The sequence below is a fragment of the Hermetia illucens genome, chromosome 1 (genome assembly GCF_905115235.1).
Source record: "Hermetia illucens chromosome 1, iHerIll2.2.curated.20191125, whole genome shotgun sequence".
Lineage (NCBI taxonomy): Eukaryota > Metazoa > Arthropoda > Insecta > Diptera > Stratiomyidae > Hermetia > Hermetia illucens.
Window position 1 is genome coordinate 69,957,498 of NC_051849.1, and position 72,089 is coordinate 70,029,586.

Genomic DNA, 72,089 nt, shown 5'->3' on the forward strand with positions numbered 1-72,089 from the left:
TGTACCGTAACGGTCTTGAATGAAGTGCTCTAACACACTTCAAGGCCCTGATCCAACATGGATTGTAGCGCCAACGATTATTATTATTATTATTATAATGCTCGTTCGCAAAAATCATGATTCCCTGTTCTTTGCATTTGAAAAAATTGTACTATTTTTTCTTTTATCTGGGATGATTGGTTTTTTTCTCTTGCAACAAAGTCATTCCTTCTTCAATGATAGTTATTTGGCGTTGTCGTAGACTTAACGTTTTGAATGTAATAAATGCATGCCAAATTATTCTAATAATAAATAATATTTGGAACTGTTAATATTTATATTTCGTTAATATTTATTGTTGATGATATAACAAAAAATATACAGTTAAGGTAGTGATTGGTGATTTTTGTGATATTACTTTGTAAAACCTTTTTCGAAAGAAGATATGATAGCATCATCATTTTTCAAAAAGTGATATGATATAACATTACTACTAAGGTAATGGATTTCGCGCCTCTAGTTTCAACTAATCTGACGACCCTACTCGGAAAAGCCACGACTGGAAACCTATGCGGCAAACCAACACACGAAGTAGCAGACACAGAAGGAGTAAACCCCCTTTGAGTAATTTTTGTCTCCAAGAATCCCTTTAAAATATCAAGGACCATTTACATATACTATGCATATTGGCATATATTCATTTCATAAATAATTTAATCAAAAAGAACTTCGCGACGTTTAATTCAAAAACAGCTTTAGAACCAAAATATCTGCATTTCAAACCAAACAAAGCTGCTCTTAACCACTTTTCCATTTTTATTCTGAAACGCTCTTGTATGTCTATTTTCGTGGCTTCAATTTTGCCCTTTTCTTTTCCCGAAAGCAGAACAATGCTTCGCCTCCAACTTGCAGAAAATATTTCTGAAGAGAACTCGTCTGCTATCCACCACTCGTTGTAAGAGTGCTTTCAGCTTTGCCACAAACGAATATTCAGTTGAATTTAGTGGATGGTAAATCCGGTTACCGTCCTATCTACTTTCGCACACAGGAACCACTCTACCTCGCTGGAGGACAAATGATGAAATCGATTTTTTTCTCGAGAGCTGGCGGTCAGAAAAGCAAGGTCCTAAATGTCAAAGGCTGGGACTGGAGGGAACCAAGTATTTGCGTCTACATTTGTAATTTCTGATGCAGAACTCGCGAAAGATATGATGAAGCGTTTCTAAGAATATTTTCTTATAATTAACAACTTTGATCAGATATCATCGGAAACTTTATTAAATTTTACATGGAAGGAGATAAAATTACTTTGCAGGGTTGTTATGTTTTTTACGATTTTGTTTATCGACTTTTCGACTACTGAATTGGGATTAAAAGTTTTATAATGGATGCGATTTAATTTTGGAAAGTAGTGAGTGGGAAATTATTTTAATAACTGAAGTTGTTTCATGGACGTATCTAGCGTCAGGGACCTTGAAAAAACTTCTAGCAACACGATGAAATAAAGAAGCCTCATGACCTAAAGGTTGTAATAAACAGATTATTTTTCCTGACTGGCTGAGTTCGTGACTCAAAGCAATGTATATTTTATAGCAAATTATTGGTAATCATTCTGATGCATATTAAGATATTGTATACATTTGAGTAGAATTGATTAAATAGGTTTTGAGATATCATGGAAGGAATTTGAGAAAAAAACGTGCTTTGAGAAAAACGCGGTTGAATTTCGAAAAACCCTTTTATTTACGTCTCCTATGTTTTAGATTTATGGGAAAACAAAAGACTCGATTTTTTCTTCTGACACACTAGACTACCCCCTTAAATTGTTTTGTTTTTAAAATTTTATCACCTGGATAGCCAGACCTTAAGCTTCCGAAGCCTTTTTTACGTGTAACTCTAAGACTTCCGTAATCGGAGCCCTTACAGGTATTAAAATTACACCCTCTTACCTTTGCTTGGTATTAACTAATTCTAAAGGGCACTAACAAAAACTTAATCTTGAAGTTTGATGCCTCTTTAATATTTCGTTTTATATTACGGAAAAGTCAGTGGATATTTTCCTAGAAACTACTCTGATGTTGGAACACTTTGCCGAAATTTCAACCATCTGTAATCCAATATTCTAACCAAATATGTGCCGTCCTATTAAACCATTTGGATATTCTCATTAACTCTTATTATTTCGAATGTCGACCACGGTCACGGTTACATGTAGTTTCTATCATAATACTATACAGAGCATACTAGAGACCGTGATAAGGAATAAACTGTACCCTTTCGCGAATAAAGCTAGTCAGCTGCCGGAATAGCAATGCAGAGTTTATCGAACATTTTTGACGCTAAATTTGGTAGCAATGCTGTGCCCTTCGGAGGGGGTCGCACTGGCGAAGGGACTATAGAGTAAATCTTACCTGCTAGTAACTTCCGCTCTGCTAACGGTGAGATTGCTGTGTGCTGAAGTGGGCGTTGATCGCTGAACAACAACGGAAGCGACGAAGGGCTGCCCACAAGGAGCTATACTATCGTCACTTTTGTGGAGTACGTTGATCTGCTCACTCCCTTAAATTTGCACAAAAGTACCAATACTATAACTTTGTTAGTAGTAGTGCGATTTCCACCAAACTTGCTAACGTCCTGTCCTATAGTACAGCGTTTATTACTGCATAACTTGATGATTCTAGCATAAGCTGAAAGGGGTTTCCCGTCAATTTCTAAAAAAAATACATGCAATGAATATGGTAATATCCTATTATTAACTTTGTTTGAACAGGCATCGACTTGGAGAGTATTTTGAGGTCTAGATACCTAGATATTCATGGACCACCATATTATTTTTCAAAAATTTGGGCTGGGCAGTTTCTGAGATCAGGTGCCTAAAGTCACTGCACCATTTCGGACCGCTGCACTCCTCCCTTTTGCAACGAATGCCAAAAATAATGTCGGGATTGGAAAGTACTAATCGAGACCGTTTATTTGGTACCCTACATGACTAAATTCTATGACAAAAAACTTTACACCCCCCTTTTGCATGTATTGGGACCAGGTCCCACCTTTCTACCAAATTTCATATTAATAGGAGCAACCCATGTAAAGTGTGACAGACAGATAGGCAGACAGATGGACGGGCAAGCAGACATAAAACCCATTTTAATAAGATTTTGTTTTACACAAAACCTTCAAAGCAAGAATTTGGATGTTATGGGAGTTATTCTAAACAAGAAGCTTCTTTGGTACGAGCAGGTAGCAATAAAGATGAAACGAGCTCCCACAGCCTATGAGCAGGCGGACCTCTGCCATACGGGGACTTAGTCCTCAGGTAGTAATGTGGATATATGTTGCTATCATGGTGGGGTTAAAGTGAAACAAAAGAAGTTTCGCTGTAAACTAGATTTTTGATGCTGATGTGCTACAGCCGCAGCGGGTAATATTACATCCACTAACGGAAATCGTGCGATACATAATCGAATCTGGGATATTCCGTACAATGGACCACTAGAGTCTGAGTGCTCAGAGGCCTTGCCTTTCCGCTACTTCAAGCATGAACACAGCCACACACAACTTCTCCTACGCCATTTAAGTAACAAGCACACGAAAAAGAAACCAGAGAACGGAACTGTGTGTGATTGGATCTACGCAAATCGGAATTGTGTGTGACAAGATGAAATCCTTTATTGGTGAGGACATGAATACTGCTGTATCTCCAAATGCCGCTATTCTCAAACAAATCAAACATGAGGGGATCGAGCCTGCGATTGTACGATGTGAGTGAAATCTGGTCAGACACTGGCCGTGGCATACGCTTTTAACTATTTTTTATTGCACATTAAACTAAACTTATGTCGAAAAACATAAAGGTTGGTCAAATTAACCTGTATCATGCCAAAGACTCCTCCCATCTGCTGACAAAGTTGCAGGAGCATTGGATTAGATCAGTTAAGTGGACTAGAATATTTTACGATGGAAGGCCCATAAGATCGAGAGTTTCTGTAGTCATGTCAAAACGCTTAGAGGCAACTATGCTGAGACAGTTCTCTTCCTAGGACCTAGTTGCAGTAATCTTACAATGCCAAATCAATAGCAAGTAGAAAAACATTATAATGCCTCTGCATATTTACCCTATGATTCTTTACGTCCACCATCCGCGTAAGAACTAAGAGATCTGGTAGCGCATGCGGTATCAAGTGGTTTCGAACTCTTAATAAGTTGCGATGCTATTTTCGTTCGTATTTTTTGAGGCATTAGCAAATGCAATCCCAGAGGAAGGTAACTATTTGCGTTGAACAATTTTTTCAGTTATATGACCGCAAGTTTACATTCGTAGAATCGAAAAGAAGTCAAGTTATTAACCTAACAATTTGCACTTCACAGGTGTTAGAGTTGGTGGGAGATAGACAAAGTCTCATTGTCAGATCAACGGTACCTACAATTCCGTCTGATTATTGCAGGCGAATTGACAGTAATGCAAAAATCGAATCCTAGGAAAAGGAGCCAAAGTTCAATAAGTTACTTGACAAAGAAGGACAGCTCCCTAGGCGACTAAAATGGTAAGCAACGTAATAAATAAATAATGGATGTAAAGACTACTGAATATTGGAAGAGTTACTGGGCGAACTAAATCCAATTTTCGCAATGCCTTTCATTCTCGGATAGGTATACATCTGAAACGTAGAGAAATCTGGCGTGAACTATAAGAATATGGGGCAAGATATACTGGTGTCTTCTACTCCGTCAGCTCAAAGACAGAAGACGGTTCAGGAGGAGGAGTGACCTCTCGAATCAAAACGAGAAATGGGGTTTTCCCTTGGGACAACATGGTCTTTCAGGTTGAAGTGTATGCGATCCTAAGGCCCGTAAGCCAGATAATTAACGAGTGGTTGAAGGGTAGACGCATCGCGATGTGTTGCGATAGTCAAGCTATGTTCAGGGCGTTGGGTAATCCTTTGAACATTTCACAAGTCGTTCAGGAATGTAGAATCCATTGAAATCTATTTTTAGATTCAAGACGGTGGAACCACTCTGGGTATCTGGTCATTGTGGTAAAGTGAGAAGTGAGATCTCGGATGTCTTATCAAAAGAGGTTTCAATTTCCCCCATACCTGGACCTCAACCAGTGATTAGAATGTCAATAGCATTGGCTAATGCTTCTATCAAAAACTGGGAAAAAGCAAGATAGCAAACCTTCATGCTGCCCAAAACACCAAGATTTACCTGTCAGAACCGAACAAAGATACTGCAAAGTTTATCCTGTTGAAAAGCAGGGAGATTACAGGAGTATAGTTGACATTCTGACTGGCCATAATTCATTAACTGACCAAATGTTCAGAATAAAGATTCTGCAAGATGATAAGTGTCCATCCTTTAATGAGGAAGCAGGATCCACGAAACATTTTTTATGTGAGTGCCCCACCTATGGACGCATCAGACACCAGATTTCTGGTGCTGATGTGCTCCAGCTGCAGCGGGTAGTATCAAATCTGCTAACGGACATCCGTTTGGGAGGAAATCTAGTACAAAGTACTACTAGGGCCTAACTGCTCGAAGTTTTTCCCTCTCCCCCACCTCGTACGCACGCATGCACACATAACCCTGTGATGATTGCCAACAACAGATGGAACTGATGTAGTCATTGCAACAAAGTCAATGCGTTGTCTGAATCTGAGTAAGAAGCAGTATCCTCTCAAATATTTATTACCATCATCATCATCATCAACGGCGCAACAACCGGTATCTGGTCTAGGCCTGCCTTAATAAGGAACTCTAGACATCTCGGTTTTGCGCCGAGGTCCACCAATTCGATATCCCTAAAAGCCGTTTGATGTTTTTCTACCATAAATATCGCCCTTATAGTCTTTCCGGCCTGAATCATTCTCATTCATACAGATTGAGTGACCCGCCCACCGTAACCTATTGGGCCGGATTTTATCCACAACCTGACGGTCATGGTATCGCTCATAGATTTCGTCGTTATGTAGGCTACGGAATCGTCAATCCTCATGTAGGGGGCCAAAAATTCTTCGGAGGATTCTTCTTCAGAACGCGGCCAAGAGTTCGCAATTTTTCTTCCTAAAAACCCAAGTCTCCGAGGAATACATGAGGACTGGCAAGATCATTGTCTTGTACAGTAAGAGCCTGGACCCTATGATGAAACGTTTCGAACGGAACAGTTTTTGTAAGCTGAAATAGGGTATGTTGGCTGCCATCAACCGTGCGCGGATTTCATCATCGTAGCTGTTATCGGTTGTGATTTTCGACCCTAGATAGGAGAAATTATCAACGGTTTATTACCATCGCCAGGTAAAAAGGTTGACGACTATTGATATAGGGTTTGCTTTTCACAGTGAAATAAAAAAGTGAAGCAGTGATCCATTAACAAGCTACGCTTATCTCAAGTGAGATTGATATTGCTGCACGAAGACCGTAATGTACTAAAGAAAATTAAATCATCAATGATCATCCGAAAATAATAGTTGCACAATAAAATCTCCCGGCGAACACACATTTTGCATAATGTCGCAGTCAATTTCTACGTGAAAACCATGCTGAAAAATTAATTCACAAATCGTGTTTTTCGAACATACACTTCTCCTTTACTTTTACTACTTTACTTCCACAATGTTTTTCCTCTTTTCCGGTCGCCTGCTAGAGTCAAAAGAACTAACATCAACAGTACTTTCTTAGAATAGTAACCCGAGCTTTTCATTGCACGTGCGACAACAATTATTCTTGATGCCGCATGCGTTCAGCTGTTTTACAACAATACCTAAATACATAAATGTTTCGCAATTGCCTGGCATGATCCGCTTAACATTTGCATGAATATTTATAGAACGAGCAACGAAGTTTATAAGGAAAAACAAAACTGTTATGATAATTTTTCTTATTTCCAAATTTATGTATTAACAATAACACAATAATGTTTAAATAAGTTTTCGATTTTCCGGAAATTTAAAGGGTTTTTCGATGAAAATTTCAAAAAAGAAATAAAGGGATCATTTATAAATGAGTGTAAAACGCGTAATTTGAAATCAGGATGGGAATTAAGAGTTTTAAAGGAGGATGATGGAGATGCTAACGGACACTAAATAGCAAGGGAAGGAGAAATGCAAGTAAATGAAACTTTCATCAGCTCAGTGCGGGACAAATGAAAAACCGATTCTCCATCTAACCTCTTAGTTAGTTACTTCCTTCTTCAACACAATAACAATTTCCACTTTCTACCATTGGATATCGCCTACCGCTAGAAATTGATTAACTTTATTCCGTGATTCATGATATTAGCACATGCATGTTTTCCATTATTAATGTTTCCTAGAAAATTAATAAAATCTGTTGCACTTTGTGGGAAATTTACTGTACCCATTACTACACAATTTTAATTTGCTCAAGCACCCACTCATTGCGGTTGTCCCCAACTCTGTTGCGGTTGTGATGACCACATGATCTCGCACATCTTGGTCAGCATGTGTCGAAAGTCATATGTGCTATACAACACTATTTACCATAAAATTCCAAAATCAAGTAAGCACATTAGTAGATAGATCTCAAGCACGATTTTGTAGTTTGCAATTTTAAACAAGTTTTGCATGAATGTTAGCTTTTCATCCCACATGGTAAAAATGCAATTGTTTGTGAAACTTTTTCTATAAAGATGAAATTGAAGTATAATAAAACATTGTTTTTAATAATAAAGTTAACGCAGGCTCCCCTATCCACTTCCAATTCAAGCAGATTGAGAAACCGCCCGTCGACTCCGATGGACTCCAATGGACCAATGGACCTCAACACAGCGATGTTTCTACAAATTTCCTACAAAAGCGAAAGACTTTTGCGCGGAATGCAAGAAACGCAGTTTTGGCAGCTGGCATACGTGAAACTTCACCACATCAAGCAATTACAGTGTCAGATACTACATATGTATATTTGGAGGACTTGCTTCAAAATTTACTGAAAAGATGTCATCTATCATCGTGCATTGGCAAGGAAACTGTTCGAATAACAGGGAGGATTATGTACTTCCGCGGGTGATAACCCTTCCAATCTCTTAAATTTTTTCGTAAGGTCGTAGAGTTCCCAATTTCAACAGAACAACTGTTAAATGTTAGTACATACAAAGCGATACAAATGCAAAATCGATCCCATCTGACCAACTCTTTTTATATATCTTTGCATTCTTAAACCGTCGAATTTTCATCGTCTGATACCGGTCTCAAAGGTATAATGCTGTCACTGAAATAACGATGTAGACTATCTGGATTTTCCGCGGTCCCCGAGTCCTATCATCATATCACATCCCATATCCATAAAACTCACAACACGTGTATTACACGGTATAAAGGATGATAATAACAAAATGGTAGATGGCAGCAACATCTCGAACACCTGCCCCTGTTATCTGAATTCAGTAACCATTGGGGCAGGTTTCATGTGCCGTCGAACCCAAATCCAAATCAATATCTTCAATTAGAATGTGACGCACTTGGATACAGAAATCTACTACAAACCCAATTTCATTCCGGTGTCATATTGTGTGGCATAACAGCTTCGACCGGGACGCGAAACTAGTTCTTATATTTCGCATACAATGTGATGCCAGAACCCAATATGCAATAAATGACACAATGCAAATATTATAATAGCAAAACGTCGTGTTTAATTTGAGATTCAAATGTACTGTCATGGAAAAACAGAACAGTGGATTCAGCGCAAATTAGAACCGTACTAACGAAATTGTTGCCTCGATAAACTCGGGCTTGATTGGTACTTTCGCTGATGTTTGTGAGGATATCAACGTTTTTTTCCCCAATCCTCTGGAAGGAAAAATTAATTCATATGTGCTGGATTAATTTTGTTAATATATATAGATAAGGTGAGGTGTAGCATATGTATAGATTTCTGTATGCTGCATCTATCCAAGATATGTGTCTACATCTAAACTAAGTTGTATAATGTCCGTGGTTTCCCGACAAATGCAACATTTCGTTGACTTTGTCCATTGACAACTTGACAAGAAAATGAATTTACCCTTAGCTTTTTCATACCACTCTTTGCAATTTCCCAATTCTGAACCCGATATTCAGTTTTTTCTGATTTTTCTTGCTAGGAACCCAAGTCTACGAGGAATACATGAGGACTGGCAAGATCATTGTCTTATACAGTAGAGCTTTGACCCTATGGTGAGACGTTTCGAGCGGAACAGTTTTTGTAAGCTGAAATAGGCTCTGATGGCTGACAACAACCGTCTTGCCATTATTGATGTGCTGCCCAAGATATCGCGCCAATCAACGCCTGCTCGATCTGGATGGAGGCAGTTGGTACGTCTCAGGTCGTTCTTCTCATGATGTGAATATCATCAGCATAGCCCAGTAGTTGGGTGGACTTCTAGAGGATCGTACCTCTTGCATTTTCCTCAGCATCACGGATCAGTTTCTCGCAGGCCAGGTTAAAGAGGAAGCACGATAGGGCATCACTCTGTCGTAGACCGTTCTTAATATCGAATGGTCTTCAGAGTGTTCCTGCTGCTTTTATCTGACCTCGGACATTGGTCAGGGTCAGCCTAGTCAGTCCTATCAATTTCATAGGGAAACCGAATTCTCTCATGGCCGTGTACAGTTCTACCTTGGCTATGCTATCATAGCCGGCTTTAAAGTCGATGAATACAGTTTTACCATCGCTTGCCGCAGAGAGAAAATCTGATCTGTTGCCGATTTGCCTGGAGTGAAACCTCTTTGGAATGGGTCAATGATATTCTCGGCGTATGGGGCTATCAGGCCTAGCAAGATAGCGGAGAATATCTTATAGATGGTACTCAACAATGTGATACCTCTATAATTGCTGCACTGTGTGATATCTCCCTTTTTATGTATGAGACAGATAATGCCTCGTAATCATCAGGCATTGATTCGCTGTCCCATACCTTGAGCAGAAGTTGATAAACCGCTTGATGTAACTGGTCGCCTCCATATTTAACCAATTTGGCTGTAATTCCGTCTGTTCCCGCCGACTTATGATTTTTTACCCGATGAATTGCACGGACTGTTTCTCCTATACTTGGTGGTAGCAGTATTTGTCCATCGTCTTCAGTTGGCGGGACCTCCAACTCGCCGATGTTCTGGTTGTTCAGTAGCTCATCAAAGTACTCAACCCATCGCTCCAATTTGCCCATTCTGTCGGAAATCAGATTTCCATCTTTATCTCGGCAGGATGAGCATCCTGCTGACTTGTTGGTAAAACTTGCACGCCTGATGCCATTGCTCCCTATAGTTCTCGAGTTCACAGACTTGTTGGTTTTCCCAGGATTCGTTTTTCCGTCTGTGAAGTCGCTTCTCCGCTCGACGGAGTTCGTGATAAGTCTCTGCGCATGCCCGCGATCTTTGAGAATACAACATTACTCGGTATGCGGCATTCTTCCGTTTCGTTGCTAGCTTACATTCATCGTCAAACCAGCCGTTCCAACTTTATTTGCAGTTGCGGCCAAGTATGTTTGTGGCCGTATCAATGATAACGTTCTTCAGGTGGTTGTGAAGATTATTTGTTGATGCTTCATCTCCAGATCCTCTGTTGACTGCGGTTATTGCGGCATCCATTTCCTTCTTATAGGTGTCGCGGAGGGCAGTATTGTGGATGGCTTCAGTGCAAACTCTCACCTGATTGTCAGAGGGGATTCTGGGTGGTGTTGTTATTCGAGCTCGGAGCACCATGCCAACGAGACAGTGATCCGAGTCTATATTAGCCCCCCTATATGTTCTGACATTCATCAAGGCTGAGAAGTGGCAGCGTTCGATCAATACGTGGGCAATTTGGTTGAAAGTGGTCCCATCTGGGGAGGCCCATGTGTGTTTGTGGACCACTTTCCGCGCAAACCAGGTACTTCCAACAACCATTTCGTGTGACCCTGCTAATTGAATAATCCGCAGTCCGTTATCATTTGTATTTTGTGGTAAGCTATGGGAGCCAACGTATCGCCTGAAGGCTCCTTCCTTACTTGGCTGTTAAAACCGCCAAGTATGATTTTGATATCATATCTGGAATAGGCTACGAGGGTTCGTTCTACTGCTTCGTAGAAGGTATCCTTCTCCGACTCTGCAGTCTCCTCTGTAGGATCGTAAACGTTAATGAGGCTTATATTTCTAAACTTGCCTCGCAAGCGCAGAGTGCATAGCCGTTCGCTTATGCTTTCAAAGCCGATAGTAACTACGAGCACATGGTTTACTGGATGGCCACTATAATATATGGTGTAGCGGCTCTACTCCAGGAAACCGCTCTCTATCCAACGTATCCCCTGTAACGCTGTTACATCAGCCCTATATTTGGGACAGGGTATCGGCTAGCTGCTCAGCAGCTTCATCTCTGAACAAGGAGCGCACGTTCCATGAGAAGATGCGCAAATCGTTATTCCTTTGTCGTTGCCGGGCTCATCGTTGTGTAATCCGTCCAGTTCGAGACTCCTGTTGTGGCTTCGTAACAAGTTGTTCTCCGTGTAGGGTTGTTAGCCCTACCCGACCCCCAACCTGGAGGACCAGTTGGTACATTTTATCAGGTTTTAGGCGCGGGAGGCTCGGCTTCATCCTCCTCCATCAGCGGCTTTTCATAAAGAAAGAACTCCCAGCGATCATCACATGGAGGTGGACATAGGGTTTGGTAGTAGAGCTGTTGGTGTTGGTTCAGTAGGCATTTCCCTGGGTTTATGCTCCATCGTGGGTACCAATCCACATTTCGCCCTGGGACCTATACTACCCTTTGACCACCGAGCGAGATGAATGGGAATTTAAATTGATTCTGTGTGTATTGTGTTGGTGTAATGAGGTAAGTTCGAGGCATATATACAAATTATGCAAAAATTCCAGGTAGCTTTTGTTTTGTTCCAATTCTGGGCCTAAAAACTAACGGGGTATTGGGCAGCTGAAACGAATCGACCGCCGATTTATGAGGAGTAAATTTGGAAGAATTAATTGCCGTCCTGGAATTGCCCTCCACGAAAGTGGGGATATTCGTGGGGTAGGTGTACGGTTTGTTGGTTCAAATCACGTACACCGTTTGCTTGTATTCCTGCGTCGCTGACGGTATTGAATAAAGATAGAGTACTCTGTTTTCAAAATACTGTCAAAATATCAAGGAAAGAGAGTGGCACTCAATGGGTTCAAATCTCCACCAACTGAGCTCCCGTCAAATGGTGGGTGTGCTACTACAACGGAAATTGTCCATCATTTTAGACTACATCTTTTGCGAACGCCCGTACTCTAAAAAACTCATATATCTCGACTAGAAAAAAGCAACTAAGCCAAGCCATGCATAAATTCACATGGGCAATAGTTGAGTCGTAAGATATCAAAATTTTCCAGTAATAACCATCAAAAACTTGAGAATTTTAGAAAAACGTAAAGCAAACTACTAATGCCACTCAACTAGGGACTGAGGTGGCGAGTACATTGGGCCAACACGACCTGAGTGCTCAGAAGCTGTAGCTTCACCCCCACTATACACGCACTAAACTAGGCGCCCGTTATATTTCGCCATTTGTTCAAATTTAATGAGAAATTTCATTCTTTTTTTATTAATCACTCATTAGTTATCACATCACATCATTGTCTTATCACAAACAAATTAAAAAAATTAATCAAAATATTTTTATACACCTCGGACATTTAAAACTTCAATATACAAGATAGTTCCTTGCGAACCAACCCTTAACAGCTCTCAATACATTAAAATTGAATTACTGTGAAATGAATGTGATCTGAGGAATCCCTCTTCCCCTCCTCCTCGCAAAGCCGTGACACTCACAATAACTATAAAGGGTCACCATCCAATATAATGGTCTGGAGATGTCACGGCTGGGTGAGAACCCTTAAGGCCCCGCCTCGTCATCATCTCAATCAGGAGAAGCATCCTCGGAGATCGCTCACGATTACGATACTGGGGCCAGGAGTTTTAGGCGTAACCGTGCTAATGTTTTTATAAATGATACATGAGTAAAATATTCAAAGGACCGCCAATCCCCAGCCTGGCTAGCGAAGAGGCAAGCAAGCGGATGTCAACAAAACAATTCGATGGTGCTTTAGTATTTGCCGCGGTCCTTAACGGTAAATTTCGTAAAATTTTTACTTTAACTCAACCCACTTAATCGACTCTGGCCACACAGAATGGTCTTTCGACCAGAGCCAAATAAATTAGTCATTACTGTTGTTCCTTAATATCTCAGCACTGACAGAAAGTTCTAAGGTTAAACAAAAAAGTTTCTACAATAGAATCACAGAATGGATAAATACTTCGTTGGGAACTTGGTTTCGGAGTTTGTTACTCTTTAGGTAAATTAGGTAATTTAATCTAAATCTTTTCAAGTTACTATAGATATACATTGTGGGGCTGTTCTTAATAGTGACCAGTTATTGGACCTACCAGTGTCTTCATTTTGATGTTATTCACTTCCAGAGTTTTGACTGTTTTGATTCGTCGTTCATGCAGCATGAATTCATGAAAAAGATATTAAAATAGGGCCTTGTTGTCAGAGAGTGTAACATGGTTTTCGACACAGAGAATGAACTAGAAGCCACAAGTATTCTGGGGGTAAAAGGGCAGTAGATTCGATGAAAATATATAATATATGCACTTATACAGTAGATTCATATATTTCCCAGGTATCTAAACATTGGCATGAATCTCATGTTTAGAACAAGGGACCATTTCTCTATACATGAAACGGCATCTTTAGAACATCAACCCTATATCGTCCCATTGTGTGTTAGATAGACGCTAAGTTTTATTTAACTACCGAATCCAGAAATCCACAATCTCTTCATTAGGTGACCTCAACCCTAAGTGAAGCGCATTCGCGAATCTAGATATCAGTGGTATTTGATGAAACGAGATGCCTGAGCAGGGTGCATTTTCCGATACTATTCGCTGGTTCGCACTAGGACAACTTTACCGCAATGAGAGATTGCATTATTTATAAGATACAGATAACTTTAACCGCGTCCTAGCCCTTTCCAATTTTGGCTTGAAGACCTGATATCGCTGTGTGCTATAAAATGTACCACGCTCCCACCAAGCGCGACAATTACTGCAGAGAACGCAACTCCCCATTTCATAGCAACTCTTCATTTTGTAACCCACCTGACCGCATCTACGTGCTATCCTTGCTCGCCTCATACACATTACTTAATCAATTCTGATTTTCCCGCTGTTAAGAAGTTTCCTCGGATATTGTTCCACAACGACAATTTTTGGCCCTCAGAATTCGCAAAAGTGATGTCTATCTGAATATTGGTTACCTGCAGTCACTCACGCTCGCTGGTCTTTGGTCATTTAAGGTTTTGTGTAAAACAAAACCTTATCAAAATAAGTTTACTGTCTGTCTGTCCGTCACACGCATTTTTCTCCGAGATGGGTATAGCGATTGACAGCAAATTTGGTACAATGCTACAATTTAAGGGGGGGGGTCCCCATACATGCAAAAAGGGGCTGTACATTTTCTTTTCATCAAATATACTCATGTGGGGTATCATATTATAGTCTCGGTTAGCTCTTTCTGAAGCCGATCTTAGTTTCGACATTTGTTGGGTAGGTGGGGAGTACAGGGGGTTGAGAATGATCATTTCTTTAATGGGGCCATTCTCAGAAACTACTCAACCGAAAAATCTGAAAAAAATCAGGAGGCTGCCATGGTGCCTAGGCTCGAAATACCTTTCATGCTGATATATGTTCAAATAAAGTTAATAATATTATATCACTATAATTTTTGGTAATTGGCTTCAAACCCCTTAGGTTAATCCTAGCACCACAGAATTTTGCAGCGATGTAGGCTATAATATAGAGCATAATCTTATCAAGTTTTGTGGAAATCACACTATTACTAACAAAGTTATAATACGTCAAAGTTGTTGCTTCTTTGCAAATTCAAGACTATGAATGCCAATATCACCCGAAAGTGGATACTCTCACATAATATATGCATATATTACGTGCTACGTACTAAGAAATACAAAAAACCTTTCGTACCTGAAGCGTTCAGCTTTCGGTTTCCCGACTTGTTTTAATGTATGTTGCACTCGTATTCGCGAAGAATACCTAGGCTTAAATTAACAACCAAATCCTACTCTTCCAGTAACCCCTTGACTACCTCACAAAACGTATCCTTGTCCATCTCCTTCGGACCAAATTCAATTCAATTCATTTATAGCAAACCCTCGCCTGGACTCCATTTCGACAAAGACCTTGCCTTCTGACAGTTTAATGAGCAAAGCCGGTGATCTAGCCCTTACTCGTTACTCCGCCTTTTCTTGTGATACTCAATAATTTGTATCCGACTTGACTTTTCAGACGGTTTTCAATCGGCACAGCAGGCTGTTTCATTCAACTTGAACTTTTCTTGCGGCCAGCAATTTCTGCACTGCCACCACTGTCAGTCGCATTGCAACCGTGTGATCCGACTCCGAACTCCTGCAACTTAAATTATTGTTTCAAGGCAGTGCAGATTTCCTCTCAGGATGTCTCCTCATCGAGATCCTTGCACTGTACCTAGACCTCATGTTTTTAAGACCGTGCTGCGTCATTCAATTTGTTCATAAGTTGGTTACTAAAGCCGTGAGCCTCCAAGCGCAAATACAAGATTCCATTTCTGGGTCCCTCAGATTTCCCTAACATTTCTGCCTAAGTATCTTAGATCGGAGTCAGCTTTGACCATTTTTGGTATCTCCGCATGCAATGGATTTTCCTTCTTGGAGATTGCAATTGTCTCTGGGCGAATTCGCTCTTCTTTCTTCTTTTTATTTACGTCCGTTACCACCGTTAATATTTTCTTTGGGCTTCGCTAGCCGACATTCCCACTTTGGGCACATTTTTCCTCTTCTGAACCTTTAGCTTTATTTCCTTTTTAAAGCCTGTTGATTTTCTAATGGTTCCCCCGCTTTGTCTGGCACTCTTTTGCATGGCCGAAGGTGGTAAACTTTGCGCTTTGGTGTCACATGAGTCGCCTGTAACATTATTGAGACAGAAGTTTTCTGATTTTCCTTTTTCTCCTGCAACCCAATAGCTCTCACCATGTCTTTACTTGGTGCCCACTATGCTTGTTCTTGATAAGCTCGGATGACTCACCTGTTTTAGCTCCTAGCTTCATGAAGGAGATTAGGACTCTGTTCTCGGCGATTACTCCTTTTGTGTACTCCTTCACTTTTTACTAACTGTTTCAGTAAGCAGGGGATATTTTAAAATTAATGTACTTCTCCTGAATGGGTCCATTTGCTGGTTTTGGTGTTGAAATCTCTTTCGTCGGCCAGCGATCTTTCTCCACTCCACCGTTTTTAACTTTCGCTATCTGTGTTCTTGGTAGAATTATCTTTGTTTAACTCCATCCTTCTTCAAATCTAGATCACTTGTAGTATTAACCAAGTTGACCACTGCGGTGGAAGAGTCTCGAAAGCCAAGGTCCAGCTTGCACTCCCGAAAGTCCCGGTATTGGTGTTCCGAGTTCCAGCACTGTAACTTTACTCTTTCTCTCATCTTCCATGTTAGTTTTATGCCCCGAACAGAGTCACGTTGGGTATCATGAAATTCCCCGATTAGTACTTACCGAGGCTAGATTCAGTTTTAAAAACACATAAAACCTTTCATACCTGAAGCACCGAGATTCCGATTATTTATTGGGACTTCTTTTCATTAACATAATCGTCGCGCTCCACGTTTTACTGAACAAACTACGTATGGAATTAATTAGTCGAAAATCTGCCTAGACACCGTATGGTGGCAGTTTTATGATTGTTTTGACAATTTTTTGGTTGGGTAGCTTCTGCTTTCTAGACCACACTGCTCCCTATTGTATTAAATGCCAGAATCGAGGCCATTTTTAGAAAAATACTGATCGAAACCTTTCATTTGAACCCCACATGACTATATGATATTCGTGGAAAAGCCATTTACACCCCCATTTTAGTGTGTGGGGACGCCCTCCCCTCTTAAACTGATGGATGTTACTCATTGCATGGTAAGGATTTCACTGTTCCCACCTTCCTTCCAAAATTTAACATCAATAGGAGTTTCTGAGACAAATGGGTGTGACAGACAACTTATTGTAAAATTAGATTTTTGTTTCTTATTGTTTCTCTTCTCTGTCTGTAAAGCACTATCAAAAAATTTTAAGTGCCCACAGTGGCCATTAGATTTTAGCTATTTTTGTTAGTTTGAAAGATTGTTGTTTTGTTCATTTTTCCAATCTATATATTACTATTACCTATTTCTTGAAAATAAAATTATTTTGAGAACCTCAAAAACGGACTGATAGTAGCGCGTTTCAATAAGGTTTTGTTTTACTCAAAAGAAACAAGAAAAAACCGAGTTTCAATCCTATATTCTAGAAAGTAGTGAGCAGAAAACTTATACGGTAATGTCCAAGTTTTCGCAATGGTGTGGGGAACAATGAACCGATGACCATTATATTTCTCTTGGGCGCTCAATTAACGAAACGAAGGCCGTTATTATCGAAGTAGTTTTAGAAGTAAACTGTTTTATATTAAACTGAACATTAGAAAGTGTTTGTTCACTGTCTGGATAATTTAGACTAAAGATACATATTAAACAATACTTTTTCCCTGCTTTATTTCATAATACTAAGTAATCTTTATTAATCTCCTGGCGTTCACTTCACGATCCTTGATAAAAATCATTTAAGTCCTTTACAATCTATGATGATCACTCTGTCACTCAAGCAACCAGGTGTTTCACAATCCACCTCCTATACGCCATAACATTTGTATACACGCCAGGCCAATTTTCTAATCCACAACCTCTTCCGAATGAAATAACTCCATCAAGCACTGGGCAACCGTCAATAAATGAGATAAGAGGTCCCCCGGAATCCCCATCACATGCGTCTTGCTTGAATACACCCCCGCCGCAAATTTGTCCTTTTGTTATTGTGACATTTTTTCTGCCATACTGTCTAACGCACTCATTATGATCGTACAATTTTACGTTTAGTTTATTACTGACAGGACTTTGCTTTTCTGGAAGAGAAAACAAAAGTTAGCACTATGAAAATGGGAGATGGCTCGGCTACTTACGATTGAGTGTACGGCCCCATCCAACAACGGTGTATTCATGATCTGGACGTAGAATTGTAGCACTGGGCTTATGAACCCACCGTAAGCACATAGGCGCGATATTGGATGAGAAATCATACAAAGGATCCGAGAGCTGCACCAAGGCTATGTCATTCTGATAAGTTCGGCTACTATAGTTCTCATGGACAATGACTTTTCCTATTGCTCTGTCCACTTTAGTCTTTATTTCACTGCAAATTCCTCGATTGCACTCAACTTGTGAGAGGTCATGTTCACCTAATCGAATGTAGGCTCTATTAGATGGAGAGTAAAAGGGTTAAAATCAACGAAGCTTATCGATACCGCCTACTCACAAAAATCCTGATTTCCTCTGAATTTCACCAGTCACGCAGTGGGCGGCAGTCAAGACAAATGATCTGCTAATCAACGTCCCCGAGCAAGGGAAGGTGCTATTTCCATTCTTGTCAATATAGTGCAAGAGCACTACCTGCGGGAATTCATCAACCTCCGTTGGCGTCCCGCCATAGATGGGAGGAAGTGGTTTTATTGGACAGCATTCACTTAACTCCGGAAAAATATCCTTAAATGATTGATGGATAAGATCATCCAGTCCTATCCTATGCGAGTAATAGTTCTCTCCTGGTGCAAGGTAATATCAGTAAATTGCAATCTGGGTAACGAAGAAATATTAAGATATTACCCGAAGCGATATTGCATCCAAACAGGAAAGAAAAGATAAAAAACACAATTCGACCACTTGAAGTAAACATTGTTTTTTTGGAAGTTGAAGAAAAACAATCGATATATGTATGGACAATCACTAATTAATTTTCACTGCACAATTGAAGTTTCATTCATACACTACACTAGAAACTGGTTAAACTCTACCCTTTTACCGGTTCAGGTATTCTAACTAGCCAACTAGTTTAAACGAAAGGCGTATTCCCCAAGAGTTAGAAGCTATCTACCGCCTTCTAGAGTTGTTCATACACTGAACCCGTTCTCCGGTTCTATAGTATTACTCTACAACCAGATCATATTCTGTATAAGAAATATTTAGTTCGCAATTTCATTTTTTAAGGTGATTCACAAAAGCTCCCATGGAACGGAAATAGGCAGCAGAGCAGGTTATTTGCATTTAATTGGTCGCAGATTTAAAACCGGTCGAGAGCAGATAATTATACTCATCCAAGATACTTTTTGATGTATCTTCTTACGTTTACTCATAATCACTGCATCGCTTAATAGGATGAGCTTTTCTTCTTGAGACCTACTAGGTTCCGCCTGGTTAGGTCACGGTTGGTTGCAAACAAAATAATCTGATTTCAGCTAAAAACGATGGAGTCATGCAGCCATTGTTCAGTGGGAAAATATCAGTACTCAAGTGCAAAATTAATGTGACGAAGTTGGATTTCCACTACATATGATCATGTACTCGCATTTATTTACAAACATGACGTGAGCTAGCATCATTGCTCGTGCTTTCTCAACTGAATTTCCCAGCTTAACTTTCATTTTCTTGGACAGGATTGTCTATTGCAACTTCCCCGACCGATTGAATCGAATAATGGAAGAAAAAAATCTAAAAACATTATTCAAATGAACAGATAAGAATAGGGAAAACCCCGGCTCAAAAAAATAAGACTCTGACATGTAAAGCAGTTTTATTTTTAGATGGATTTTAGAATTTTACAAATTGCTAACTGGATTCCATGAATGTTGACGTTGAATCACGCGTCAGCGAGACAGGCATTATCACTTCATCTTCGAATTTATCTGTTAAACCTTCAACACGTCTAGTTGAATGGTATCTTTCAACTAGAACCATAGTGTCTATATATCTGAAGCGTTCCAATATAGGCGTAAGCAACATCTCATCTATTTTAGTTAGATTTAGTTGATAATTTCACCATGCAACAGTCGGTATTAGCAAGTTAGTCGTCACCTACCTTCTTGAAATCTTATATGAATTGTCGTCTCATCGAATTTAACTGATGTGTGCATCTTGGAATTCCCAAGTGCAATTAAGAACTGCCCTCATCATATTATTTGGGATCAGGTTATCTTTGGTTAGAGATGCCAACCTGTTTTTTTCATATATATATAAAGTACAACATAAGCATGAAGAGTTCATTAACTTGCTGGCTTGTCTAGGGTAGTAAGGCAATCGAATGGAGTGTGGCCTAGGACATTGAATATTGAATATTAAATTTTCAAATTAGGCCTAGTAGTTGTATATAGTTCATAAGTTTATATTAAAAAGAAAAGGTTTTTTTTTTTAATTTACGCATATGTTTGCACAGAAGAGAAGTGCTTGCGATATACGTTGCTGACGCAATAAACCCCCGACTCCCGGTTATAGTAACTGCAAAAACAAGTTAAAAATTGTCAACATCAGAGACTACGCCGTTAGCAAATATTCAAAAATAGATGCCCTGCAAAAATAATTATTGAAGCAATTGGTGGTAGCCTTACTTTAAACAAATTTCAAGGCATTAGACGCTTGTTAATTACATTGAGAGTTTTAACTTGATCTCATCATCAGTTAACTCACTGAAGCACGCACACCTTACTTTCTCCGAATGCAAATTTACGATAGAACTGGATTAGTATATGGAACCCCGAAAACAATATTAGATGTCTATCTATGACTCTCGTTAGGTAATTTGCGCTTTTTATGTCTCCTGTTCACTCCTATGTAATGTCTACTCCAAATATTTTTTTTCTTTCTTATAATTACTTCTTTTTAGTTTTCAAAATTTTTCTATGAGGTTGTGCTTTAGTTTCATAAGCCCACAGAAGCGAGAAAGACACAATTACGAAAATAAAAATCCGTGACCCAAACAAGATTCAAATACGCGGATGAAATCGAGGGCTGATGCCGAGAGGCGCCTGGCTCTAGCACCATCAACAATTTCCGCTTTCCGATGCTATTATCCTTCTTAATGTCCACTCAAGACTCTTGCTTCTGCGAATTTTAAATAATGGTAGTTTGGTTATACATTATTAATGCTTTCGTTGTCATAATCTCGGCAGATGCCGGATTTTACCTAATACTAGCACTAAATGCCAAGCATTTAGACTCGGACGATCCTTCCTACTTAAAAGATAAGTGGTGACAGGTACTAGGTTGTATTGTGCGTGTGTTTTAGGTTGGGAAGAGGCAAAGCCTCCAAGGACTCAGACCATAGTGATCCATTGTGCTCGATTTCCCCATCATAGGTGGTAGGTTAGTGGGAGAGTCCGTCGAGAACTCCTCACATCGAACACGTATACAGAATGGTATATTTATGCATGATTTGAACCAGACTGCGAGAGAACATCAAGTGAAGCCGGGAGCGGCTCGTCCACCATTGAAGATGCCTCTCTCGCAATTTGTCCACGATCGGTGCAACCCCATAACGCAACATCTTCGTCTCCATTACCGTAAGACCCCGTTCATTGTCTTTTATAGTCGGCCAACACTCAGAACCGTAGAGTGCGACAGGGCGGACGACATTGCGGTCAATTTTAGATTTGAGACGTTCGTTGATACGTCGATCACAAAGAACACCAGTTGTGGAACGCCACTTCATCCAGGTTGCGTTAATGCGTGAAGTCATTTCATAAGGCAGTTCTCCATTGACTGATAGCGTTGACCCGGGGTATATAAATCGCTCAGTTCTGGGCAGATCACTGCCGCTGACAGTGGTTGTGCCTGTTTCATGGGGATCGGTCAATTCAGTTTTGTTTAGATTCAATCTGAGTCCGTGTTGCATAAGGCGATCATTCCATTTTTGGACAAGTAGCTCGAGATCATTTTTGGTCTGTCATGCTAGGAAAACATCATCTGCATAAAGCAGTATATATATAGGGCGCTGCACATTGGATGTCCTGTGTGACGGTGTCCATAACAAGAAGAAAGAGGAGTGGTGAGAGGGCGCTTCCTTGACCAACAGCAAAAGAGACACGAAGTGGTTCTGATACACCAGCCATACTTCGAACTTTACTTTTCGGATCGTGGTAGAGCAATTGAACCCAGCGCACGAATTCTTCTGGCACTAAGCATACCATATGAATTCGTGTTATATACGGTCAAATGCTTTTTCTAGATCCGGAAATGCTATCTAAAGAGGGCGATGCTTCTCACGGTGTTTCTCCATGAGTAACCGCGCAGCGTATATTGCGTCGGTAGTTCCGCAGGTTTTGACAAATCCGATTTGATACACGATTTCGCGAATACGGTTCTCAATGCTAGGGGATAGCAACATCAATAATATACGCGGAGCGACCCATAATGTCAACTAAAGGCATATCAGGCTTGTTGTGCGATATTTGGCGATCAGTTACCACTTGCCGGTCAGAATACATGCTCTAAGCGCAACTATCAAGTACTGCCTGCAACTCATATCGGTAAACCGGACGTGTTCACATGATCAGCCCATGCTTGTATGCAAGGCGCGATGGGAGTACAGCCGGAAATGAGATGGTCTAACGTCTCTAACGCCAAACCATATATTCTGCACTGTTCGTTCTCCACCCGCTCTTTCATTACGAGCTTTCTATAAACTCGGGTGGCAAACCCGTCGTCCTGCATGGCACACAAAAATCCCTTTGTCTCAGGAAAGAACTCCCCAGCACGAGCCCTCTGCAGATCGACAAGTGGCTGCCGAAAGCAATTCATGTGTTTGTCGTGCATTGCCTTCAATTTTCATTCATCGATCCACTCCTGGTCTGTCTTCACCCCGCTGAGAAGATTGAAAGAGGCTGCCCATAATCTGCCTTACAGACAGCCACATGCAAGGGACTAGCTTACTCTCTGCTGCAAAAATAAACGCACAGCGAGTCAACTTAATATTGATGTTGTACCGCCACGTCAGCCACGCCTCTGCCTTCGATTCCATGAGGTAAGTTCATCCGCTTCACGGCAGAATTTCAGATATCTTGCAGTAAATAGAGAAATATGAGACGAAGATAGGGAGCTTCTTTAACTTGTATTTGAAGTCCGATTTCAGGTTCTCAAAAATTGCAACGTCCTTCAGGGCTCCAGCGATTTCCGAAAAATCGACTGCAGCTGGGATGTTGATCCCGGAGATCCGGGACGAAGCATCGGCGATTAAATTGTCTTACGGGACAGATGTTCAATGTCGATCGATTTTAAAGCCGCCTATGACAGCATAGGCAGGGTAAAACTGTACACGCCATGAGGGAATTCGGTATCCCAACGAAATTGATAAGACTGACTAGGTTGTCCCTCACCAATGTGCCAGGCTAGATAAAAGCAGCAGGATCATTCTTGAGACCATTTACCATCAACAACAGTCTAAAACCATGGGTTTTCTTAAACCTGGCACTGGGAAAAGTGATTCGCGATGCAGATATCAATGCGAGGGGCACCATCCTCTTTAAGTCCACCCAACTACTGACCTACGCTAACGATATTGACATTATGGGAAGAACAACCCGAGATGTACTACCTACCTTCATCCGGATCGAGTAGGTGGCGCGAGATCTCGAACTGCACATTAATGAAGGTAAGACGAAGTATATGGTGGCAACGTCAGCGCCAAAAATCAAAGAACGAACAACATCGAACCACACTGGTCAGACGAAATCAATAAAGATAATACACTACAATTTTGAGACCGCTGAAAATTTCTTCTATTTAAGATCGAAAATCACAACCGATAACAGTTATGACGATGAAATCCGAAGAATTTTTGGCTCCCTACATAAAGACTGACAGTTCCGTAGCCTACATAACGATGAGATCGATGAGCGATACCATGACCGTCTGGTTATGGATAAAATCCGACTCAACAGGTGGAGCCGGGCGGATCTCCTAATTCGTATGGATGAGGATGGTCCAGCCTGGAAGTCAATAAGGGCAACAACTATGGTAGATAAAGGAGACGAAGCGGACCCTGCCTGAGATGGAGCGATGGCGTAGATCAGGACGCCAGACAGCTTCTAGGGATAGCGAATTGTTGGATCTCGGAGTGTCTAGAGTTCCTTACCGGTTGTTGCGCCGTTGATGATGATGTTGAATCCTCGATGTGAGCTGGCTGATGTAAGCTATGTGCCGAAGTTAGCGAGAGGACTTTTTGTCGGGTTTGTGACATAAGGCAAAATTCAGAGACTTATATCTGTGAACAAGGTGAACGGCCTGCCCTCAAGGGAATATCGAAAATGTTTATTACTCACATACGCGACTGGTAATTAATGATCATAGACGTTCTTATTCCTTTGAGTCGGATTCAACTTTTTTGGGAAGAAACCTAATGGTTACCAGCTTCGATTCACCCTTCAATGAGGAGCAGCGTGTGTGAGGCATCGACGAACATAGCGAGAGCATCTACCAGCGGTTGCTTCGTGATTTCCAATGCTTGGGCGGTTTCTGGCGACAACACAACCACTCGTAAATCCTTGGTCTAAGGACCAGACACGAAGACATTAAATAATGCCTGGTGGTAAGCAGCTTTAGGCAAAAAACGACGCTAGAAGTTTACCATGCCCAAGAACCTTCTAAGGCTTTTGGCAGCGGAAAGCTCACGATCGCTTGTACCTCGACTGGGTTGTGTTGAATGCCGTGAGTCGACAGTCGCGGAAGTCATCGAGGATCGGAAAACGGCAAAATACTTGCTTGTCGCCAAGACACACTGAAGACGCACCGCAAGAACGAGATAAAAGCAACGAAGCAAGAACCAGCCGACTGCTCAAAATTTCTTGATCAAACAAGACACTGCCTTTTTCTTTCACTATCTCTCTAATCGGGTTGTTCTGGTATTGCTCAGCTAAGAATGTCACGCTAGAACAAAGTTGTCGCGGGGCCTTCTGCCGTCCTAATCGCCATTTCGGTTAATGTCCCACCACAATTCGCACTGGCGGGCATCACGTCAGCCGCCACTAAATCCAATCACGCGTTAGTCAACCAGTAGTCAACATGCTGAGCGATTTTTTTTTATTTTTCTAAAAACTCTAGATGTCAGTTCATTGAATAGGTATGGCCTACTTCACACGATTACTCCATGTGAAGTAGTCCCGCTCTCTCTAATCGACCTCGTGGCAGCAACTAGGATAATTGAGCGAGCTGCGAAGTTTAAAGCTGTACAGGTATATACAGTATCCACCATGTCCCATCAGAAACTGCGTGAGAATACTGCTTGTCTCATGTTCTATGAGTCATCCCTTTCGGCGTTTTTCACATGTAAATCAGAGTAATAATCGGGCCAGTCATTGATTCGGGTTATATTATTACTAATGTAACTACTTTATTTCTTTTTTAATATTTTATATTTTAATTTATAATTAACAAACTAAAAATTAATACATGTGTGGATCCTGGATGTCTTTTCCTCTGGAATTTTTTCCACCTCCCTAGTTGTCAAAATTATTTATATGTTTTTTTGAAATCATGGTGAACCGACTATTTCCGGAGGGTTCACAATTGAGTGCGTTCGTTACACCAATTGCTTGTTCTACCACAGCACTCCAGCGAGGAAGCAGATGCGTGGTGGCCGCCCCCATCCCTGGCTGTGCTTTCTTCCAGGAAAAAAGCAGGGCCAGAAAGATCCCGTTAAGAGACATCCAGCCTTAAATCGTATGGACCTCGCTCGAGGCTTGCAGTAGTCGAGACCTCTGGGCATATCCACCACGTTTTTCGCGTAGTTTTCAGTTGGTGGTGTCTTCAGCTTCCGCACTGCGCCCTTGGTTAGACGCAAAAACCCGGTGGATTTAAGGCTCGATTTACTATCGAATACAAGGTATCGCCTCAGAACCTATTGACGATTATGAGTCAATACTTGAAACCAGTCAAGTTCTGCAAAAGCCAATTAAGTCGACATAGATTGTACCTACCGAAGTGGTTTGTGCACTGAGGGAATACGCCTACCTCTCTCTGCATACGATGTACTGTCTGGCCGAAGTATTAAATTTCTTACCCTGAGTGCGCTAGTGATCGGTGTGAAATACTTGCGGAAATCGGCCGAAATATTAAGACTTTGTCCTTTGTCTAAGGACTCGCAGCATAGACTGGATAGGAAAGTAGGAAACCCGATAAATGTGTATTTGGAATTAGTCCTGAGGATCTGGTGAACTTCGTCGTCCTTTTGCGTTCGACGGCGGCGCCCAAACCCGTGTGGAGCATGTAATGTGTACTATTATAAAGCACAGGCGCCGAAATTAGCGGTGAGACGCTTTATCGAGCAAAGGTGAAAGGCTTATAATCCGTGAACACTGTGGACAAGGCCAAGGAATCTCTCGTGTGGTTAGAAGAATTTGCATTTCTCAACGTTGAGTACTAAACTGGCCTCAAGGAGATCTTGAAAAATGCACTCGAGGTGCACTAAATGCTCGCACTCAGAGCAAGACGGAGCTAGAACATTCAAACGAACGAAATAAAACTGAAGGTTTCAGAAAACAGAGTGGATGAATCGATAGCATGCACAAAGCGGTGGATGAGTGCGATGGGTATTTGGAAGTCAATAGTCGCTATAAGATCTCCATTCACTATTCGGTATGGGGACTATGTAAACTGGCGACGACCAACAGCTGCTTGAAAGTCTGTAAATACCCTACCTAAGAAATTCTTCGAACTCTTTCCGCGCAACTGCAAGCTTCTACGGTGATAATGGACGCACTTTAAAGAATATTGAGGGGCCAGTGCTGTTAACGTGATGTTGAGTATCATACGTAAAGGGCTCAGGGAGAATACGCTCGGGAGTGATATTGCGATATTTTTGAAAAAGCGGAAGGTCTATAATATTAGGCGACTAGGTTCAAATTCTTCCTGATGACCTATGGGAGGTTGCGGGTTTAATGAGGAATCTATTGTTCAAATCAATTAGCAGTCCATAATGGCACAGGAAGTGTGCGTGCAAGATAGGATGCTGACATCCACTATAATGAAGCACCAAAAAAACGCGCGTCGAATTCCTGGCCTCGTGTCTACCTGCCTGCAACCGTACGCGTAGATCGTCGGCTTTATTGGCGCGAGTTTTGAGGATTGCAATATTAGGCGATGATTCCAGAATGCGGGAAAAACTGAGACCCCAGCACTTGTAACGACAAAGAAGTGGCACCGTTTCAAGAGGTCGGTGCAGAAACCACCCCCGCGGCAAACGAAGCCAATGTACTAGCGATCCCGACAGCTGGACGTACATTCTAATTAGGACGGACGCCCCCCAGAAGTCGCCTTCGATGTAGCTACCTTCAGGCTTGTTTCCCTGTAGACACGCTACTTTGGCTCTTTTCAAATAACTCTGCCAATATTCTAGTCTACCACAGATCTCCTGCAGCTTGTCTCTGATGGCTGCCAGAATTACCATCAATTTCAAAGAACCTTGGATGCTGTCGGCATTCCTTCCTTGCTGGAGGAATAGCCTCCTGAATGATTTTCAACTAGAGGGAAAGGCACGCGATGTGTGGAGATAAAAGTCCACTGAATCATTCCGTCACCGTTATAGAGTTGTTCCCTCAAAGCTTTAAGTCCGCTTCCGAATAGAGCTTCTTAAAACATTTCCCCATGCTCCCCTGAATGGTTAGTCTGGGGTTTTTGTAGGTTTTCGTATAAGCATGTTTTTTGCCTTTAGTCGATCCAACCTGCCGACTATTGAGCCTTTCGTCTGGGTACACTATTCTACCAGTGGTTAGGTGTTCCCCTTGAGAATGTGCATCTCCACGGCATAGGCGCGTTACATACTTTGGTGATGTATTGTATTATATGGAGAGCTCCATCCTTGGAAGTACTTGCCTTATTAGACTAGTCTAACTATACGTCCATAAAAGTTTGCTGATCAATCGTTTTTGCAAATAACCTAACAATCTTTTCGTTTTTGATTGCCTGGTAGTCGCTTTACGTGATGTCCCCGCGGACTTGCGACGATATATTATACGCCAGCGGAGGGCTGAGAAAATTCCGATCTACAACTGATTCAAATCCCCTTTCCGATAATTGTACGTATCACATTCTGTGGAATGCACTACATCCAACAGGGCTAATGCTTTAGAGACCACGCATTACAGTCACCGGTAGTCAAATTTGAACTCCACCAGTTGAGTCTGTAACCCATTCGCTACCCTCTGTAGGGTTCAATCATGACAATTTCTATCTAGGGATCCAAAATAATCTAAACAAACAAATTCTTTCATTGCACTTCACGGCTTGCTAAATTCCAGGCATCTACTATTATCTACAATCTGCCGGTTATCCCGCTACTCTTTTTTTCGCATAAAATGTATTTGTGGTCCCTATTGTACGACTTGCCAATATGCTGCAGGTCCATGCTTTCACGAAGTGAAGCATTTAAAACACCTCTTTAATGATATCTTGTCTCACAGACTATAAACCACCCATCCATTTCGAACTTTTCTTTCTACACCGTCTACACAGTCTATTATGCCCGTTTGAGTGCCGCCACAAGGTTTTCAACGGATGCTTTACCAAATCCCTTGAACTTAAATCGTGTTTGCAGCTAGTACAGCCTACCACTCTGGATGTCGCCTCATAAAGATCCCTGCACTATACATACATCTCATGTTTCTGGGAACATAACACAGCAATTTATCCATAACTCCTTTTGGAAAAATATAAATCCTTCGAGGAAATCGTTTCTTTGCAGAATTTTTTCAGCTGAAATATGAGATCCCTTTTGTGAGTCCTTTGGATCTGAAATTGCCAGGTGGGTCTCTTAAGGGTCTCCCCGGGACAACTTTTACCATCTTTACTATCTACGTGCACGTTAGATTTCCTTTGCTGGAGATCACAATAGGCGAATCTGCATTTCCGGTTTCTTCTGCGCCTTTTTCTGCATGACCTTAATCCGTGAATCATTCTCATTCTCTCTCTTGGGTGTGGCTTCAGGGGCCGATGTTTGCACTTAAGGCACACGCTTTCTTTTCCCTTTGCGAAGTTTTGGCTCCGTTTGTTGGCCCGGACCTTTTTCTTTATAGGCGCCTATTTACTACCTAGAGTTCCCACATCTTTGTTTCGCGCTCTTTTCTTTGGTCGTGGATCAATGGCAGTCCGGTTTATTATCAGATAAACCGCCTGTGCCACTGTTGGGACCGTAGATTTCGGGCTTCCCCTTAGACTTCTTTCTTCCTCCTACGACCGATTGGAAAGGATCCTAATGGTGCTGACTATGGTTTTAATGGTTTGGTCCACGTTCTATTTGCCTTTGGTAAACGTTAGTACTAGTAGTATTACTCCTTTTAAACACCCCTTCGTCTTTCTATTTTGCCCTCTCCAGCATTGGAGGAGATCGTAAAATTGACGGGCTTCTTCTGAGTGGGTCAATTTCCCTGAATCTAAGTTACCTGTATCTCCATTGAATATCTGCGATCGGCGGTTATCGACGGCCGAAATTTCTCTTAGTCACTCTGGAAACCACGGGTCCTGGGATTCTGAGTCGTGCTACTATAAAATAATGTACTTCTAAATTGAATCATGGAACTTTTTTTGCAAATTTTTCAGATGAGCTGTGCCTGAGAATGAGTCATTCATATAATTGCGTATTTTCCAACCCTTCTTTCTTAGCTCTTTAGCAGCTATTCACAGGACCACCTGCATCGCAAGGTTCTTTTTGGGACCTTTCATTTGATACAACATGAGACTATATTCAGATAGAAATAATCGCATATATGTTCCCCTCTAATGCTACCGTTCAATACAAGCGTGAAAGGTCACAATTTCAGTATTGCCACCAAATTCCACATTAATAAGTGCACCGGTTTTGAAGTAAACTGCTTGCAACAGACAAACATATAGTAAACAAATTAAAAAGGATCTTTTCTGCCAAGAAAAAGTTGAAATGAGATCATACAAGCCGCCATACCATACCATAGTGCTCTGCTACTAACTTCCGAGCTTTCACCCGAAAGTAGATGTTGTGGGCATTGCAGTCAAACTGCATTCTTTGCACAAAAATTTTCGATACTGGGTGCAAATCTGAAATACTTCGAGGAACCAAACAAATGCAAAGTAATTTTTTCATCAACTGCGAGTGACAAGTTGTGTTAGTTGAACTTTTCGTAGTCTGCAAAGGAATTTAAATTCTGCTTACGGCAATTAAAATTAAGCTCACATTTGGACTTGCATACAAAACTTTGAATATTAACGCAATTAAAGTTTCAGGTATTGCTTCAGGTATTGCTTCTTATGTTACGTGTTCATAACACAAATTAGCAGTCACGGTACTTACTTGCCCTTGAACTTTTATATGAACTGTTTGTCTGAAACTAATTTTCTATAAATCACATTTCTCAGTGAATTCATTTCCTTTATTTGCCCCGAAAACCATTTTTAACTTGGCTAATGATTTATATTCATTAGCTTATAAATCTTGCACCTATTGTAGTCTGATATGTATTTTTTTGCTGCTGCTTCTAATTATCATAATATAGTCATATCTTTTGTTCCTATTGGACAGCAACAATAATAATTACGATAACCGGTCGAGAGGAAAACAAATGGAAGTAAATTATGGCAAGTTCACGGGTAATGGATCCAAGACGAACAAAAAAATTGGATCAGTAATTATATTTCCCAGTAATAATGACTCTAAGAAGACATGGTAATTTTAGAAGAGCGGCGTCTTCCTCGCATCCAGCCACCAATTACAATGATTTATAGATGAATTATTTACTAAGATTCTTAAGAAAGAATATTGTAAAATAATATAAGTGATACGCAATGACAAATGAATAGACGGGAATTAATTAACTTTAGATTAGCGATTTGTGGCTGGTTGAAATAATCAGGGCTATTTTTAAAAAAAATCGGCCTCCAATTGATTTAACTGGCGCCCAATGTGGGCTGTAACTAAGCTCGGAAAACTAAAATATCGATAGCACACCATAATTCTGTTAATCTACTTGCTAAAACTGACAATTAATTCAGACCAGTAATACCCCAGTAAAACAAGCCACGCCAAAAATAAGATGCTGATTAGATCGTCTCCGAAGGGTACTAAATCGATATTTTGATTTCTTTTAAGATTGTGCAAAGGCAAGTCTTTGCTCATTTTACAGTGTAAGGATGCGGAATCCTTTTATCGGTGGCTCTTGCAAGTGAGCAACCCGTAGATGTCCACCGACCGCAGTCTCTCGATAGTCTCGGTGGATACCACGGTGAACACCAAAAGTGATTTAAATTGAGAGAAGGAGATGTTCAAACACAGTACGACTTGACAAGAACGCCGATAACAAAAACAAAGAAACTTAAACGATAGGCCGACCACAAGGCGGTTCCAAAACCCATTGCAGAAGGTACTCCACGACCAAAAAGTAAGTGGATCTATTCAGGAAAAGCTCGTCAATTCTAAGATCTCGACCAGAGTCAAAGATAATAATAATAAATGTAACTTTCTGTCATACGCAGTTGGTTACGACGGTATGGCGAAAGTCACTTCAGGCGTGTCCAGAATGCAACTAGGCGAGCAACCAACAGAGCTTTTTCAGATTTCTCAACGAATCCCAACAGAGCCTCCGAACAGTACAGTTTTCGGCAACGGAAGCGAAAGAATACTGGGATGGACTTTGGGGGTTACCGGCTTAGCATGCTTAGTGGATCATCGCCGAAGGCACCCGCCAAGCCACTACGTCTGCCATGAATTTTGCGCATGTTAGTGAAGACGAAGTTCAACGAGCCATAAACAGCCCAAAAAACTGGACGGGCCCAGGTCTGGATCGGGTGCAAAACTTCTGGTACAAAATATTCACCAGTATATATGGTCGGTTGGCACACAGCATAAATCAGTCCATTACCCGGTTTGAGGAATTTACACCCTTCCTCACTGCGGGGATTGCCCACCTAATCCCTAAGAAAGACACGGTGCAGGACTCCACTGACACAAGAAGGATTACTTGCTTACCAACCCTCCACAAATTCATAACTTCCATTATTAGTGGAAGGGTCAATGCGTACCTCGGGAAGAACAACATTATATCCGAGGAGCAAAAGGGCTGCCGAGTTGGCTCAAGGTAGTTGTTGGACAACTAGCTAGAAGCCAAAGAAACCTCTTTAGTTGCTAGGTTGATTATGCCAAAGCTTTCAATAGCGTCCCGCATACCTGGCTGATCGATATCCTACATCTATATCGCATTAATACGAAACTAACAAAGTTTTTGGCGACAGTCATGAAAGGGTGGCATACCACCTTATCAGTACCTTCATCTGAGTTTGCTAATACCTCAGAGCAAATTCATATACGGAGGGGCATCTTCCAGGGAAATTCGTCGGTTTTGCATGGGACTGAGCCCGCTTTCATGGCTACTGAATAATGCGAGAGAGTTTTGCAATATGTTTTGCAAGTATGGCCTACGTGGTAAATGCGAACTGACACATTTGATGTACTTAGATGATATCAAGTTGTGTGCTGGTCCTTACAACTACCTTAGATGTCTGTTGCGAATAGTAGAAATGTACACCCGTGATATTCGGTTGGAGTTTGGATTAGACAAGTATCGAATCCAAGCTTTCCGCAAAGGTTATCACGATCCGCATGCCGGACATAGCATTGATGGCCTCCACATCGAAGCTATGACCGAGATAGACTCCTACAAGTACCTAGGAATTCTGCAATTAACCCATGCTCGAGTTGATGGTCTAAAGGATGCTCTGCCGTCCGAATTCCTGCGACGTGTAAAGCGGTACTGAAATCACATCTCTCGGGGAATTTAGAGAGACAGAAATAGTAATCAATTTATTGAGTTTATATTTCACACTATTTAATTTTATAATTAAATTTGTAACTCAACTCTAATGTCCAAAAAAATGTGCGGGTTACAATTTTTTTACCGTTGGTTTTCCACTATCGTGGCGAGTTCGAATATACCATAAATAAATTTCGAATGTTGTTAACCCTGCTGTACCACAAACGCATTGAATGTATTCGCTGTCCTTTCACTGGCTTACGCATTGGGAAGATTGGCGTTTATGAAAACCGATCTGGAAAACGTCCAGCGGCGAATACGGGCTACTATATCCAAATTCCGGATGCATCATCCAAAATCTGGGCGTGGTAGACGTGGCAAGTCCACTTGCTGCACGCTTATTTTTACAACAAAGAGGAGACGAGTCCCTTATATGCAGTCTGTAAGGCAGACTGTGGCCTGACTCCACTTAAATTGAAAGATCGATCTTTCAATCCTCTAAGTGGGGTGAAGCCGGACCAAGAGCGGATCGATGAATGGAAGTCGAAGGCAATGCACGGTAAACACGTGATTGTCGTTGGCAACCATTTGCCAATTTGCATTTGTCGAACAGATAGCTATGTGCTGGGGAGCTCTTTGCTAAGACGGAGGGGTTCACATGTGCCATGCCACCCGACCTCATAAACAGCTCATCTGAAAGAACTGGTGAAGAATGACCAATGCAGAATGTGTGGTTCGCGCTAGAAACATTGGACTATCTCATTTCTGTCCGCACTGTTATGGCATCGGTGCAATACATCGCCAGGCATAATGCTGTATGTATGGTGATTCATCAAAACCTTGCATGCAAGCATGGGCTGATAACGGGGACATGTGTTTACCGATATGAGGCGCAAGCAGCACTTAATAGTTCTGTTTACAGCATACATTGAGAACGGCAAGTTATGATTGATCACCATATTCCACATACCAAGCCTGATGTACTGTTAGTTAATAAGACGGGTCGCACCGCGTATATTATTGATGTTGCTATCCCCCATAATAGCAACATCGAAAGGAAATAGCCAGAGAAGAATTTGAACTATGAGCCACTGGTTCGGGAAATCCAAGGAATTTGGCGTCTCGAGCGGGTGGTTGTATAATAGTTCCCATAATATTGTCATCTACAAATATTATACCCAAATTCCTCACGGCTTCCCTTGATGTCCTGGAACTCCTACACAATCTGGTTCAAAGCCTGCGAGAATATACCATTCTGCATATGACGGATTCTACCTTTATGTTTTAAGTAAGCGGGCTTGTCCGCGCCTAAATACACGGCACTTAGTGCTAGTATCAGGTAAATTCAGGCATCTGCCGAGATTGTGATAACTCGGAACTAATCCTTGGCGCAACAATCCATATTGGATCAGGGCCATGAAGTGTGTTAGAGCACTTCATTCAAGACTGTAATGATATACTACAGTAAACTGTAGGAGGCAATGTGATCTGCATAGTACAGCCAAAAGTTATTACTGCGGTTTGACAGGTATTCATTCTCAGCTGGGTCGATTGGTATCCGACAGAAAAAATACAAATCCCACTGCCACCAGGAGATTTGAACCGCGACCTTCATATGTTCCGCCTTTTCGCCTTCTGAAAAAAGTGCGTGTGACAGACAGACAGACATATAAATAGAAAGAAAAAATGAAGACCGCAAAAGAGATTGCGGCCAGAAGCGCTGTCTAAAACAACAAACAATTGAGCTGAAATATGCGGAAATTTTGCCGAAGGTTAAGACAGATAGTTCCCTCCTGGAGCACGTTAACCTGGTAAGACATAACCAGAAAGACTATTTACTCCTTGAATTTAGGCCTGGGGAGAGTAAATCTTGCGATATTCATAAGTAGATTGAGCCCTCACGGGGCAAAGTAGCGGACGTAAAAGTGTGCCAAGAATCAATGCTTATTGAGGACCAAGATGAGATCACTACAGAAGCAGAGATCTGCGAGCCCTTAAAGACTTAACTTGAACTATATTCAATCCTTGAGTTAAATGTTGGCAAATGTTGGCAAAACTCGAAACAACTGGGTCAGCTGCCGACTACGAGAACACATATCACCAAGGAAGTGTTTCAAGTGCCAGGAATTTAGGTATATTTCGAGTAACTCTTCGAACAAATACCATTGGTCTAAGTTGTCCCGAAGATGCAGCAAGGAAGGACATATTGCCAAAGAGTGCAATGCGAATCTGAAATGCCTGCTATGCAGAGAAACACAGGAAAGTAACAACGACCATATCATACTCAGTTATAAATATCCGGCATTCAAGAAGGCAATTTCAGCTTTCCGTAAATGAAGTCCCTACAGTGTAATGTACGCCGTGATAAAAGGTATTTCTACATTGCGCTGGTCAGGGAAAGAGGAAGGAAGAAAGGTGATTACGCCATGGTGGTGCTCTTGGACATTGAAGGGGCCTTCGAGTGTATATCTTTCCAACTTGGCGATGATCCCACTAGTACGATATCGGTGATACTTCAAATAAGTAGATCTACCTTATGCTAACACAGAAATTGTTGTATGCTGTATGCAACGAAAGGCTACCCCCAAGGAAGTGTGCTACCGTCATTTCTGTAGAGTATGTTGATCGGCTCACTATTATATGTTGCAATCATTACACTGGTGTACACTTATTCATCCGTGGGTCTAAGTCTTCACTTTATTACAACGAACATACCGAGACCTTGTGCACTAGATCCGCCGCAGCTTCTTCTTTACCCTTTGTCCCGTTGACAAGCGGGGCTGGCTCGCCTTGACCGGTTCCGGCATTTTGTTCTATCAAAGGCCTGATTTGGATGTAGTCGCAAGGCCTTCTACTCACAGTGACAGTGTCTATTTTATAAAGATCGGCCGAGATAAGTTCTACTTTTTTCGTTTTACATGAGACAATCATCCTATTTTTGGAGAAGTTTCTCGAGATCATTTTTGCTATTAAACACTAGGAAAATATCATCTAGTGAATTTGAAGCCCTTGGAATATATATATCCTGAGCAGAGCACTGTGATGAAAGCAGATAATCAGCTAATTCGTTTTGGTCTATGTCGAAATAACGGAAGAGCAGAGGAAAGAGTATTAGGAGATATATTGAAAAAAACGCATCCAGTTTTTGTAATTTTTTCTGATTCAGGAATCCCCATACATTTGCTTGGTAGAAAATATGAAGTTTTCTTCAAATTCTGCGAAAACTGTTGGTGGTTTGAAGGACCACCAGGAACCTACCTTTCTAAAGCAACGAGAAGTCGGTTTTTTCTTTGGGAAAATGTGCAACAAACTTTCGGCTTGAAATGTATGCGACCTGGGTGATTGACAAGCGATTGAGAATAAGGGCAATGCAATCTGCTGAACTGAGGCGGTCGTGTAATCATTCGACCACATCAACAATGTAGACACCGGTTGAACTCCATTTCTATTTCGAAAGAGAGTTCAATTCCTTCCATGCCTGGAGTGAAACCAGCAATTGGAGTATAAGTTGCATTGGGCAATTCTACTAGTTGGCTACATGTTCGGAATAGGGACCAGTACAACTGAACATGACAGTCTGAATTCTCAGAGACTTCACCTGTCCCCCATAAACAGACTCTAAACCAAAACTACTCTGGAAGATACATGTTAAACATATGTCGGAAAGCGACCAGGGCTCTAATGATTTGTTGTACGCCAAAAATGCTGCACTGGATATACAATGCAATAGTAAGGCCAATGGTTGCTATGGGGCGATAATCCGCGCAGGCAGAACTGAACTCAGTACAACAGTCAGGAAACTCCCACCGCAACCATCAAAAACTGGCCTGCGTATATATCAGTGGGACAATGAGGAGGTCCTTCTAAGAATGTCTTCTCCCCATCTGGACGTTCAAATGCAGGCAAGGAGGGTAATCTTCAAAACGTCCAGGAGTATGAGCTGCGAGGGGAGCCGCCTAATTCGAAGAAAGATTGATATTCTATCTAGACGCTATTTCGAACTATGATATGAAGGGATAGCACGACAATGAGGTCACCAATAAGTAGCTGAAAGAACTTACTGGTGGTGGCGGTTCGACGACGGTTCACTCACGATAGTGAACAGCTTTACCACAGTTCCCAATGATTTAACATCAACCTTCTGTAGATAATATGGCAAGCCCCAGGTATAATACATTCGGATACGAACTACTCCAAACCGAAGCGAACATATCTTTGCTGAGGTCGCTTTGAGGAACCTTTCTTTGAAACTCCTCAAATTTCTACACAATTGCTACTATCAGCGAGAATGTTACTTTTCCAATGAGTGGAGTATAATAAGTCTGGTTATTTGCGTTTTCCGACCACCTTTAGGTCGTCGCTTTTGCCGGATAGCTATGCGGTGCTCTTCTTGTACGCATCGCTTTGTTCGCTGGTGACTCGTTCTCTATGGTCCTCTATTATTAATGGTTTAATTGTCGAGGACTCCAACTGGGAAGTGCATGCAAAGCGGTGGCTGGCCTGTTGGCTCCAACAACGGTTAATGGACCTATCTCTCGATTTTTTTTAGAATATTTCTCGATCCTATCTTTGTAATCGTTGTCCTCGAAAAATTCCAAAGGTTCCAAATTCGAGGTTATGGGACCGATAGTAGAAGTGTTCATTGACAGGATACAGGACGGTATGCTGGGGGAGCATAAGAACATACATATATTAAGATCTGGCTTCAAGCTATATTTGGAATTGTTCTCTAACAAAGCGACTGGGCCACAGATAGGATGTCACCATACTTGGTAGTATATATTTGCCGTGGTTACTAAGGCTCAATTCAAGAGTTCTTGCCCTGCAAGGATCAGTCGCGTCTCCAAATGAGACACTCGATTTTTGAACTCCAAATGAATATGTATTTCAAGTTTGGCTTTTCTTTTCTAAAATTCTTAAATCTGAAAAAGTACATAAATCAATTAAAAATATTGATGTGTCATCAATAATTCACACAATTTTATCGCATATCCGTCAACGAGCTCAAACATTAATTCGATATTGCATTAGTTTGACCACATAAGTCTGCTAGATCATCACTTGACTTTCCATATGGCACACGCTCTGATGTATCAAATTTACTTCATACACATTCGACTAATTCATGTCCCTATGCAGATGCATGCATGTCACTCAGTTTAGAGCTTTTCTAAATAGAGTTTTTAATTATGCGAATTTCGAATTTTTTATGACGAGTTCGAGTATCTTTGGTCCGTTTTCTGAATTGGTTTGTTTACTCAATCATTGTTTGAATTATTGATAGCGTATAGTAATTGAGATTATAATTAGAATAGATCTCCGTACGTTTGTTTTGTAGTATTGCTAATTTTACTCTTACTACATCACAGGAGGAAGGTGAAGAAGACCACCCGTCTTGGATGCGACAATAAGAGGGGTACATGCGTTCTTCCTGCTATCACTAAGATGTTAGCTGAAACCTCTGGTGTTCATCAATTTGAAAAGACTCTCAGTCGCATAAATAGGCAGTGTCTCTGAAATGGTCGACGCCGAAGGCCATTCCGAAAAAAACTAATATCAAAGCAAAATATCACAAAATGGCGCATGCTATATCGTGGTAAAATCTCAGGGAAAGTCCGCCAGAATTACATCCTGTCACCAATATTTTATTTTTTTGTTATATGGTATAGTAGATGACGCTCCTCAATGATGATGATAGATGTTTACTCCTCATTGAATCATAGGCCTTAGCCAATTGACTTTGGACATGGACAAGGGAGGTAGAATCTAATTCAAAAGACAAAATCAAGGTTCTCAATCTAACGTCATTGCACTTTTTTTATTTGAATTAAGGGAGAGTATATCGAGGGCGTCACAATTCCATATCTAGGAAACGTTGTTCCTGAAAACGCATTAACAACGCTAAATCTGCTTTTGCTGTCTCCATACTAAAATTAAGTTGAAGGTGCACAACGACAATGTAAAAAGCGACGGGGTATTCTGATAAATGACGAACTTAGTTGGCAAACGGACCAGATATCCGTGGACGTGCAATGGAACTCACTGGTTCAGGATCCCCGACGAGTTGGTTGTGCTAAAACTGCTTGTGATAGAACAGTAGAGAAAGAGTGAAAGCTTCTCAGAAAATCATGGAGGCAATTAAAGCGCACTGTCGCGACTACACAGCACATAAGTGTGGTTGACGTGATATACACTACGTCTACGGAAACCATATATTTATATATCTATATCTAAGTTGAAGAAAGTTGCTTGGAAAAATTGTGCAGCACAATGTGAAGCGTGGATGTAATGTGCGGCGCATGGTCCGAAATATGTCAATTTCCTATTACTTTCATGGAATGACAAATAATATTTACTTTTACTTGAATAAACATAAAATTTAGATGTTGATGAAAACAGGACTTCTGTTACAACAAATTAATACAATTAATACGCCTTTGCGAATTAGGTAAACGTATAAAGTGTCAAAATTTGACATAATATATCATATTAAATTTTCACACATCGATCAAAAGCCACCACATATTATGAGATTTGCAAGGAATTGTTTATTTATTAATTTATTAATTTAAATAAATTTATTTCAATTTCCCTTCTCAATTCTTAGCAGATATCATGAGGGATAAAAATATGTACATATGTCTACTTGTGACCAGAACTGTATATATAAAATTTTTTTCTCTTCCAATATGGAAATTGCGGGTCATAAAAATGGCATGCTCTTAACTAGGATTAAAACCTTTAGAAGAGATAATTTTAGATTTATTGAATTTGTTTTCTCTAGTTTTCAGCGCGTGTTTTATTTTTTCCCGGTGACTAGAATATCGTTCCCTACTGTTGATCAGTACTATAAAAAATCGATTGTCCTTGCAATTATATTTTTGGAAGAAGTTTTTTAATACTTGAAGTATTAACTTACTTCCTTCAGCAAACATTTATCATTTTAGACTCGGAACTATAGTTTACAAACCAAAACATACTTATGAGCATTGCTTGAGTTTGGTGAAGATTATATGAATTTAAAAATAGATTGCCACACTATCTAACCTACTATATTTTTTTCAATCCACTTTTCATAAGCCATTATATCGATAAAAACATCTGGCAAATTATTATTTTTCCTGCGTTTTCTAAATGACATGATTCCTTCAAGTATCGGACAGTTATCTATGTACGAGACCAAGGGAACCCCAGAATTGACGTTGCACGTACTTCGATTATCGTCTCTTACTCCACAAATTTGACTTTCAGTGACTATTCTATGAATCTTCGAATACTCACTGGAACACTGCTCCCGCTCAAAAAGGGTAATGTCTTGCTTGTTGCTGGTACGATTCTGTCTGGCTAAAATATTGAAAAATGTTGGGTAGGAGCAAACTTCGCCAAGAAAACGTTTTCCTTACCATTCGAATTAGGCCGACAACCAATGACAGAAAATTTCTCATTTGAAGACGTTTCCAGGGCACCGGGTTTGTGGACCCACCTCAAACAGATTGGTTCAATTTCGGACGTAAATTCAGACAAAGGCTCCTCGAACCGTATCAAAGCAATATCATTTTCACGCGTGGTGTCGTTATAACCTTCATGAACGATAACTCCTCCTATCTTTTTATCAGTTGCCAACCTAGTACAGTTTTTATTCTGGCATTGAAGATTTGGTGTAGCATCTTGACCCAATCTGATGTGCGATCTGGTGAACCATTGGAAATACATAAAACTGGCAAATGGGAGTTTCAACAACGCGCACTTACAGATTTCCAAAATTTTTCACAAATTGCCCACTAACACAATGAGCAGCAGTCAAAACATAAGACCTGCAGATTATAGTTCCAATACAAGGAAAGCTGCTATTTCCAGTTGCATTGATATAGTGAAGAAGCACCAAACGGGTCGAGGAATTGGCATATGTAGAATTATCCCCATCAAAACGATCCAGTGTCATAGGGCAGCAGTCACTTAACTCCGGAAAGATTTTCTGATAAGATCGATGAATGAGATCAGCTATTGAAAGTCTACGTCGACCGAGACCTCTTTTATAATCTCCTTTATTGAAAACAGAAGAAAAGCACGTTAAAAATAAGTAAGCAGTGCTCCAAGTATATCGGAAAACCACCTTGATCAGCAGAAGCCAAGATGTAGTATCCGCACATAAACACTATGAAGTATGTTAGGGAAAGGCTGCTTAAAGAAAACTTTTTAGCTTCTCCCATCTTCACCAAAATGCTGGAAGTTCACACAAAATTATAAAAGTGGAAAGTAGATTACTGAACTGAAGAAACTTCTCAAATGGCCAATATTCGACGCACATTGAACTTTATATGGCATGATGTAAACAGAGCAATCTCAGTGATTATCGCCACAGCCAACCGAGGCTAACACTCGTAAAAAGCACGAGCTCTTCGGCTTTGGTGTTTAAATATTTTTTAAATTAAGTAATAGTACGGAATGTTGGTCGCATAAGCAACAAGAAATCTAAGATCAGAACTCTATGAGAAGAGAGCTCCAATAAAACTCAAGAGTGGAGAAATTTCGATTCAGATTAGAAGCATGATTTCTGAGAAACATCCCCTTGTGGAATTGCTACAATCTTTTATATGTTCAGTTCCAGATATGTGACGAGCTAATCCATTTTAAACTCTTAAACTTGAAAATGGGGAAATCCTAACATTAAGCGTAGATGGAATTATCACCGAATTCCTAGAAATAATCTCGGGTTGGACTTCGGCGTATTGTGATGCAAGTGAATATATGTATCATATTATTTGATAAGGTTATTCCATGAAACATCGTAGATCATAATTCGCAACGCCATGCGTCACATCGTACACCCAAAGTAGGCGTACTCCAGAAAATTCTGAAGTTATCCAATTATCCAATGACAGATATGCCATACAACCTGCTTGAACTTGCTGTTGCCTATACTGACTAGTGGAATCAACAGCAAATATATTTAGGTAACCATTGAAGACATCGCAAAAAGGGTGACACCCGAACAATCTGAACAATGTGAACAATAAAACTTGCAATGTAATGTTGCATAATTCGCCGAGTCCTCATACAACCTATTCGCGGTGCCCACTGAAGCCAAGGTGGAACAGTATTAACCTAGCGCTGCGTGGCCAGTGGGGAGTTTGGTTGATGATTTCCTTGGCTACTTTCAGTTCCAAGTAAGACCCCGCGCTATCCGGGGAGAATACCTTTCCCGGATTACCCCGTAGCACCGCTTTGTGGAATCGACGGACTAGTGGTTTCTAAGTTGAAAACGATTGTCGTCGAACTATTTGTAGCGAGTATCAGCCATAGTACTCATAAACCGAAACAACAGCAAGCAACCGGAAGTATACTGCAGCTACCTCAAGAGCCAGTACCAGGATGTCATACACATATACCTATGCGTATATACCTCCTTGGTTTCCATGGTTCCCGATGATCAGAACCACTAGAAGTACTCCAACATTTGACATCCACCTTTGCAGCAAAGAAGACCAACCTGTTAATAGGTTGCGACGCCAATGCAAGGCATAGGCTTTAGGGGAGCTCGAAAATCAACGAAAAAGAGAGAGAATCTCCTTTGATTTTATTATTAGCACAAACTTTTCAGTGTCACATGGGCAGTATACCAACCCTCCATTTCGCCAACTCTGAGATCTCGAAGAACTGTCGCGGTTCGGAGAAGTCATTGATATCACCTTGTTAACCGACAATGGAATTTTGAGGATAGAGAACTGCAGAGTATCTAACCAGAGATCCTACATTTCAGTCTAGATCACACCCCAAAACTTTCAGAGACCCCAGGGAATTCGACTCGACTGACCTGGAAGTTTAATCAAGTGCGGAGTCAAAGGTAGAGGGCTCTAGAAAAAGCACTGGATACCGCCTTGAAAGCTTCGTGGCCTGCCAAATGCAGTAAGACGATATTACCATCGTGGTGGAATAAAAATCGATCCGGCCTCAGGAAGCTGACCAGGGAAATCTTCAGCATTTGCGCAAATATTGCCAGTCATACAAAATCTTCTTGAAGAGCTGGCTGTAGTATTGTCCGAACAGTGAAAGCCGTTGCATATAAACAGTGAAGAAGCTTCTAACAAAAAGGTTTGTTATTTAGTTTTCCCACTTGGTATTTTAGTTCTAATACTTCTATAGTTCCCTTGCGTAAAAGCCAGAGTTGCCTTCGAAGAGTTTACACGATGATAGTGTAGTTTCTAGACGATACTCTCGCGGGAGTAGTGGGCCTTCAGTATGCACTTTAACCTGAGTATAATTTCCAAAATTGGAAACAAAGACTTTCATAACATGATAATTTATGAAAGAAAAATTGGGCCTCCCTGCCGACGTACAGCAACGCGATCAGAAAGCCAAAACGGAACAGCTTCAGGGAATTAGAGCAACCCAGAAGCATCCAGGCTACACACAACTATAGCCAAATAAAAAGCAACATCTTCTGTCTGTCTGAAGATGGAAGATGGCATATATACCGAAAATGATAAGGATAGGGTAAATCTGCCTCTCAGAACTCATTTCTCAGGCTCCAAAACACCAAACACAGATGCCCTAATCCGCAAAGAAGTGGGAAACACCCTGGGGTTGTGGATAGGCAATGTTAAAGAGTAAGTAAGGAAAATAACCGACAGACGCTATTCCCATGAACACTACTCAAGGTTATCCACAGAGCACTGTTAATGCGAAGTATGGTGGTTGGAGCATTCCTGTGAAAGCTAACAGAAACTGGAATACAGGTCCAGAATTAAGCAGACGGCATTATTAACTTTAGGAGCAAATATAAAGGTACTCTGTGTGATAGAGGGGAATTTCTAGTACCTGGTGCAGGAAGACGGAGTTGAATACCATTCACTAGGAAGCGCAAGCTTGTTCCCTTGAAAGCCATTAGATTAAGAATCACACTAGACCAAAAACTACTCTGAAAGGCAAGTGTTAAAAACATGTGTCGGAAAGCTACGAAGGCTCTGATGACTTCCTGGTCCATAGCAGTAGAGAAGTCGAGTTACCGGAAGCTCGCCGATTCAGGTATAAAGGTTTTGTGTTCATTTTAAGTGAGGAACTCTCTATCCACATTTTTCCATTCCTTCATAGCTAAAAATGAAAAATATTTCATCACATATTGTCAAACTCAAAGATGTAAGTATGTACATATGTGCGGAGTTGCCAAATCTCCCATCAGGCGCGTCCCTTCATGCGGAAGGAATGCTCAGCGAATGTGTCATGGGCATGCACATGCACGCATCCGGAGATGTGCGTGTATGAGCATGCTTATGCGCAGGCCGGATAGGTGGGAAGCAAACGCCCACCCGTGGATAAAAATTGGCTATGGGAAGGACACCCAGAAATTAAACCAAATATGGAAGAGGAGAAAAGTGGTTTTTTTACGGTGCAGGGCTTCGGAAACCCAGTGCCGGCGGTTTTTAGGAGTGAGCAAGCGGGCTCCCGGCCGTCGATATCCAACGACCGCAGTGCCTCAGTAGTGGGAAACTTGGCTACTGTCGCATCTAATGCTACAAGAGATAATGGTGGAGTGGAAATTAGGTCCACACCGGATCCTTTTAGAAGGAGTTCGAAGCTTGGGAGATCACCACCGAGAACAATGGTTCTTTTTGGTATTCAAGATTTGTCGCAGGACTCTGAAAGAAACATCAATAGTCCCTTGATCGACATCATTCCTTGTGGCGCAAGGCGCGAAAGCAAACGGGAACATACCGGAATGGCGTTTGTTAAACTCGGGGAACGAATAAATGAACTGTGCGAGTTCATCAAGGAGAGACGGAATATCCACCAAAATATTCGAGCCTTGATTGGCCTTGGCATTAAATTGAATTATATCAAGGCACTCGAAGAAAAGAATTCCCAAGCGTCAGTTGGCAAGGTCACAAGGGAAACGCAGGTGACGCCTTCCTATGATAAGGCAGGCGGGAAGACAGGAAAACTGGCTAGAGACGGTACCAGCGAGCCTCTAGGACCACAGCAAGTCCCGAAGAAGAAAAAAGCCTCTTCACCAAACAAAGAAGGCGGAGCTACTCGCGAAAGCCGGTAATCTCACGATTGCAGCCACAACACCTACAAAAGTGGAAGAAACCAACGCCCCGAGGCCCGAAAATTGGACTAATGTGAGCAACAAGAGGAAAAAGGACAAAAAGAAGCTCCGCCCGGAAATAATAATTATTTCCAAGAAAGGAAATATGCCCTATGTCGACATCCTCCGAAAGGTGAAGTCAGACCCGGAATTGAAGGATTTGGGGGATAGTGTGAGCCGTATCAGGCGCACATAGAGAGGGGATCTGATAATAATAATAATAATAATCGTTGGCGCAACAATCCATATTGGATCAGGGCCTTGAAGTGTGTTAGAGCACTTCATTCAAGACCGAAACGGTACACTACAGTATACTGTAGTAGGCAATATGGTCAGCATTGCGCTCGCCCGAGATTATTACCCTGATTTGACTCAGGTACTCATTCACAGCTGAGTCGACTGGTATCCGACGTCAAATCACGATACAAATCCCACTGCTACCAGTAAGATTTGAACCGCAACCTTCCGTACGATAGCTTTGTGCTCTAACCACTCAGCTATCCGGACACAGGGGATCTGGTGTTGGAGTTAAGTAGATCCGCCGACAAGTCGGCCGATAACTTCCGCGGGAAGGTGGAAAGTGTACTAGGAGAGGAAGCTGAGGTAAGAGCTTGGAAACAGGACATAGTGGTTGAATGCAAGGACCTAGATTAGGTCACCTCACGGGAGGACATCTGTGCTGCACTAAAGCAACAGTTCAACCTTAGTGATATCGACCAGAGTGCCATAAAATGTATGAAGAAGGCATATGGCGGCACACAGACCGTTATTATTAGTTTGCCGGCGGAATCAGCTATTACGTTAATTACCGCGGGCAAGGTAAGAGTAGGTTGGGTCGTGTGCAGGCTCAGGGAGCAAATATCTCTAAAGAGATGCTTCAGATGCCTCGATGCACTAGCCATCATGATAAGTCGAGGAGTTGCAGAAAGTGTGGGGACCTCATCAAAGATTGCACCGGAGATCCACGGTGTATGCTATGTAGTGGGACAGAGGGCGTGGACGACCGGCATGTTGCGGGAAGCAACAGATGTCCGGTATATAGGAGGGAGCTGAACCGCAAAGGCAAATGAGATTGATCCAAATTAATCTCAATCACTGTGAGGCAGCTCAGGACCTGCTCTCGCAAACCATTCGAGAGTCGAATGTCGATGTCGCGGTTATTTGCGAGCCGTACAGAAACCACGGCGGTGCGACTTGGGCGGTGGATACGTCTGGCAACGCCGCAATCTGGGCGTGCGAAAGACAGGCCATTCAGGAAGTCATGGCCCCCCCGGCAGCCGGTTTTATAACGGCGAAAGTCAGCGGCGTCCATATTTACAGCTGCTACGCTCCTACTAGTGCAACCTTAGCACAATATGAGGAGATGTTAGACAGTCTGGTGTTGGACGCTAGAGACCGCAGCCCTAAAATCATTGCGGGCAATTTCAACGCGTGGGCCCTGGAGTAGGAAAGCCGGTCGACGAACACCAGAGGTCAAATTCTGTTGGAGTCATTTGCGGAGCTGGACATCGTGCTGGCCAACGTTGGATGCGTGCCCACCTTTCGAGGAAGAGGGTCGGGTTCGATCGTTGACCTGACATTTGTTACCACTTCACTGGTGAGGGAGATAGTTTGGCAAGTGAGTGAGCACTACACCCACAGTGACCACCAGGCCATCTTCCTCCGCATTGGGAACCGGGGAAGTAGTCAACGACGCTCCGGAGGTGGAAGGGCTGAGGCGGTTGGCTGGTCTATCGGAGCTTTCGACGAGGAGACATTCCTGGCCGCATTGGAGGGAGCCCATGATCCGGATGAAACAGCGGTGGAAAGGGTCACACAGCTGTCTCAACGTGTAACCCACGCATGCGACGCTACGATGCCACGACGACGTTTGCACCACGGCAAGAGGCCAAACTACTGGTGGAACACGGAGATCGCTGCCTTGAGATCCTTTTGTCTCCGAGCGGGGAGACTTTCCCACAGGACAAGGGGAAGGCCGGAGCACCAGAAGCGTGAGGAGGAATGCAGGGATCTGCGAAGTAGTAAGAAGGCCATTCGGAAAAGCAAGCGGGAATGCTACCAGAAGCTCTGCATGGAGGCTAATACGAATCCGTGGGGTACAGTCAACCAAGTTGTAATGAAGAAGATCCGCGGGCAAAAATCACCTCAAGTGACATGCCCACGGCTCTTGGTGCAAATAATTACAACTCTTTTCCCACAGCAGGAGCAGGACGAAAGAGAACCCCAACTGGCAGCTCAGCAGGACGTCTTCTCGATCCCTGATGTTACCGAAGAGGAACTTTGGGAAATCTGCAGACGTATTGGGGACAGCAAGGCTCCGGGATTGGACGGAATTCCGAACAGGGCTCTGAAGGTGGCGGTCAAGGCCAGACCAAGGTAGTTCGCAAGCACATTCGAATCGTGCATGGCGGAAGGAGTGTTTCCCGCCCAGTGGAAGAGGCAGAAGCTGGTGTTGCTACAGAAGCCCCGAAAACCACCCGGCGTGCCCTCTTCATATCGCCCTATTTGTCTCTTAGGCACCATGGGGAAGATGTTGGAGAGGGTGATATACAACAGGCTGCTCCCGTTCATCGAGCTTGCGGGTGCCTTTTCAGAGCGGCAAGATGGGTTTCGGCTAGCCCGTTCGACAGTCGATGCAGTAGCAAAGGTCGTGGAATTGGCTAGAAATGCAATGGCCACGGGCAAATGCTGTGCTCTGGTGACGCTGGACGTCAAAAATGCTTTTAACTCAGCCAACTGGGGCTGGATTAAGGGCGCTTTGGTCAAACTGGGTGTAGCTACTTGGCTCGGCTCATCGAGAGTTACTTTTCGGACAGACTTCTCTGGTACGAGACAGACGACGGGCCGAAGGAGTACATTGTGACAGCAGGTGTGCCTCAAGGTTCTGTATTGGGACCGCTGCTGTGGAACATAATGCACGACGGAGTGCTTGGCCTTCGCGTGCCGGAGGAGGCAACGCTGATTGGTTTTGCGGACAACCTGACGGTAGTTGCAATTGCAAAGCATCCCGAGGTCGTGGAGCTTTATGCAAAAGAAACCATTCATACCATCAAGTCATGGTTGCGAACGGCCAAGTTGGACCTGGCGGACGAAAAGACGGAAGCGGTCCTCATTACCAACCATACGAAGAACAACACGGTTACCATCCTGGTTGGTAATCGTGAGATCGTCTCAAAATCGGTTGTCAAATACCTGGGGGTAATGATCAATGCCAAGCTGAGTTTCAAGGGACACTTGGATTATGCGCGAGAGAACGCAGCAAATGCCAGCTCATCCCTTGCAAGGATGATGCCTAACGTGGCAGGGCCGAAGTATAGTCGCAGGCTACTCCTCGCGGGAGTGGTGAGGTCGATCCTGCTATACGCGGCCCCTGTCTGGGCGGGAGCGTTGAACCACGCTGTCAACCGGAGGAAGATAAGTTCGGCATACCGGCCAATTGCACTAAGGGTGTGCAGCGCATTTAGGACAGCGTCGACGGAGGCAGTGTGTGTCATCGCAGAAATGTTCCCTATAGATCTTCTAGCGAGCGAGGCACACTGGCTCTACGAAAAACGGAAGGCAAATCCAGCCGAGGTGAACACGGATTTCCGAAAAGCCATCAGGAGAGAGTTGTGTGGCAAGTGGCAGCAACGATGGGATAACCCCGACAAGGGCCGGTGGACCCATACATTGATCCCGTGTATCGAGAAATGGGTCAACCGAAAGCACGGAGAATTGAATTACCACCTGACACAGTTCCTTACGGGACACGGTGGCTATAAGAAATACTTGCATCGCTTCGAGTTGGACGAGTCTCCCAACTGTCCTGAATGCGGTGCTACACCCGAGGACCCGGAGCACGTTATGTTCCATTGTCCCAGATTTCTGTAGCAGAAAAGGAGGTTGAACAGCACCTTGGGGGCGGACATCGAGCCCTCGAACCTGACGAAAGAGATGCTGAAGTCGGAGGAAAACTGGATGGCGGTAAATGAGGCAGTAGCCGTGGTGCAGACAAAACTCCTGGAGTTGGATCGAGCTCGGAAGGCGACGCGACGGAGACGTGACATGAACGAGCTGGTATAGCGAACCAGAGCCTCCCCCGCGAAGTAATACTTCACGGTGGTCCCGCGGGGAGGGGCGGAAGAGTGGGGGTGGTTTTAGTGGGTGCGAATCCCACACACTACTGCAACCTGGCGCAGTAGCGTCTTTCTAAGATTTCCACCTCCATCCATAAAAAAAAGAAGTATGTACATGTATATAATACATATTAAAGAAACATTATCTATTACCATATACTACTACATATATATGTACGGCATATAAATTGATCTAATCCATCTCTACTTTATCCCGTGCTCAAAAGCATACTCAGCAGTAAATTAAATATCCCTGATACCAACATACCAACAACGTGTCCATCTGATTGGACACTACCCGCAAACTTCATTAGTACATACATCATTAGTACATACATGTACTGATATACAAATAACTGAAAGAAGCTAAGAAAGCAAAAGTAAAATTTCTCCATGGAACCCTCTGTTCAGATAAATTTATTATATGTCGTTATGACGTTATACACGTTTTAGAGAGCAACAAATTTACGTGAAATGTGAAATTTTAATCTTTTACAACTTTGTTAACATTAGTTGAATTCAAACTTTCCACAATTGTGTCTTATATTATCGCCAATACTGCTACCAAATCTTGGACTTCTAGGATGAACTTAAGGGGGGTTTCCGAGTAAATTTCTTAAACATGGTATAATGCTATTACTAATTTTATTTGCACAGATATCGGAATGAAATGTGGCCTAGATTTCATATAAATGCACCATTGTGATTTTTTTTCAGATTTTTCAGTTGGATAGGTTCTGAAAACGAGACCTATTTGGGGCACACATTTCACTCCACTGTGTTTCACCCAATATCAAAAATAAAATCAGTTTTGAAAAGCAATCGCCCTGTCATTTGATACCCTACATGACTATATTCTGTTAAAAAAATTTACACCCCCTTTTGCATATAATCCCAATGCAAAATGATGCCTCTCGCTACATGTAAAGGGAAACACTGACCACATGTTCTCAATTTCGTCACAATCAGCCGTTTGCGAGTAAATCGGATGTGACCGACAGAACGACGGACGTCCGCCCAAAAGATATTGAACCGATTTTAATAAGGTTTTGTTTCACAAAAAACCTTAAAAAAGGAAATCATCATCATCATCACCGGCGCAACAACCGGTATCCGGTCTAGGCCTGCCTTAATAAGGAACTCCATACATCCCGGTTTTGCGCCGAGGTCCACCAATTCGATATCCCTAAAAGCTGTCTGGCGTCCTGGCCCACGCCATCGCTCCATCTTAGGCAGGGTCTGCCTCGTCTTCTTTTCCTACCATAGATATTGCCCTTATAGACTTTCCGGGTGGGATCATCTTCATCCATACGGATTAAGTGACCCGCCCACCGTAACCTATTGAGCCGGATTTTATCCACAACCTGACGGTCATGGTATCGCCCATAGATTTCGTCATTGTGTAGGCTACGGAATCGTCCATCCTCATGTAGGGGGCCAAAAATTCTTCGGAGGATTCTTCTCTCGAACGCGGCCAAGAGTTCGCAATTTTTCTTGCTAAGAACCCAAGTTTCCGAGGAATACATGAGGACTGGCAAGATCATAGTCTTGTACAGTAAGAGCTTTGACCCTATGGTGAGACGTTTCGAGCGGAACAGTCTTTGTAAGCTGAAGTAGGCTCTGTTGGCTGACAACAACCGTGCGCGGATTTCATCATCGTAGTTGTTATCGGTTGTGATTTTCGACCCTAGATAGGAGAAATTGTCAACGGTCTCAAAGTTGTATTCCCCTATCCTTATTCTTGTTCGTGCTTGTGTTTGACCAGTGCGGTTTGATGTTGTTGGTTGATTCGTCTTCGGTGCTGACGTTGCCACCATGTATTTTGTCTTGCCTTCATTGATGTGCAGCCCAAGATCTCGCGCCGCCTGCTCGATCTGGATGAAGGCAGTTTGAACGTCTCGGGTGGTTCTTCCCATGATGTCGATATCGTCAGCATAGGCCAGTAGTTGGGTGGACTTGAAGAGGATCGTACCTCTTGCATTCACCTCAGCATCACGGATCACCTTCTCGAGGGCCAGGTTAAAGAGGACGCATGATAGCGCATCCCCTTGTCGTAGACCGTTGTTGATGTCGAATGGTCTTGAGAGTGATCCTGCTGCTTTTATCTGGCCTCGCACATTGGTCAGGGTCAGCCTAGTCAGTCTTATTAATTCCGTCGGGATACCGAATTCTCTCATGGCCGTGTACAGTTTTACCCTGGCTATGCTATCAAGGAAATACACTCCAAAAATGCTACGCTGGATATACACTGCTATAGTAAGGCCGATGGTTACTTATGGTGCGGATAATCTGGGCAGACCGAACTCAACTCAGCACAACAGCCAAGGAGTTACGCCAACTTCAAAGACTAGCTTGTGTGTGTATCAGTGGAAAAATGAGAACGGCGTCCCTAGAAGTCCTTATGGGGTGGACTCCTCTCCATATGCACATACAGATGCAGGCAAGGAAGGCGATCTTCAGAATATCCGATAGTATCAATGAGGCGGGAAGCTCCCTTAATGGAAGGAAAATTGATATTCTTTCTAGACGGCATGTCAAATTACTGATACCAAGAGATGACAACAAGGTTTCACTTCGATAAAAAGTCTGAAACACATTAGAACAACGGAGCAAACTGGAGGAAGGTAGCATTAATCTATGGATTAAACCAGCAACCAGCAGAGGGAGCAGGCGCTGCATTATAAGGAAAAAAAATTAACTTTGAACCAATGGGTAAGCATACCAACATATTTTACGCGGAAATATGGCGTTGAAGCAGCGGACCAAAACCATTCTGTGGAGCCGTTAATGGGTTAATGGCTACTACGCTAAAAAACGAAAAGGAACGGCTCAGGAAGGCTTAGGAGGAAATTGCCAGGAATGGAACACTCCAGGGTGGTCATATGAGGATACGAACCCAACCGCCCGGAAGATTGTTTAAATCTCACCAAGAAGACCCTCCGGATCTTAGTGGGGAGTGCTCACTGGTCACTGCATTTGGGGGTCACAGCTGTTTGTAGATTCTGATGAAACCTCCACCCATGTTCCGGGACAGCGTCCGACACTGCAAAATAGGTTCAGTCACCTGGAAGACTACTTAATACCAAATTCGAAGTTGAAACACTTGGAACTAGGGAACATATTAAATTTTCTGTCAGTTATAAGTTTAAACGACATACTATAGTTTATAGGTATAGGTATACCAGTAAAGGGGCACAATAGTTCTTTTAGGAGGCAGTGTGACGTCCCCTGACAATATAATTATTATTATGGTCATTACACCTCCTTATCAGCAGGGCTGCCCCCTGAACTCAAGAGTTACCATCTCGTTATTGCATGCGTGGGATTTACAGCGCTCATATTTTTGGAAAATTTCCAGAAAAGAGGATAAGGCACCTTTGTGTAAAGCCCGTGTGACATATGGGCAGTGAATGGACTTTAATAAGGCTGTAATCCTCAATCGCCTTCCCACTGACTTCGACCGGCATTTCTAGTCGCACCAATTCCCTGACTTCCCTAGATATTTTTAGTGATTCTACTTATGTTCCTGTGTTCGCTTCTTTCTGATTCGGGTCCCACACATTTGTGAAGTTTTTATCATACTCCCGCACATTTAGAAGGAACATTATCAATAATTAAGGTTTAAAAGAGGTAATTTCTCCCCGCTACCATTGAGGCTGTTTAATCCTATTCTATCATCATTATTTCAAAACAATTCAAAAAAGTTCGTTGCCTTCATTGCAATACGATTGCTCACCAGAAAAAAAGACAAAATTGCTGAGAATTTTTATAGTCAACATTAATAATTTTGCTAAAAGCCCACGGAGAGATGGTCTTGTACGTGTCGGTTGAAGTCGACAGGGTGAGCATAGATAAAGATAATAAATGGTGACATTTCAAATGTTCATCTCATTTCGTTTGAAAATATTATGTCCCTGGGCCGCTGTCATCAAGTTAACAAAGTGAGAACTTCCCTCTCCAAATTCTATGAATATTACAATACCAAATTCTAAGCAGAAGAGGGGATTGAATATGGGAAATTTATGAAAGACACTTTTGTCTTTTATTAAATTTCTACTTTTGATGAGGCTGCGCTTATACGAAAACGTGATAATATGTAAAGAGGTGAATGATATACAATCATTTGTCGAAATGTGTCGAGGAAAATGGAAAAATGATTAGCTGCCATAAGAATTTTGTGATGTGTGTGCTTGCGTGCATATGAAAGAATTTTTATTGTGACTGACGGAAAGAAAACGAAAACGTTGAAAACAAACTTTCTACAGAGATTTTGTTATTTGCCATCACATCAAGCTGCTCTGTAATTTCAGATTCATGATGGAAATTCCCATGATGAAATCATTTGAATTATTCCTTAATGTTCTCGGGTATCATACATAGTCCCTCGTTACGAGCGAAGCGGGATATTGAAACTGTGTACATATTATCATCAAGTTTGCCGGTCATGAGAATGGGGTTACTTCGCGCCTTCAATAGAATAAGCTCCTATCATAGCCGTCCTCTAATTCAATTAGTTCTATAATCCTTTTAATCCTTACACAATGCACCTGATGTGGTGGCGACAGTAAAGTTACATAGTGAGTAGACGTATGCCAATCTCACGGTAACCGAAGAGAACAATGGCATCTGGAGGGTTTAAAAATCTTTTTCGACCCTTTTGAATAATTTAAATTAGAATCCAGGATAGCAATTTGAAGATATCCTTATATTCTCAGCGAATGGTAAAATATTCATTAGAAATTTGAAAACGTTGAATTCAGGTATGTATGGCATGATGGCACACAAAAGTAGCGTTGAAATCTAGTTAAAAATTTAACGTGACCTTTCTGAAACGGTAATAGTTCTTATGAAATGTATCTGGAATGATATTGGATTTCAACATTGTAAAGACTGGATACCATACGCATTTCATGATGGTGAATTATTAATTTGATGAGAGCACTGTACGAATGTATATCTAAAATCCTAAAAATAGTTGTTTTATCGGGTGACTAATAACCCTGGATATTGGTGAGTCTTTATCCCTTCTTCGGGGATTTTTTGTTTGAATGAGGAGATCAAATATTTGCTTTGGCCTACATTATTCAATTAAGTTTGAGTGCAATGAACTCTATTGAGTGATTTTGATTGCGAATTCCTGTTTATATTTGCATAAGCTGATTGTGAGTAGAAATGTGCTTACAGGGTATAATAGGCAGATGCTTATTCGTAAGGCCACTAATTCTGTGATTTCAATTACACTAATTATCTAACACAGCTTCAGCCCTCCAACTTAACTATATAATTGCTACTATCGCTTTGGTGACACACTTTATTTTCGAAAATGCATTCCAAGTGAATTCTCAGCTGTAAAATTAAATTCTGTCTTTTTAGGCTTCTCTTTACTGCGTTATTTTTTGTATTATTTTGGCAATACAGAAAATGTTGGTCCAGCTCCGTCATGTTACTTACATATGTAGTATGCTGGTCCCAAGCCCAAGTAAAGGAGGAAGGTTTGAGGCAAAGTATCTTGTTGTATCCTCGGTAAAACAAAAATAAAATGCTGAGATCAGAGAAAGAGGGAAACGAAATATAGTTGAAGTTATTCCATTATGCTGAATTCCACCTAATCTCTTTTGATGGCAGGTCGGGCATTAGGTCGAGCCAGAAAATGCAAGATTATCGTGTAAGCCCTCGTCTTTGCAGGCGACCTTATTTGTCATGTAACCAAGATGAAAAGGCAGACGGCAAGAGGTGCCAAGGGGGAAAGGGTCTGAAGTGCACAATAAGGGTGACGAGCGTATAGTCGATTTTGCGGACATCAATGACCTAGTAGTTGTGAACACAAGGTTGATCAAACGATTGTCTTATCTCCCTACATTTTATAGTGCGAACACTAAAACGCAAATCGACTCATAAGACGTAGACATTTTACCACCGTCACTGACTACAAAGCCATTATCAATGAGACTATCAAACCTCAACATCGACCCTTGATTACCATCAGTAAAACAACGCGAGCAATGCACTGGCCCGCCGCATATTAAATGATGGCGATTTCGTGAGAAGAAAGAAGATATGCATTGAAGAATTGCGCGATTACCAACCATTACGAATATGAACGAATCCCGGGACCAAATTAAAGACACGATTCACAGAGCGTCCTATGCAACCTTCGAGCTCACAAAGCCAGGTAAGTGGTTCATCAACTGAAATACTTCGCTTTGGAATGGCGATGTTCAAATGAAAGTCTGTAAAAGAAAAGCATCTACCACAATTTTGTTTGAGAATCTAGGAATTCCTAAGTGCGCCCTCCACTTAATGGCGGACCGGACCAGTTGGAAAGCAACATGCTTTCTCGGTTGTGGTCCACGGATCCGTCATCCTTGGGCAAGCACCCAAATTGCAAAATATGACTTGCGGTTTCGTCCAGGGCAGAGGCAACTCATCAGACGCTCCCTCACCTCTCCCCTGGAAGCAGCGTGACCGAAGTGGTTACAAGGTGGTATTTGCTCCCTTACAATATATCAATTCAAAAACACGACATGTGTATATTGATGTAAGGGAGCAAATACCACCTTGTAACCACTTCAAATTACCGGCCGAACTGGTTACTGCTCCATGCCATGACGATTTTTGAATGCATTTTTGACAACTGCATTCGCGAAACTGTACAAATAACCGTAAATCAAGCCGGGTTAGTCAAGAACTGGGGAACTGCTGACGAAATATACGCTGCACCGTTACCCGTAGAGAAACACCGTGAGAAAAATCGCCCTTTTGCAATGAATTTCTGGATCTCGAGAAAGCGTTTGGCCGTGTGCCACACGAATTCATCTGATATGCTGGTACCAGAAGTGCGGTGTTTTAAATTCCTCCTCAAACGCTCAAACGTGCGCTTCGTGTCTTTGCCAGTGCTCATGAGAGAAGCGCCCTCCTAGCACTCCTCATTGTTCCACTTTGCCACACAGGAGATGCAAAGTTCAGCGCTCTATATTCAGAAGATGTTTTCGTAGCATCTAATAGAAGAAATTATCTCAAGCAACTTGTCCGAAAGTGGGATGGTCTCCTAATGCAACACCGTCTCAGATTGAATCTGAATAGAACCGAATCTTTGACAACCGATCCTCATGACACATGCATCACTGTCAGTGCCAGTGACTAGTCCAGCGATTTAAATATCTCGGGCCAACGCTATCAGCCAATGGAGAACTGTGCTATAAAATTGCTTCACGCATTAACCCAACCTGAATGAAGTGGCGTTCCGCAACTGGTGTTCTTTGTGATCGACGTATCAACGAACGTCTCAAATTTAAAATTTACCGCAATGTCATCCGTCGTATAGCTCTCTATGGTTCTGGGTGCTGGCCAACTATAAGAGACAATAAACGGTGTCCAACAGGCATAAAGCTACTCGATAAGACGCTCATAATCACAGTGATAGTTTGTTATAAGTATTTTAAAATTTACAACGCTATAGCGGTATTTTATAACACATAGTAAGGAACCAAAACTAAGGAGCTCTAGTATCCAATGGAATTTCTTGAATCCCATCCAAAATCTACAGGAATAATAATTAACGTCTTTCAAATATTCATTTTAGATTGCCATTATAACTTAATTCAAAATTTCTACCAAAATCCATCATCTTTAAAATCTCCCGCAGTTTCAAATCTTATTTAATGGTAGTACAATTTGACAGTTCTTGAAACTAAAGTAATCATGGACCATCTCTTTCCTTGCAATTAAACTATGTACCTTTAAATTCTAGGACTCAATTTAATGCATTTTCGCCTAAGAGATCGGTGCAAGCAATAGTAGAGTCTTTAAGTAGAAAAGACTGTGGAACTACCGCATGCGCTGCACTACCCGCATCTGGCAAGCCCAGTGGTTGAACACGGGTGATGAGATTTCCGGTATATTGTTCGAGGCAACGAAGAAGCGGGTTTTTGTTTGATGTATCTGCCCGACCGACCGACTGACCGACTAATCACCTGAGTGATGAGGAGAAAAATTTTGCGATGCCAAAGAAATCGAAAACGATGCAAAAGGAGAAAGCGGACAAACCAAAAGCTTTCAAAATTATTGAATTTTGCGTTTTTCCATTACTGCCAAGTTCAAACCTCGATTTGAAATTTTTCTTCCAAACTTCAGATTCTAATCTGGCACATACTTAATCGTTTCGTGCAGGCCATCTCAAGTTTATTGACTTTATTCGATAGAAACGTGTAAAATTGTCAAATTGTTAAGGAGAAAAAATAAAGTTAGTTCGATCGATTGATGACACATGACAGCTTATGTACAAATCTTTTACCTAAATGGAATGCTTTCCATTCTGTAAATTGTGTGCAGAACATTGCGAGTATGGGAAGTGGATGCCGCGATCTGTCCTGCCTTTAAAAATCTCGGTATGAAAAACCCGAACGCCCCCGCTGCTACTATGTTTGCGGGGGCATAAAAAGTTGACAGCAAATTAGCAGCCAAACATGCCTGCAGTAATGCGCTTGAAAATAACTAAATTAAATCTTACTAAAGGATCCTATAGGAAGTGCATTCATTATATGAATAATTTATCCCAGGAAAGGGTTCCACCGACAGCATTCCGAATCAGAAAGTAATGAAAAATAAGTCGTTTCTCTTTACTTTCTCATTCTTTCTTTCAACGTTCTGTGTAAAACAAAACCTTATTAGAACCGGTTTACTGCCTGTTTTTTTCTTGCGTTGGAGGGTGCAATTGTTCAAAACCTACCGCTGGCTCCTACCGAACAGATATTGGAAATTTTTACACACTTAAACCACTTTATTCTCATTCGCTTATCCCGCAGGACTACCATTTCGGTATTGAATCGCGGGGCAAGATCAGTTAAGAACTACGGCTCGTGTCGTTATTTGCTACTTTACTCCGAAGCTCCTCCTTCGGCAACAGGCAATGGATCACCTTCGTTAATCTTTCCAAGACCCTCGAAGCGGTTTCAAAAATCAGTATGTGTTCCACGATATTCTCGGATGACAACCGCACATCGGTGTCAACATCAGCCTCAGCTCTACCTTGGACAATTGAAGGCAACATGCTCCGCAGCCTCCGGAATTATGTCGGGCAATATGAGGAGTTATCACACTAGTGTCAACTAAGAAATTGAATTAGGTCGTAACTAAGTGCACTGGCCTTCGTTTGATCCATTTTGAGATATCTGGAATAATTTTGTAAATCCATCTCCTTGAATCATCCCTTTTTTTTTATAATAATAATAATAATCGTTGGCACAACAATCCAAATGGGATCAGGGCCTTGAAATGTGTTAGAGCACTTCACTCATTTTTTTTGCCAGCCAATAGCCTACGGGAGGTACAGGGCGCGCCGATTGCATATGATGGGTCATATATTAAAGGCGTCAAAAATCATTCGCTGCTTTACCTGATGTTGCACTCAATCGGCATGAGGCTACGATTTTTCTCTTATTTGCTTCTAGCTTCAATGACAACGCCCAGACCGGAGCTGCAGAAAGCAAGATGGGAGGTGACAACTCTCGTGGTAAGGAGCCGACCGCTTTACCCAGGGCAACCGACGTTCGATAACATTCTTACCAATAATGTAGCAGCCCTGGAAGCCCTGGAAGCTTTCGTTGCTAAATTTTCAAAATGCGACTTGAATTTCAGCCTTTGCCCAATCATGACTCCTAGGTATTTAAAAAAAAGAAGAAAAAGAAGAAGAACTGCACCACCACCCCCCCCCCCCCTTTCCTAAGTTCCTCCAATAATCATGAAATTGGAAGTATTCAGCTTCCGATTTCCCGACTAGTTACTTAGATTATTACCATTTAATTTTCTTTTTTTCCACTATATTTACGCATTCACATCACTAATTGTTAGTTATGAGGACTCCACACTCCCCTCCTCCTAAATCTCCGTCGATTTCCCTACATACTAAAGGCAGTCGCACAGTCCAAGGCAGCAGATGGCGAGATTGAAAGGGACTTGCCATGGTCATGCCTCATTGACACTGAAAGCAGAAGGGGGATGTGATCTGCCATAGACCCTCCTTTTCGTTCAATTTCAGAAGTTTATTGTTAATTGGTCAAATCATTTTTATCAGTAAACCGCGATGCGGACTTTATTATTCGGTGGCACTGCAATCCGATGCTGTCCTTGCCCTCCCGAAGACTTCGTCTCTGTTCTTTTCGGTCTAGTGACCACATTATTTCACAAACCGAAAAACATAAAGATGTAATTTACATTTCACCCTTAACAAAAAGACAAAAGCCAAATACCATGTCCACACGCTTTGGCTTGACACTTTTTCTTAAGGCTTGGCAAATATGCAGACGGCACTTTTCCCCTTTTTTCTCTGGAGAAAAGCAAACATATATCTACTTAAAGTAAATACCACTGGTACGAACGTCACACATATCTATCCAATTGGACACTATCCCCAAACTGTATTTACATATACATATCCATGCAAACACATGCCTGCCTCGAGTAATTAAAAACAGCTAAAAAGCCAAAGCTAAAATGTCCCCATAGATCCCGCATTCCGGATTTCGTCCATTTCATTATCCCTTATACTATCACCAAATCTTCTCGGGGGAACTTAAAATATCGTCACATACTATTATTAACTTTAGTAGAACAGACATCGGAATGGAATGTATTTTTAGACCTAGATTTCGTGTAGATGCACAACTGTGAATTTTTCAGTTTCAGATTTTTCAGAACGAAACCTGTTTGACTTTCCGAAGCACACATTTTGAGCCCTCATTCTCCTATGTTTCACCCAGTATCATAAATAAGGTCAGCTTCGAAAAGTGCTCACATGACTATATCTTTTCCAAACTAATTTTACACTCACCTTTCGCATGTAGCCGTCCGTTAAACTCAACATAAAATTGCTCCACTTGCTATATGTAAAGGGATTCACAGATCACACCTTCTAATCTAAATTAGACAAAGTATATTCAGCCGTTTCCGAGTAAATCGGGGGTGACAGACGGACAGACAGACATTCTTCTTTTCTTCAGCCTTTCTCCCGTTCACATCCTATCAAAGGCCTGGTCTGGATGCAATCTCGAGGCTTTTAAATCCCCATGCAGCATATCACGCCACCGTTGTTTTTGTCGGCCTTTTGGTCGTTTACCATCTACTTCGATGTTCAGACCAATCTTCGCAAGTGAATTCTCGTTAGTGCGAATTACGTGACCTTACCATCGAAAACGCCTCTCTCTGAATTTTTCCACGATCAGCGCAACCCCATATCGATCACGGATATCCTCATTTCGGATGTGACGAAAACGTGTCACGCCACTAGTCCAACGCAACATCTTCGTCTCCATTACCGCATTGTCTTTTATAGTTGGCCAACACTCAGAACCATAGAGAGCGACAGGACGGACGACATTGCAGTAAATTTTAGATTTAAGACATTCGTTGATACGTCGATCACAAAGAACATCAGTTGGGGAACGCCACTTCATCCAGGTTGCGTTAATGGGTGTAGCAAATTCATAGCACAGGTCTCCATTAGTTGATAGCGTTTATCCAAGGTATTTACATCGCTCAGTTCTGGGCATTTCACTGAAATTGACAGTGATTGTGCCTGCTTCCTGGGGTTCGGTCATCAAAAATTCAGTTTTATTCAGATTCAATCTGAGACCGTGTTTCGTAAAGTGATCATTCCATTTTTGGACAAGTTTCTTCAGATAATCTTTGCTATTAAATGCTAGGCAAACATCATCTGCATAAAGCATAAAGCAAGAGACACGAAATGGTTTTCATATACCCGCCATACTTCGAGCTTTACTTTTCGGATCGTGGTAGTGCAATTGAACGCAGCGCACGTGTTCTTCTGGCGCTAAGTGTCGTTTTAGAGCATACCAGATGAGTTCGTGTGGCACACGGTCAAACGCTTTCTCTAGATCCAAAAATGTAATGTAAAGAGGGTGATGCTTCTCACGGTGTTTCTTCATAAGCAACCGCGCATTTATATTTAAGTGGAGTATCAAATGAAATTCTTGTTTGATACTTCACGCTGCACAAACAGTCGTGAACCTACAGTCTACCACATAAGAAAGCGCACTTGATCCATTCATCATGAAAGCTGGCGCAGTTTCAATAGTTTGTAGGATTTCGGCCTCTTCCCATGCCATTTTTGACAGCTAGCACATTTTTCAAAAAATGGTGTTAATAGCTATTATTGTTGGGCCGCATCAAACTCCTCAGACTGAATCTTGTAGCAGTTTTTGCCATGTACCTCCGTGGAACTATGCATAGGTCCTGTCAACCTCAACAGTCACATTTCAGTATGGGCCCTAGTCTCACTTAACTCTTCAATCCATTAAACAAATCCGAAGAAACGCCGGATACAAACTTTCATGAAAATAAAATGATGCGGCATATAATCTGCCAATTTCAATCCTTGCCTGTCCCCGCAAGGGGAATTCTACTTCAACTGCTGCGGTATTCCTTTCTAATCAAATATCATATAACACGGTGTTAAGCAGAGTGTCTGTTATGTTCCTACCTGCTGAGACTACAAGAACGCCTAACATTAATTTCAGTTTATTTCAGATTTGAAATAACCATGGAAAGGATTCCGGGAAATACTTCATGTTCATATAGTCTTCATGAAATTCCTTCAAAGTTACCTGAACATATAAAAGTCGATCAAATCAGGTTTATTTGAGATTGGTTGAAAGATACTAAAGGTCGCATGGTTCGTGATGGGGAAGAGGAATATGATTCATGCCTAGTTACACAAATGACCCACAATTTGTTGAGCTGCGCTTAAATGCTGAATACTTCTAGAAAATTTGAAGATTTAGGGAAAGTAAAAGCGAAATGTGCTATTAATACGCCTACAGCAGACCCCAAATCAACAGACATAATCAACTTGAAAAACAATATGATCGACACAGTACATTATTGGACTGGATTTTCTAAACAAGAGCTACTTTCCGCAAATAACAGTAAAAATACAGGAGTGGACTTAAATTCAATGTCCAGGAGGACAGATCATATCGGGAAACCTTACATAACTTTGTTTATTCTGCTAGAGCCAAACGCTACTAATTTCGCTATCTAAAATTCTATCAAAATGTTCCAGATACGACACCAAACTCATAAAGGTTATTCATATTTGAACGCGCGAAAAAATGTAACCTAGTGCTATGAAAAGACTAAAGCATCTTTTTATCTTGGAGGACTTTTGGCGTTTTAAAACTTATTCTACCGTATGCAATAAGACTTCTGAAGTTCCCAAGAATAACGTCCTTGAGCCTGTTCTTTGTGACATTAATTTACAAGCGTTTGTTTACCATCTGCATAGAATACAAAAATATCATACAAAACATGAATTACAAGTGTGAAAGTGCGACGAGTACTTGAAGAAGAAAATTCTGCAGAATTTTCTTCTTCAAGTACTCGTCTACTGGTCTTGGGGGTAAGAAATGGAGGTTAAATTATAAATGGATTTCTAAGCAGCAATTGTGATATGCTGAACACGGAAGGCCATTTTACTTCACGGTATAATTAGAATATCCAAGACTGTTGGAACGTTTACCTAACGATGGTAACACCTTGAAAGGGTACGCCATTGTAAGATCATCGACGCCGGCCAACTTGTGACAAGCCCCGTACTTAAATATATAGTGCCATCACTAAGTAAAACTACTTCTCCTTTCGAAATGAATATTATAAAACCGCCAACGCTTTTCCCTCTACCAAAGGAAATTTTTGTGGCATGCCTGGAGGAACTAATGGAACAGCGTGGAATAATCCCCGCCTTTTAGGTTAGATATGCCGATGATGTATTAACCATTGTCGTCAAATCGCTGTTGATTGGAATGCTCGAAAAAAATCAATCAGCTGCATAAAAATATAACATTCGCCACTTCGAGTTCGATATAGATAGATAGATAGCTTCGAAAAACATATCAAAGAAGCGGAGCTAGCAGCCTAAAACGCATTACGACATTTCAAGTTTGCAGACGTGAAACACATAGTAAAAAGTGGCCATAACATTTCCTGCAGCATACAAAAAATACACAAAGTCCACAAACTAGATGCCCCAGCAAGCCTGAAAATATTTCATCATCATCACCGTCGAATCTAGACATTTCGGTTTTGCGCCGATGTCCACCAATCCGATATCCCTAAAAGCTGTCAGGCGGCCTCACTTACGCCATCGCTCCATCTCAGGCAGAGTCTACCTCGTCTTCTTTTTCTACCATAGATGTTGCCTTGATAGAAGGATTAGGTGACAGGCCCGCTGCAATCTGTTGAGCCGGATTTTATCCACAACCAGACGGTCGTGGTATCGCTCATAGATTTTGTCGTTATGTAGGCTACGGAATCGCCAATTGCCTTCTCTCGAACGCGGCGAAAAGTTCGCAATTTTTTTTTTACTAAGAACCCAGGTTTCCGAGGAATACATAACGACTGGCAAGATCATAGTCTTGTATAGTAAGAGCTTTGACCCTATGGTGAGATGTTTCGAGCGAAGCTGATTTTGTAAGCTTGAATCGACTCAGTTTGCTGCCAACCACCGCCCGCGGATTTCTCATCATAGCTGTTATCGGTTGTGATTTTCAACCTTCGATCGGGGAAATTTTCAACAGTGCCTCTCAGCATCGCGAATTACTTTCTCCAGGGCAAGGTTGAAGAGGACACACGCACGGACATCCCTTGTCTAAGACCGTGGTTGATATCAAATGGTGTCGAGAGTGATTCTGCTGCTTTTTTCAGGTCTCGCACATTGGTCAGGTTCAGCCTAGTCAGTCTTATGAATTTCACGGGGTACCAAATTCTCTCATGGCCGTGTACAGTGTTACCCTGTCTATGCTATCATAGGCGCCTTTAAAGTCGATGAGAAAATGATGCAACAAATGTCCATATTCCAAATTTTTTTCCATCGCTTGCCGCAGAGAAATAATCTGATCTGATGCTGATTTACCTGGAGTGAAGCCTTTTTAGTATGAGCGAGTTATGTTTTGCGCATGTTAGGGCTATCCGTCCTAGTAAGATAGCGGAGAATATCCTATAGATGGTACTCAATAACGTGATATCTCTATAATTGGTGCATTGTGCGATATCAACCTTTTTATGTATGGGACAGATAATGCCTCGTTACCAGTCTTAAGGCATTGAATCGCTGTCTCACACCTTAGTTGATGAACCACTTGGTGTAGTTGATCGCCTCCATATTTAACTAATTCGGCTCCTGGCGACTTATGGTTTTTAAGCTGGTGTTTCTTCTATACTTGGTGGTGGCAGCATTTGTCCGTCGTCTTCAGTTGGCAGGACCTCCAACTCGCCGATATTTTGGTTGTTGAGCAGTTCATCAAAATACTCAACTCATCGCCCCAATATGTCTATTTTGTCGGAAATCAGGCTTCTCCGGCTGACTTGTTGGGAAAGCTTCCACGGCTGATGCTCTCTGTACTTTTCGAGTTCAGACCTGTTGGTTCTCCCAGGCTTTATTCTTCCATCTGTAAAGTCGCTTCTCCGTTCGACGAAGGTCGTGATAAGTCTCTGCGCGTGGCCGCGTTCTTCGAGAATGCAACCTTACTCGATATGCAGCATTCTTCCGTTCCGTTGCTAGCATACATTCATCGTCGAACCAGCCGTTTCGACTTTTCTTGCAGCTAGGGCCAAGTATGTTTGTGACCATATCAAAAATAACGCAATAACGCTCTTCAGGTGATTATGAAGATAATTTGTTGATGCTTCATCTCCAGGGCATCTATTAGCTGCGGTTATTGCAGCATCCATTTCCCCTTATAGGTGTTTCGGAGTGTTCTAAATGACTTTAGTATTTACTCTCACCTGATTGTCGGAGATGATTGTAGTTGGTATTGTAATGCGAGCCTGTAGCACTATGCCAGCGAGATAGTGGTCCGAGTCTATATTATCCCCCATCAAGGCTGAGACTCCTTTTGTAGCTTCGTAACATCAGTTTTCCGTGTAGGGTTGTCAGCCCTACCAAACCCCCAAGAGTAGTAAAGCTGCTGGTGTTGGTTCAGCAGACGTTTCCCAGGTTTTATGCTTCATCGTGGGTACCAATCCACGTTTCGCCCTGGGGCCTATGCTACCCTTTGACAGGCGGAAATATTTAAACAGGCTAATTCCAAGCGGTTTTATTCCGACATGGTTAATTAAGGTAAGAGGCATTAAACCAAAATAATTCAGATAATTGAACATTAGTTATTAGGTTCATTATATAATATATATATATGGTAAAAGGCTAGAGAGTTAACGGAAACAAATTAGTACAAAGCCAGCACCGAAGAAGGATGTTGCGTCCGAAACACGTGTTTAAAAAATAAATAAATGTAGAGTACAATATAATTGGAAGCTTTTCCTCCTTTTAGTTAAACGAACTGTAAAAAACAGAGGAGTTATCTTAAAAACCCTATAAGCCCGAAAGTGGGTATTCTTTTTTGACGTTGAAGCTTTCGTGGTGTTCCTTGATCTGATTTAAGATTAAAGAAACTACGGAAATATCATTCCAATTATCACATACAAAATAGCTGCTCTGCTTCAAAATCGATTGTTGTAGTTACTCTCCAATACATGCACGAATAAGGTGTTATCAAAACCCATCTTGGCATTCAGAAAATCCATCATAACCACAATGGCTCTTCTGAACTGCGTCTAGTTATTCATACCCATTGTTCAAAATGTCCTTTGATGCATAATTGTGATATCTCTTAACACGTCCCGGCATCTCATAGCCGAGATCCTACTAGAAGCCGACTGTTAAGTCATGGGAGAACACCCCGCGGTAGCTGCCAAAAACACCGGACACCGTCTACTTCCAAGAACAAAATGCTGCAGAAGGGAATACTTTCCCGAGTTCCGCCATCTTATCTTAGATCGGAAATATTCAGCTTATATCGCCGAAATTCACGCTCAAATTGAAGATAGCGACCATTCTGGGGGCCAGCGAGCAGGATGTGCACATTGCCGAAACCAATCATAAACCATAATCGTAGGCCGTAGGTTTATGATCAACACCTTTAATATTTCCGTAAAAAAGGTTTCAAGATTGACAAGTTGTAGTCGCTAAATTTCCCTCCCTTTAGTCACTTAATGTTTCTTACATTATTTCTTTTTATTTCACTACCGCAGATAATCGACTATCTGTAGCATTCAGTCGCATTGTCCTCATATTCTAAAGTAAAAACTGACAAGAAAAGACCGATAAGGGTAAAAATGAAATAGAGATTAGGGATGAAAAGGTGGATTATGAACAACGTGAGCAATTTTTGTTTGGAGGGAGGAATATATTAGGTGCAGGAACGGCGCCCTGTGTACACTACCATATTACTTATATAGGAAAGGAGTAGGGATTACTGCGAGTAGGGTAAATTTTCCTTGCTGATTGGTGGCTACAGTATGATTTTCATCTCCCAAGGAATATAAGGCTGTACCCGGCCAGGAAGGCGTCAATACTTGGTATTTTGGAGGTTTCGCCGATCTCGTTGAATATGTACCTGTTAATAACTGGCATTTTTATTTCATTATTTATTTATTTATGTCTAAACCTCTTAAACCAAGCGGAAAAACTCAACGACAACTATATTATACAGGGTGCGGCAGCATAACTTCCTTTTTTAAAATGCGCGCCACTCAGTTAGTTGATGTCGTAGCGAGGCGCTAGTGGTCTCGTTCGGGGATACTGTAAAGTTTTGTCCCGATACGATTCAGTCGCCATCATGCGTTGAGTGAGGAGCGTGCCTTTGCCGTTGAGGTTTACTTTTCAAGCGGATGTCGGTTATTGCAACACAGTGTGCACTTCGGAATCGCTTTACTTTAGCCCCGTTGGCCCCCGTCCCAGACCGCAAATCAATTGTTACATGGGTGACTACATTCAGACAAACTGCAAGTGTGACAAAAGGAAGAACTGGAGTCCCTCGGCCCGTTAGATCACCTGAGAACATTGAAGCAGTGAGAGCGTCAATGTTGCGATCACCACGGCGTTTTGCGCGCAAACACGCATCTGCCCTTGTACTATCCGATCGTTCTGTGAGAAGAATTCTTCGTGATGATCTTCATTTTCATCCCTATAAGATGGCGATAGTGCAGGAACTTTCAGAACGTGACTTCAATTCTCGGATGAACGCGTGTGAGTTTCTTCTTGATGTCGTTCCCGAGGGTGCTATTGTTTTTTAGCGATGAAGCCCATTTTCGTTTGTGTGGGTCGGTTAACAAACAAAACATGCGCTACTGGGCTGACACCAACCCTCGAGAATTGCATCAAAAGCCTTTGCATTCACCCAAAGTCACAGTGTGGTGTGCAATTTTCTCAGCTGGAATTATTGGTCCCTGGTTTTTTGAGGAAAATGAGGTTACAGTGACAGTGAATTCGGACCGGTATGTAAACATGCTACAGAATTTTTTTTCCCACGGCTAGAAAATTGGGATTTGGGGGACACTTGGTTCCAACAAGACGGTGCAACAGCACACACTTCAAGAGCATCGATGGCTGTTTTGAGGGAACACTTTCCAGAGCGCCTTATCTCAATTAGAGGCGATTTGGAATGGCCGGCACCCTCTCCCGATCTGTCCCCTTGTGATTTTTTTCTATGGGGTTTTTTGAAATCCCGTATTTATGTGAACCATCCAAGAACCCTACAAGATTTGAAGACCAACATCTAAGAAGAAATTGCCAACATAACACCTGCTATGCTAACAAGAGTCATGACAAACGCCAGAAATCGGTTTACGCAATGTATGGAGAATGGGGGACGTCACCTAACAGATTTGATCTTCAAAACAATGTAAATAAAAACTTTAGACATGTACCTTCATTATAAAAAATAAATAAATATTTTCCGATGCATACAATAGTTCTTATTGAGTTTTGAAAAAAGGAAGTTATGCTGCCGCACCCTGTAGCTAACATTTTAACGCGGAATCACCTGCATTCATGTCAACAGACTTACTGAGGAGGGCGGTCAACCTATATCAACCAACGGATACCATAGGAAGAAAATAAATACCGTTATGTTCTATTTTTGACGTCGCTCAACACATCGCACACAGAGATATAAGATGCCCTGGTCCATTGGGGTGAAACGAGAATCAGGGGTTAAACATTTGGCAATTACACCACACCAAAAATCACCCTGGAACAGCATGTTGGAAACACATACCGGAAAGCTACAGGGACTCTGTTGACTTGCAGGTCCATTGCAGGGCAAAAATGGTGTTATAATCCGAAGATTCTACTTTGGATATATCATGCAATGGCAAGACCTATGATTACTTACGAGCCGGTGATCTGGGCAGCAAGAAGTGAACTCAGCACGACAGTCAGGGAATTGCACAAAATTCAAAGACCGACTTGCGTGTGAATCAATGGGGCAACAAAGATATGCCCAACCGCATCCCTAAATGTCCTTCTGGGGTCAACAGAATTGCAAGACTCTAGGTTACTCATGCGGGAATACGAATCCAAGTGCTCACAGGATTGCTTAAACCTCACCAACAAGAACGTACGCATTAAAATGCGAACGCTCACTGAAAAACTTGGAACAAATAAATATTTAAAAATTCCTGACGGCTATAGACTTGCTTGACATACTACTGTTAATAGGTACACTATAATCAGTAAAAGGGGTACAATCGTTTTTTCACGACGCAGGACATCTTCCCTTAATAGAATAATAATAATACTCATGTGAAAATCGTCAGGACCTTCCACGATGTCGGAAATCTTTGTTGGTGCACAATATAATTATGATGCTCCTTAAACTGGACCGGAGTCTACTCAGGTAATAGTCAGCAGCAGTACAGCACCGGATTCGCATCTACTGGCACTAGATTAGTACTTTCAGGAGTCCCAATATCTCACTTCGCTTACACCTGGACTGTTCAACCAATATTGCCGAATTTTTCATTAAAATTGCAAAAAAGTGAGTACTCAGGGTGCGGTGGATATAATTGTCGAGGAGCCTACATTTCAACTGATAAACAAAGATCGTAGCCGGAGTTAATCCGTACGAAGTTTCTGTAGAAGTTTCGATACTAAAAAAGTTTCGAAATTTACAGATGGTAGCCCCTAAAATTCCTTCTCTGCTCTGTGAAAACTTCATGGGCTATAGGCGACAGTTTCATACGTAGATTGTCCAACCCGGCGGTTTAACTTCGTTTGGTAAATGTGATAGTAAAGTTGATCTGTTTACGGGACCCCTTATCAACATGTCAGGATGGGTCGCTATATCATCAAGGTGTAACTATACCGCATGTTCTGCAATTGGGAATTGTGGCGGAGTGCTCCTTCCACATTTTCAGCTGCTCATCATCTTGGATGGGATGTCTGCCGTCAGTTTCGGAAACAGGACATGTCTACGACCATCCCTAAGTTCCTTCAGGACGGAGTATATGGTGGCAAGGAATTTTTCACACCGGTGGACGACGAACGGAGCACGAAGACGACTCCTACTGAACTTGTGGGCGATGCTCCCTGCCTTTGGCATTCAATTCACCCATCACAATCACTAAGGGGCGACAACGCATTTATTGAGCATGCATGCATTCCAGAAAACAATCATAACATTTTAACAGCTGAAAGCCATAGCTATGAGATCAATGCCTGTCTTAAGTGCAATAGAGGTTCCAATAAGAAAAAAATTTAAAAAATCGCAGGTTCCTAGTCCATAAATTTTCATCCCTTTTAGTTACGTTTTGCGACAAGGAGGGAATAATGTGAGTGTATTCGTACTCCCGAAGATAATTTATGTACATCCAAGTCTTACTCGGTAGCCACATTTATATATAGATGTCATTCATTTATGTACCATATGTTGCGTATACTGAGTGATATTCCCTTCGTACATAAGTATGTAACAATACAACCTGCCGAAGATTGTGAACATTTCAATTGTGTTTCTTGTTCGGAATCGAGCTTACTCTGCATGAACCCGCGCATTGAATAACAATAATATTGGAATCAATGATTTAAAAAGAGGCAACTTACCACCAGCATTGGGATCAACTTGATGCAAACGGTTATCCTTCGTTGAAGGCATTAGGCTTAATGGCAAGGATACAGTCGGTGATGAAACTCTTTATTATCAAAAGAAAGTGGTGTAGGTATCCTCCTTCGGATTCATCATTTTGCACTTGTTTAAGATATTAATTGCCTTATCTGACTTTGTCATCGTTTAATTAAAAGATCAAAACGATAGGATCTTTTGTTCTTAACCTTTTACTTAATTGTTTGTTTCTTTCCCGGCTATCCAGTTGTTGATTCCACCTTTTGCTATTTTCTCTTTATATTCTAATTATCTGCATAACTAATTGAATACGGGTAAATTTCTTTGTTCTATTGAGCCACCTCCGCTTTAATTCCCCACCTTCAGAAACCTTGGGTTTGAAATTTGCACATTAGTGGGCCATAATTTTAAAAAAGACTGAGCTCATCAAACATTTAATATCAAAAACGAATCGGAAACCAGGAGCAAGGAACAATGGTCCCATTTGTACATAGCTCGTAGCGTATATGCATTGAGTCTGTCCCACTATTCACCTCATTGTGATATTGACGTTTTGTCCTAGATTGCAGTAATTTCATTCGAAAGAGACAACTTTCACCTATTATAACTACATAATAGCAGGATTCCGACCAAACTTCCAGGATCATATTCGATATCATGATATACATAATAGCATACAAATAATTTTATTTGAACAGATATCTAGACGCCTGTATACCGTACACAGGCAATACCACATTTTTTTCAAAGCTTTTATTTGGAAAGTTTTCCAGAATGGGTCCCTGAAATAAGTGACCTAACCTCCACCTCCCCACTCCCGGGACACACTTCACGCCGAACACCTTTGGCTATCGAAAACAGACTATGATCGCTTTTTTGAATATCCGCATGCTCCTCGAAAACGATAGCAAGAATTCTCAGAAAGTTCGCTTTCTCCAATTCAAGCGGAAATTTCAGCGATATAATCCGGACAAGTCCACAGTAAGGTGGTGGAACTCTTGAGAGTGCTCCTCTCCCTGTTGGGGCAATGTGTTTTTGTACCCTGGAAAACCAATTGGTAGCAAACGCGAATCCGGGAGCCGGTTTCTAACATACATGTGGCTGCAAGATTCTGGACCTGGTTAGGGAGTATTACAATTGCACAGTGCTCTGCACCAACGATGACATTCGGTATAGTGGAGAAGGATGCCTTCTACGAGCAATTAAGCACAGTTCAGGGGAAGCTTCCTTGTGATCGTGTTGGGTGATCTGAATGTCAAGGTATGACCTGACAACATCTTGCTAGGGCATGTGATGGGAAAACACGGTCTTGGCGACTACAACTGTAATGATGAGAGACCCATAAGGATTTCGATCAATCTGTATATCTAAAAAGTGTGGTTTTAGCCGACAGTGGCACCGAATTTAGCGTTGCTCATCGCATTAGCAACACTAGAACCGCTTTCGCTGCCCTATCTCAAATTTGGAAATGCAGTTATCTTATCACCAAGGTCAAATTGAGACTGTTCTGTGCTAGTACCCTTTCGGTTTTGCCATACTTGTATGGGGGTAACAAATGGAAAGTGTCTGTGTCGTATCATCTGAGTATTCAAGAGAGGCGACAATTGCATTCCCGGCTAGAATCCACTCTCCCAAGATGACTCACGAATGGCTCGCCCCCAAAGACACTTGGCACAGAACTGTAGATAGATATATAGTCTCAGAAAGTCATGAGAGGAGCCGAAGGGCATTTCATGTAATCGGAAACGATGGCAAGTGGTTGACGGGCAATACCCTACCAAGAGATAAATGACAACCATATTAAGAAAGTTTTGCAAGTCAAATTCAGAATTTTCCAAACTAATTCAAAATTTTCCAAACTAGCTTCAGACTTTTCCAAGTCAATTGCAAAACTTTTAATTTCCAATTCAGCGATTTTTTTCAATTTTAAGCATACATCATTATTGTAGGCCTATTGGCAATAATAGTCAATTGAATTTTCATCAATTTTTCCTTGACAGTAATATTGAAAAGTTACGGCAGGTTTTATTTTTGCATAAAAACTTAAATTTAACACATTGTCCAGAATACTTGGTTGGCATTTTGATTCCTATGTTTGTTCGGGTAATTGAATCCAAATACGCCCTGAATGTGGTGTAATAAAAACCATCACTCAATTTCTAAAGTGTTCAAGAAGATGGGGCTTATCACAAACTGGACATACAGCGTCATTCCAGGGATCCTAAGATGGATTGTATGAAGCCACGTAGGA

General features: G+C 41.8%; 2 protein-coding genes across 2 annotated transcripts; both read right to left on the reverse strand.

The window, feature by feature from the left end:
- Nucleotides 1-17,459: 17,459 nt before the first annotated feature.
- On the reverse strand, nucleotides 17,460-19,235 carry LOC119657378 (serine protease 7-like). Its single transcript, XM_038064266.1, has 4 exons — nucleotides 18,733-19,235; nucleotides 18,386-18,671; nucleotides 18,033-18,325; nucleotides 17,460-17,975 (listed from the first exon to the last, which is right to left on the reverse strand). Exons 1-4 carry the CDS (start codon nucleotides 18,800-18,802, stop codon nucleotides 17,674-17,676), a joined length of 951 nt encoding a protein of 316 aa, XP_037920194.1. The 5' UTR covers nucleotides 18,803-19,235; the 3' UTR covers nucleotides 17,460-17,673.
- A 20,173-nt stretch (nucleotides 19,236-39,408) lies between these two features.
- On the reverse strand, nucleotides 39,409-40,982 carry LOC119657368 (serine protease 7-like). The gene is made up of 4 exons (XM_038064255.1): nucleotides 40,777-40,982; nucleotides 40,415-40,706; nucleotides 40,067-40,353; nucleotides 39,409-40,007 (listed from the first exon to the last, which is right to left on the reverse strand). Exons 1-4 carry the CDS (start codon nucleotides 40,871-40,873, stop codon nucleotides 39,706-39,708), a joined length of 978 nt encoding a protein of 325 aa, XP_037920183.1. The 5' UTR covers nucleotides 40,874-40,982; the 3' UTR covers nucleotides 39,409-39,705.
- Nucleotides 40,983-72,089: the final 31,107 nt, after the last annotated feature.

Excerpts from the sequence above, each read along its gene's own strand:
- LOC119657368 (XM_038064255.1), bottom strand. The coding sequence starts at position 40,873 with ATGGGAGAAGCTAAAAAGTTTTCTTTAAGCAGCCTTTCCCTAACATAC. Across the intron at positions 40,707-40,776 it reads CTTGGCTTCTGCTGATCAAG|GAGATTATAAAAGAGGTCTC; the intron begins GTGGTTTTCCGA and ends TTTTCAATAAAG. Across the intron at positions 40,354-40,414 it reads GTGAAAAATTTTGGAAATCT|ATCGCACATCAGATTGGGTC; the intron begins GTAAGTGCGCGT and ends ATGGTTCACCAG.
- LOC119657378 (XM_038064266.1), bottom strand. The coding sequence starts at position 18,802 with ATGTTTACTTCAAGTGGTCGAATTGTGTTTTTTATCTTTTCTTTCCTG. Across the intron at positions 18,326-18,385 it reads CAGAGGAAATCAGGATTTTT|AGCCTACATTCGATTAGGTG; the intron begins GTGAGTAGGCGG and ends TCCATCTAATAG. Across the intron at positions 17,976-18,032 it reads ATGGGGCCGTACACTCAATC|AAAAGCAAAGTCCTGTCAGT; the intron begins GTAAGTAGCCGA and ends TTTCTCTTCCAG.